The sequence below is a fragment of the Struthio camelus genome, chromosome 6 (genome assembly GCF_040807025.1).
Source record: "Struthio camelus isolate bStrCam1 chromosome 6, bStrCam1.hap1, whole genome shotgun sequence".
Lineage (NCBI taxonomy): Eukaryota > Metazoa > Chordata > Aves > Struthioniformes > Struthionidae > Struthio > Struthio camelus.
The window spans coordinates 36,368,226-36,440,314 of NC_090947.1; the positions used below are offsets into that span (position 1 = coordinate 36,368,226).

General features: G+C 39.9%; 1 protein-coding gene and 1 pseudogene across 1 annotated transcript; both read right to left on the reverse strand.

Moving 5' to 3' along the window:
• Positions 1–312: 312 nt before the first annotated feature.
• LOC138067694 (5-hydroxytryptamine receptor 5B-like) lies at positions 313–8,536 on the reverse strand (annotated as a pseudogene).
• Positions 8,537–15,957: 7,421 nt separating this feature from the next.
• DDX18 (DEAD-box helicase 18) lies at positions 15,958–28,188 on the reverse strand. The gene is made up of 14 exons (XM_068949173.1): positions 28,017–28,188; positions 27,747–27,914; positions 26,867–27,001; positions 26,114–26,249; positions 25,535–25,635; positions 25,189–25,388; positions 24,988–25,102; positions 23,287–23,426; positions 22,217–22,378; positions 21,057–21,209; positions 20,260–20,373; positions 19,283–19,339; positions 17,767–17,944; positions 15,958–17,131 (listed from the first exon to the last, which is right to left on the reverse strand). Exons 1-14 carry the CDS (start codon positions 28,132–28,134, stop codon positions 16,989–16,991), a joined length of 1,920 nt encoding a protein of 639 aa, XP_068805274.1. The 5' UTR covers positions 28,135–28,188; the 3' UTR covers positions 15,958–16,988.
• Positions 28,189–72,089: the final 43,901 nt, after the last annotated feature.

Here is a 72,089-nt window from a genome sequence, read left to right on the forward strand (position 1 = left end):
CATGTTTATTCCCTCCTTTCCAAATAAATTTTGAAAAATGAATCCAGCATCCTGCCCATATCACAACATTTTGGTATTGCTCAATTAGCGATTCCCATTGACGCTTTTGCTAATGAAGAAAAAGCTACATAATGGCAGCTGTGGTTGGATGAGATCAGTCTGGTGCAATTTGACAGTCATGGTATTAGACACACATAATTCTTTGCTTGCAGACCTTAACGCACACTGCTTCAAAAAGCAGAAGGGAGGTATTCACTGCTTCAGTCGTCTGTCTTTGCCAAACCCTGGAGCACTATGTGTCCAAGGGGGAACTGTAAACTGTCAGTACACTTATATCCAAACATCTTTCATCTTTTTCCTCATTGTTGCTAAATCCCCTTACGTAGCTCCTGCACTTGAAAACTGTACGTATTGCAGGCACGTTCCCTCAAGACATCTGTGTATTATGCAATAAAGGAATCTTTTCTCCTCCATGTCCCCTTTTCTCTCTGCTTTACAGAAAGATTCTTGAAGGCGTTGTTGTAATTTTTGTTAAATGCTGTTATAAATGAGAGGATTAAAGAAAGAATTGGAGTAGCCAAGCTAAAGAAAGATGCTTTTCCAGACGGGTGGGATGTTGCAGGAACAGAGGGGACTTACTAATTCTGTGACGGAGAAAGGTATCCAGCACAGTACAAAAACTCCAATTAAGATGCCAGCCATCAAAGCTGCCTTTTTCTCTTTCTGTTCTCTCTGTGTTTCTCCATCTGTCTGGAAAGTGATAGCTGCATGACGAGCTGTAAACACCATCTGTGGTTCCTGTGAAGCTTCCCTCACCTCAAAACAAAAGCAAACATGGATTCTTACCAAGACAATTTGTTTGAGTGAAGTATTATTTTTAAATGACAGCACGACATCTGTGCGCCTACCACAAAAGGCCCCCAACTCCATTCCTTCCATGCTAAAAGAAAATGTCCCAGAGTGCCAAAATTACCAGACTTCTCGTTATGTTGGAAAGGCTTCTGAGTGTGACTGACAAACAAAGGTAAATAAAGACTAACTGATGCCATGTGTGTTGTGGCCATTCTTTCTCAGTTTATTTTACTGGATGCATTGGTACCTAAAAGGAAATCATGTTGTTAAGAAAGGCTAAAAAGGCACGCACCTTGTGCGTATCCCTAAATTAGAATCTCCTAAGTTGCTACATGATCTTTGGGGTTTCTCAGGCCTGAATCATAAATGAATTTCATTCCATTGAAGGCCCTTTGGGTCATTTCCCTAAGATATTACAGACCTGATAACGAATGCCCATATCTTTTGTGAGTGCTGGAGCATGGCACTACTACTCGTTCTTCAGAATACACCCAAAACTCTCAGCTAAACCTGCTAGCCATTTTTTCCATCAGGCCCTTTTTAAATGAAAGATGAGGATTTCAAAAAAATGAGATCCTATAAGAAAAGTGTCTTTGGAAAATGCCAGTATTTCATTACTAAAAAAGAAGTCTTAAATGCCTGAAAATAAAATGGAATGCTTTGGATATATTTCAGTAGAAAGTAAATCCATCAGTAATATGAGAGGCACAGTTCAGGTGCTTTCTGCTCTTCCTTGAGGGAGACTGTCTCATCACATGCGCTCTTCCATCGTGGAGGGGCACAAAGCGGTGTGTCACAGGGGCTGTGGTCTCGTCAGAGTGCCTGCACAATTTACGACAACGGGAGCATAACAAGGCACCTGAAACGATGTACCCTTAGGCACTGTGCTACCATTTTGAATTAAGGTACAAAATGCTCAGGCAGTAATCAAAGTATTTACTAAAAAAAATAAAAATCAAAAAAAACAGAAACCCTTTCCTGGGAAAGCATCACTGGTTCTCATTTCCCTTCTTCTATCACCTCTTCTGCATTTTACTCAGTTCTACTTGCAGTCTCACAAAAAGCAGTGAGTTTGTTGGTGGAAAAAAACATTTCAAACAGCCTTCAGTTTATACTTGGGCTTCCACAGGAGTTGCATGAGGGGGCAGAACATCAGCTATGCCAAGCTGCTGGCACTGCGTCTTTCCTCCTCCTCTCTTGCTAAGGGCAAGACAACCGCACAGTGAGTAAGTACAGCACACAGCTCTGGCTGGCAGTGAGATTGTGCGAACAGGTTCTGCACACAAATTAGACCTGTGCTCAGAATTTGCCCAGCAAAAGATATCCCCATGTCATTTTAGTCTGGTGAGTGAAGTATCTGTGAGTTTGTACTTCTGTTAAGCACTACAATTATGAGGAAAGCCCGCTAAAGCCATCAGTTTAAGGATGCAGCCTGAGGCTCTTAAAATTTGCCTGAGTGATAGTTCATAGGAATTGCAAAAACTTGACATCTTTCCAAAGATGGCTTGTGGTTTAGAAATTAGCTACCTGTTCTACATCTGTATGCCCCTTTGTGCAAGCTTTATAATAGATGAAGCGCCTCTATTTAATATGAGCATAGCAACTCTGCAAGTGAAGCACTGGCAGAGGCCAGACAATCACTCTTCAAGATAGATATCCCTGTCTTCACCCTTGGACATGAGACATGACTGCGGAATGCAAGAGCAGCAGATTATGGGTGCAGGCAAATAATAGAGGAAAATGAAAATCACATTTGTCTGGACAATTAAAATGGGACACCCCTCATGTAGCAAGGATCACATCGTTTGTCTGCAGAAGGACTTGCTCTGCATACCCTTAATCATATTCTGCAAAGAGGGATGAAGGTATGACATTAGCCCTGAACGATTACGTTTTAGCTCTGAGGAACGGCTACATAAGCATGCCCCTTGGGAAGAGCCATACAAAGGATTTGGTCACTTGCATAGAACATATTTTGGGTACTATATTCAACCTTCAACCCTGACTCAAAAGACAGAGCTCACAGTATGCCATCATCAGAGCAGTTTCTTTTTCAGTACGCTCGGTTTTTGGGAGCTTTGTGACTGAACTGCAGAAATTGCCGACAGCAATTCTTCTACCACTTACTTAATTTTATGTGGAGGGGTAAAAGTGAGTGAGTTTATTTTGATACATGACAGCACACTCCTCAAATGTTTTCGCTAATGCAACATGCATTTACGGCCTGGTCCAGCTCCTACTGAAATCAGAGGATTGCCACAAACTCCACTAGTTTGTAGCTCAGACTTGTGAATACTAAACAGCAAGGTGAAAACAGATTACGTTATTTTTTGTAAATTACAGGATGGCAGTTCCCTTCATATTTACTTAATTTCTACGTCCTCTGTTGTCATAGTTGTTTTTTTTTTTTTTTCCTAAAGAATTTCTGACTAGTTCTGTGTGGAACTTCTGAATGCTGTTGTAATAATAATAAAAGTGCAAGTAGAAGCCTATCACGTTAGGAAAAACAAACAGTGGTTTCTCCCATGGACAGTTCTAGTAAATAAATTGCATAAATACCTCTGGCAGACTGGAGCTATTTTGCTTCACTTTTCCCTAAGAAATGCTTTCAAAAGCCAAGAGTACACAAAGTATTCTTTAAAGGGTAACGGATATCGCTGCTCAACAAAGTCCTTCAGCCTGTGACTTCAACAGGACTTTAACAAGCATTTGAATGTTGGAAGTTGTATTAAAGCTCAGCCTTCCTTGATCATCTCAGAGTCTAATTCTGATCCCCACACACTGTTTCCAGCTGGCCAGCTGCATGCACTGAGGATGATGCTCACTCAGTTGCCCTTCCATCAGGCGTGCCTGCCATGACACCTGCATCTTGTGCACTCCCGGTGTGGGGTGCCAGTCCCTGGCAGGAGCATTGCCAGTCTGCAGACCTGTGATCCATTGGCCAGCTTCTCCTGGTGTGCACTGTCGCAAAACGGCCAAGAGACCAGAACGAGGCACAGGATTTCTAGCAAGGTCCCGTGTTCAAAGCTCCAGTAAATGGGGCAACCTCCTGGAGCGATATAGTCCCTCCCTACCGGGTGACCATATATATGTATTACATGACCTCCAGCATCTCATCTTTAACGTGGCGTCCGATTCATTGGGGATAGGCTGAAAGTCCAGTGCATGTTTAAAGTTATATATGGATTTAACCTGAAGTGCTCTTTCCAAGCAGTACAAAACGGAAGTTGGGAAAGCTTGACCTTTCATAATCATTTCAAACCTTTTAATTTCTATTGCTCTCTAGATGATTTGTAGCAGACCTGACTCATCTTCCTGGCCTGGGTGGTGAAAAGTTATCGTTACTACAACAAACTATCAGCCTCTTTGCTGAGGCTGTTTGCTATAAGCTAACCCACACAAAGTACATGGAAGGTAAAGTAGTCTACTGTAGGCAAGTTCTGTTGTGGCACACATGGCTGGCGGGAGAACTGCGCTAGAGGATTTCCCCCTTATGCAAGCCTAGGAAAACTGGCTTCTCCACTGTGATTTTTCGTTATCTGAACAAGATCACAGGTCAAAAAGATAATATAGCTACTTCACAGTCTTGCAGTTGTGATTTTCCTGAACTAAATATAGCTCTGACTACACCAGATCTGCAGTTACCAGTGCCAATCCTGTGGGCTCTGCATGATTTCTAACTAGTCACAGTATCCTAAGGACTGAGTGGGAGGAATCTTCCACCAAGCAGAGCCATCAGAGTTTTGCCTATTACAGTGTGACTTACTTAGGAAAGAAAAATCATTATTGTCTCAGTGCAGTGCTGACAGACTCCTTGTTCTTTGAACAAGACCACGAGAAATGGAAACGCACCACAAAGAATCAAAACATACGAACGTCTACACTTTTTTTTTGGTATGTTCCCCCCATCCTAGCAAACAAAACACTTTTCTGGACAGTTTTGCTTTGTTTTCTTGTATATCTCATCTACTTGCACAGCAGGGACAGATATAAGAAACAGAAGGCCAAGACTTCCTTCAGCGAAGGAGAATCTGGTCTCTTTCCTGTAGTATCCTGACTGGTTACATGGGTTGAGGAGCAGAAACTGGCCAAGGTGCAGAACAACACTGCACAGTTTGGACTGCTGAACCTAAAACTGAAGGACTTGACCCAAATCCCATCAAAGTAGTAGGAAAGACTCACAAAAATTGATACGCTTTAGATGAGGCCTTTATTATATAGAAACTGTGCAAGGTACTTTGAGGGAAAAAAGCATCAACAGAACTTGATTTTTAGCTCGTCACACTGAAATCGAGGCCTGTTCCTGGAATCATTACATACAAGTAATCCAGACGTTCAGATTGTGCCATTCTTGTTCTTGCTGAGCAAAGCCTGTTACACAAGTGAGTTCATTGATTTAAAAGGGCGCTATCCAGCAGTATGTGGTGTTTTTCAGGCAGATTCATTTATTTCAATTGGTCTGTTTACAGAGAGACTTATTACCGACTGTCAACAGGGTATGACAGACTATCGCTCTCTGTCAGAGATGGTATGTCACTACTTTTTTACATGAGGTCACTCATATCAGTATGGACTGTAGAATCGACTTTTTAGATTTTATAATAAGCAAACAAATTATAAAAGCACTAGCCTAATTTAGGGTCCCAATTCTGCAATTTTGGGTTTCAAAGGGAAGTAAAAAACAAGCTATCATTTTCAGGGGGGAGGCTGCAGTATGTTGCATTATATTAAAAGATCTCAGATATTTTATGTCCATCTCCCTCCCTTTAATTTTTTTCTTAAAAGACTTAAAAAAAAGTTTTTCAAAAATTCAAGTGAAATTTTAGACAAAAGACTACTCAAAACAGTTATTTTAAGCTTGGATAGACATCTCTGTAAGAGTGTAGGAACTGACCCTATATATGCCAACTCAGCCTGGAGACAACTGCCCTTTCTCTGTAGATATGTGCAGTGGCAGCTGGCAAAGCACCTCGGGGTCTGACTGTTGGCTGAAAAGGCATCATCAGGGCATGATTATAATTCTTCCACTTGGTGCATCGGTTTCTTCAGGCATTTCTACTGGCACGGGAGTACTACGACCTCAGATCTTTTCCTCCTTAAATTACCTTGCTAGAATTAGCCAGCTGCACTGCTGGGTATATCTCAGCCCACAACGTGCAGCTTTGGCATGCAGTACCTGAGTGCAACACAGAGATCTCTCGCAGCAGGGACTCCTGCTGTTACTACTCACCTTCAGCCTGGGAAGCACTGCCAGCCTCTGACATCTGCTGCTGAAAGCCCATCTAATGTTAGTCGAAACAGCTAAACCAGGGTGCCTGGGCTGAGAAAGGCCAGAGATGCAGAGGGCACTTAACACTGAGACTAGCAGTGACAAAAGAAGAGTGCTGTTGGGTAAGGATGACAGACGCAGGGAAGGAAGAAAGAAAGCAGAGAAAGCAGACAACGGAGACATCACAGGAGAAAGAACCAGCAAATAAGAGCGAGTAAGTAGGCAAACCAAGAGAAACGGAACAGACCTTGCCTCATCACAGAGTGGGACAGTGTGGAAAAGTACTGAAGCAGACAGCCTGTCAAATTACACCCGGGTGCAGAGGAGCAGATTTGAATCATCTGAGTAGGACTGCCTCTCACCCTGGAAATGCTATCTTTGTGTGTGCATCTGAAAAAAAATCTGCTTTCCCAAAGGAACAGTAGTAACGTCAGAAGAAAACGTCAGAAGTGATGTAGGTGAAGATTCTTCTCCAAAATTAACTACAAAACTGTTACTTTTCCAGCGGACAAAATAAATCCTGCTCCTGTGAGCTTAAACGGAATCAGGATAAAACTCAATGAAAGCATCTGCTTTAGCTCAGAAAGCAAACTGAGAAGAAATGCATCTCGAATGCCAGCTCTTTTCATCTACAGGTCGTTAAAGGTACAGATGTTTGCAGCAGGTCACCAGCTCTTCCTTCAGGCGATGAGTAGATTCCTATGAGAATCACAAAAGTCTCTTTACTTAAGTCAGCAAATGAAGCTGCTGGGACAAAGGGAAGGTTGCCACTATATACTAAATGTCAATTCAAGAATCACTGTCATAAAAGGAGAAATTAAAATGTTAACTGCTGAAAAGGTAAGAAAGACGAAGAACTGCTGGCTTAAAACATTTGCTGGTGTCACAGTAGTAGTACAGATATACGGGCAACTCCTCCAAAATGGGTAAAATCAAACTAAAGAGCCAATTTTTAAAATGGCTCTTGAGATTTGCAGTGGATGCACCTGTCATTTCACCGCACACATTCTCACAGCACAACACTTGAAAGAGGAAAAAATGAGAATGCAACTCTTATCCCAGAGCGGCACTTTCTGAGCAGCTACTTAACGGCCCACACCTGGACTGTAACTGGGCTAAACGTACACAGCCCCGGGGAGACCCAGGGACTCCTCGCCGTGCCGCGCGCACCAGCTGGCCGGGGAGCGTGGGCGACGCAGGAGGTGGCGTGGGGCTCTCCTGGCCGGGCCCTCCGCCTTTATCTGTGTGGCCTGGGGCAGAGGCGCCACGGCGTTGCCCCGTCGGCCGCCCACCACGCAGAGCCAGGCCGCCTTGCAGATGCGGCAGTAGACGAAGAGCACCACGCAGAGACGATGGAGCCGGTGGAGACGATGGCGTAGGGGGTCTCCTGGCTGACCTGGCAGCGCTGCTGCGTGGGGCTGTAGGTCTCCACCCCAGCCGAGGAGCGGGCCAGGGAGATGGCGGCGACGGTGAGGGCCCAAGCGTTGGAGGCGCGTACTCCAGGTGGCCGGCGACCGACCAGTAGCGGTCCAGGGCAGTGGCGGTCACGTTTCAGATGCTGGCCGTGCAGCACAGCACGTCGAAGCACACCCATGCCTGGCACAGCTCCCGGCCCAGCCGCCACTGCCGCCCGCCCGACACCTCCTTCACCAGGCTCAGCGGCATCACCAGCGCTGCCACCAGCGCGTCCCAGACCGCTGTGGAGGCCACCAGGTTGTGGGGTGCCTGGTGGAAAGCTTTCACCCGCAGGATGGTCACCAGCACCAGCAGGTTCCAGAGGAAGGTGGCGGCGGTCAGGAGCAGGGTGAAGATGGAGGCGGGCTCGCTGCCCCTCCACACGCCGCCACCCAGCGGGGAGGCGGCGGTGGCCGAGGAGACGTTGGCGTCCACGTTGGCCTGACAGTGGCCGCAGGGCACGCAAGGAGCCAGGGTCCCTGCCGTGGCCGGGGCCGACGGGTCGCCCTCCCCACCCTTGCCTCCCCTTCCTTCTCCGCCTCGCAAGCACTTTCCCCCTTCCCCGATCGCCTGCGGCCCCGCCAGCCACCCTCAGCCGCGGTGCTGGCGAGCGAGAGCCCGCGTCGGGGCTCCCCCTAAGCGGCCGCCCCCCGCCGCCGCCGCCATGTGCTGCCGCCCCGGCCGCAGCCCGTGCTCCCGTCAGGCGGCTGCGGCGGGCGGAGAGGACGAGGCTCGCCGCGGCCGCGGGCAGGGGCGGGCACGGTAGAGGCGGTGCCGCCTCCGCCCCGCCCAAGCCCCGGGCGGACTCCCACCCCGGCTCCCCGTGAAGCGGCCGGACCCTCCCGTTCTTCCCGCCTTCCCCCCCTCCGCCATGTTCCCCTCAGCGCGCCTAGCGGTTTAACGGTCAGGCTGTGGCGCTGACCTACCTCCCCCTCCTGAAGGGCTCAGGGCGGGGGTCATACTTCTTTCGAGGCTGCCGCGTTCAAAGGGGAATATTTCCCGTTTAAAAGAAAAAAAAAAAAAAAGAAAATTCTTGAAATCCCCCCCGCGTTTTTAGGTCTGTTTGGAAGCAGAGTAAAGGCGCTGAGTGGGTTCTTGGTAAATCCCGAGCACTCGACCTCTGAAAACGTGTAATTCTCCCAGCTGCTTCCAAGTAATTGCCCGCAAAATTGAGATGCTTCAAAAATCATCTTAAATCTACTGTAAAACCTGTCTTAAAGGTCTGTAATAGCCCTTAACAGGGTGACATGCATAAAGGAGGGATAGCATTGTCGCTTTGCGATGTGACAGCTGTTTTGACAGTATAGCCATGTGGATTTCGTTTTATACTTAAGCTGCATTTCTCTGTGAGATCAAGCCTGCTTTCATTCCTGGTGTCCTTCATGACACGTATCTAACATTTTCACCTGACTTCCCCGTAGCCTGTCACTGGTGCAATTTCAGTGGACGTTAGTGGACAAAACCACAGGCTGTTTTCAAAATTACCAGACTATAAATGGTGCTGCTGAGAGCTCTCCAACGGGGCTTGAAGTTTCTTGAGGGACAAGATGAAATATAAGATCACAGAAGGTCAGTGAAGTTCATTTGCTCATATACACCTCTAATTGCTGACTAACAGGAGAGAGTTTTGGGAAAGGGTTATTTGCTTATGATGTTTGAAATATGGATTATTTTCTGGGCCAGTGTTATGAACAGGCTGGTCTAAATGAACACTGCTGAAATCGATGTTCTTCTTCACTTGCGTTCTCTTTCACCGGAGAAATAACACTATCTATCTGACAAAATAAAAACCTTCACGCCACCACTGACTGTCCCACAGCAAGAAGGGTCTAGCTTTGGCTTACTCAGGAGTCCTAACTTCAAAGGCTGACCCAACAATAAAATACACAAATCAAAGACACAGGTTGTATCAGAATAACCAGGCTGTTTTGTTTGGTTAATTTTTGGATGCTACTTCACTCACGAGATAAACAACAGAGAACTAAATAAATTCTTTCCCAAGCTCTTAAACTAGGCATGATTTCAGCTGGTCTTTCACATAGTAGTTCTAGCAGATGCCCTGATGTAACCCAGGATGCGTGTCTGCATCTGGAATTTGATTAAACTGATTCTCTAATTTACATGTGGATTTACTGTGAGAAATGACTATGCCGTTAAGTAAACTCTGCCCTCTGATGAGCATTTTCTCAGTGCAGTTATATCCTTCTACTCTCCCATTCGTAGGTGAGCAATGATGTTAGGACTGAAGGGAGCTTTCTCATTTGATTTCTGTGGTGTAGCTTCAGCTACAACTTCTTGAGTGTTTGGAAATAAGGATTTCTAGTTAAAACTCAACTAAGTTTTGATCTGGGAAGCTAGAGGGTGCTCACGTTTTGGCGAACACATGCTGGCCAGTGTGTGTCAGTACAGAATTAAACACGTGTTAGTCCCTCTATAACTACATACAGAGAATAAGTGCCTATGCTCAAACTATGCAGAAGGCCATTACTTCTTTCTCTGCAACATTTCTCACTTTTCCCTGGTGTCTTAAGATCTACTAAGAGAGAAGAGGACTTGAGACAGAGTTGAAGAGTGTAACAAGTACAGAACATATTTCCCAGTCCTTATCACCTCACTAAGTATCTCCTGCAAAACTCACACTTCTGACTGCTTCGGAGGAAATTCATCTCAAAAGTCTGCCGCCCTCCTGTAGAGGCTATATCCCATTCAATCAGTGAAACCACACCAAGTCTTGTCATAATTAGATTTTTTTTCTGTCAGTCTTAAAATTTTTAGCATCGCTTAATATTCCCTGCACCTTTATAATTCCTGTCCAATTGCCTCCTGGTACAATTGTGCTAATGATGCTGCTATCTTCAGCACACAGCTACCCAGACCCACTTCATGATAGCGCTCTGTCTTTTAGCGCTTTCAGAAACACCATGCTGTTTAGGGAGCAGGTTTGGAGGAGGACGATTCATCCAGGTAACAACTTTAACTCATTACATGAACTGGTGAGCCAGTTTTCATATTCTTGTTTGCTATATTTTTATAGCAAATATATACAATTTAAATATCATTCACATTCTTCACAAATTTTTTATCTGCTACAGACAGAAGTGGATTATTTTTATACCGCTACATAGGGACTATACTGAACTTTACTGTTCTGACACATTTTCCATTTTTTAGGTACAAAGGTCCCATGAGAGCTTCTAGCAGGCAAATTTTTATTCCATTCTGTTAGCTTATTAGAAAACCAGCGTCCTTTATAAAACACTGTTCAGAAAACTGTGTTATATAAATGCTGCAATTATTTTGATAAATCTCTAGAAAGACTCTCAGCTCTAGGAAAAAACAAAACCTCAAGAGCCTTTTGGCAGCTGGATCCATATTTTTATGATTGAAAACATGATAAAGAGAATGTAGATGTCACATAAATGCTAGCTAGCATTTACTTTATTAATAACGACCAAATCTTTGACAGAACAATTTCCATTTAAATAATCAGGTTTATGCAACCCATGTAGATGCAAGCCACTCAGTATGAGGTTTTCGAACGTAAGGGCCAGTCTACAAAGACTTGGGTACGTGCATAAGTTCAGTTTGCCACAAGGACGCGTGCACCTATGTTCTTTAAACAGACATGAGCCCTAGCACAGGTAAGACTAGTATGAAGTGGATTATATATTAAGACCTTTGCTAACGTTAGGCCTTTCTCCGGTTATAGAAAAAAACAACTCAGCTAGTAATTTATGACTGAGTAACTCTGATTTGCTTGGCCATGATTATTGGCTTCTGCTACCACCAATAATGTTGAAGAGGAACAATTTATTTTCTTAAACCATTATTTTGACTATGTACAAGACATGGACTTTCCACTTCTGGATTTTAATATTTTTAAGTGTCAGATTCAAAGTTATTTAGGAGCCCACATCCATTGATTTCTATCGTAACTGAAGTCAGAAAAAGTGTGAAAAGAGTTGCTGCACAGACTTGAAGTGACCTAGAACTAGAATGCAAAAGGTATTTAGGCACCTCAACTCTCTAAGTTGTTTGATAGAAATGGCATTCCCTCCCCACAGAGAGAGTTTGCAAAACATTCTACATGTGGCCCACATACTACTCTTGATTTATTCCACTACCATTATAGACAATGTGGAGTGAAAGTACAGTAAAACATCATCTTTCACCTGCATTTATATGAATTTATCATGAGTACAGGTCTGGAATCTATATATATCTAATACGTCTATTTTTATGTGCAGTACTTTTGAATAGAAAAAAACTTTAAAATATTATTTGGATGAGTCGGAGATGAATTAAAATCTGTACATCTTAGGAACCCTCACAAATAAGGTACTTTAAATTATTCCTTGGTAGCAATACAAAATGGCCTCCAAATACACAACTAAGATATCCTGTGCTCACTTCTCTTCAGCTTGAGAATGAACTGAAAACAGGAGCAGCTGTCACTGGTGGTGGCATTTGCACAGCTATTTGTCAGCAGGGACCAGCTGAGGTAGCCAGTCTGTTTTCTCACTCATCCCTCTTCCCATAAAGAAAGGGTTTTATTAATTAGAAGTGACAGTATATCAAGAACACTTATCAGGAGCTTAAAAGGAAGGTTTAATAGCTCTTACAGATTCACATGGTCTGTCAACCTGTAAGAATAAATGTCTAGTTTTAGTTAACCAGAGTAACATTTTTAATACTCCCGTGACTCTCAAAAGTCATAGGCTATTGCAACCACTTATAGAGATGCCCAGAAACCCCTGCATGGCTAAACACCTGCAGATGACAGCCAAAAGAAAGAGCAGTATTTGGAAGACCCTGTGGAGTTATTATACAAGATTTTGCAGGGCCTATGATTTTCTTCTTTTTAATTCTGACCAGGAGGAGCAAATAGCAGAGGACTTCATGGTTTTCAGTGCTGTAGCTTACAGAAGTGTTTGGGAAGATGAACTGTTTAATCATAGAGTATGCTCAGATCTTTTTTTTAAAAGGGTGGATGCAATTCTTAAGCTGGATGACATCGACATAACAAATAGAGAGCGTGTCTAGCCAGCACCCTGATTTTCCATTCATCTTCCATCCTCTTAATGGCATCCTACATCTAACTTCTCGCAATTCCATATCAAAGTATGCCATAGCGACCAAGAGAAAGAAAAGGTAATCTCTTCCCCACGCGGCCATGCAATAAAGAGATTTAACACAAACATTAAAGTGTTTATGACTTTGACAGAAGCCAGGACGTTTTAGAAGGAAAGAACATTCCAATTCAAAACGCTGGATTCCTACTGTCAGAGCTCCTCTATAAACCTAGAGCAAACAAAAGCCATCAGGAACAGTTGTATGAATACTCTTGTCAAGCCAAGCAGCTAAAATCCTGAAAAAAGCAAGCTAGTAGAGCAAAAGTCAATAGTAAAGAACAGAGATTTTACTCTGCATGCCCAGCGAGAGTTGTTTCTGAGCTCTATTCAGCGTTATTTAATTTTGAAAAAAAAAAACCAAACACAGCTGTCTTCTAAGGAAGAATACCTGGCTCTTATGTAGTTGTTCGGGTTTTAGACTTCTGTAAAATACCTTGTAGGTATAGGCGGTTGAAGCAACTAGACAAGAATCTTTTGAATAGGACAGTGTTTCCTGTCAGTACCCACCTTCCTTACACGTTTCACAATGCGAAGAAGTTGGAGGCCTCTACTCAAATGTCATTTTTGAATGACATACAAACTTGACTTGTTGCCCTTCCTGCGAGAGCTTGCTTCCCCTTAGATTACTAGCTTGAAAATATCTAAAGCTCTAGTAGCTCACTTAAGTTGACGGCTCAATTTAAGCACCAAAATGGCTAATTACTACCAAAGTATAAACACATTTTTTATTCACAGTGGAGCAGACATAGGTAGGTAACATCTTATCCAGTTCTCTCAAATTTCTGCTCTACTTTGTCAACAAACCTGTGTCCTCTACCCAGGATGTTCACCCTGAAAAATTTGATGGCAGTGATTTGACTAGTCTTGTAGTTGTCTGTAACTCGGCAATGTTACAGCATAGGAAACTTGTGTCACGACAAGATTTTTCATGATCATGGGCAGGAGCTTAGCAATGAAATTTTCCTTTATGGACCTGTTCTGAGAACTGTCAAAAAAAAAATCTTCCAGTTCAAGCAGGACAGTTTTGATCACCCCTTTAAGTGGTTTAAAGAGTTCAATTTCTTTGTCAAGGTTCTCAGAGAAAGACGACAATTTCTCAAGACACACAATATTAGTCCCCAACCTATCCGTCATTGTTATGAGACAAGCCTTGAAAGTCTGATGGCTGAAGTCTATTAAACTGCTCACAAGATTGATAACAGGGTAAGCTGTAAAGGAAATGGTAGATTTACAATCAGTTTGACAAACTTTTAAACTTGCAGTATCATAGTAGAATAGATGCTGCCTGCTACAAGCAGATCTTCCATTAGAAACTATTTTTCATTTGTGATTCCATACAAATTGTAACTAAATCTGCACAAGCCAGAAAGCTGAAGTCCTCCTTTTTCAATACCTAGTCTCAGCTCTGGAATTTCTCTTCTGATTTGTCAGGAAATCGCCGTGTGAAATAGCAGACTACATAATTGCTTCAGACTGTGCAGCCCTTATACCTCTGAAATATTTAAATAAAAGCAACAGCATTAACTTTTATTTGTGGGATGGTAGGGAGATGATACTCCAATCGGCTTGTGAAAATACCCTCTCTAGGGTAAGCTAGTGCTACTCTAGAGCCATACCATCTAGTCTTGCTATCTTCCAGATGAGATTATTTTAAAGATTTGCTTTTATTGGGGTACATGAGAAAACACAAAGCAAAAATACCTGGGAGGAGCTGGATGCTCTGGCACTGAACCCCTATTTTTAGTTTTCCAGATGACAGACTCTAGAAACTGACAGTGCCTCAACTCTTCCAAAGGAAGTTAGGTGGAGCTGGAAGTTGTCTGCTGCCTATCTTCTGCTCCCCAAATCACCGAGAATGACAGAATAAAGCAAGCTTTCGACAAAACAGATTTTCGCCCTACACAAAGAAGGGTCATGAATTCTGATATGCCTTTAAGCCAAACTAGTTCTGGCTATGCAGCACCTGGAATTACCGCTCTGACACAATAATTGATTGTGCCCATCATCACAGCTTTTTTTTTTTTATTCCAAACTAATACTCCCTTCACTTATACTCTTTGTGCCCATGTAACCATATTCTGATCTTTACAGTAGCTTACTGCAACTTTGCTTTTATCTCTTCGCAAGTGATTAACTTTGTATTCATTTAATGAGTCCCTCGACAGAATTAATTTCATTGTAATGTAAGTTGATTCCCATAATGTAACTGCAGAGCCTGCAAGTATAGCAAAACCTTTCAACTGTATGATAGCGTAGATCTCAGAGACAGTTCTTAAAATGCACTATTGCAAAATAGACTTGAGATTTATTTTCACATCTATATTTATAGATTTATAAGCAAATCCAGAATCAAAGATTGGAGCACTGTGAACCGGGTACCATGTTCCTAATTAATGTTGCCTACCCATAAGTGCAGATTCTGCTTTTTCATCGCAACCCTGGAAGCATGAGACCTTCAAACCCTAACGATGGAGGTAATGTATTTTAATATTTTTAAAGTATTTTGACATATCAGAAGTTCTTAATATCTGACCGATATTGATCAAGAGCCTTTAAAAGTTGCCCATCAGGGCTTTAAGTCAGCTGCTTCACAAAAAGGCGGGGGGGGGGGGGGAAGCAACGTTCTCAGTCTTGAATGGTATAAGCACTAGCAACAGAATGGTCATGCTGTTTTTCCGAAGAATGATCTAGTTTCTCTTAAGGTTAAAAGAAAGACCTCCAACATTCTTCTCCACTACTTGTATGCACAAATTGTCATGTTAAATCTGACATGCTACTTCAAAAAAAAAAAAACCTATGGATTATGGTCCATATTACACTGGAAAAAATATCTATGCCTTTGTATTCGTAATTGGTCCTGGATAACGTTTTAGATGATACAGAACACAGATATGATGAATTACAGCTATTTTACCGTAATCATTTGGGGCCTGGATTTCTGCATTCTGTGACACTGCAATTCTTCCCTGCACTGATGGACGTACATTTCTGAAATACCGTTCCCTCTACCCCCTTAGCCCCATGAGAATAGTAGTTATCTATTTCTGCAGTGGTACAGACTTAATAATACATGCAATCTAGTTCCTCTACTTACTTTTGCCCACCTTGTGTATTCTTTCTACTTATTCTCTGTATTTATTGTATTTGCTATGTGTATGCCTCCTCCTTTCATTTTAGTCTTTTCCATTTCTTCCTCAAAATATCTTTCTAGCACGTTCACATGCCTTTTTTTTTTTTTTTTTTTTTAAAAAAACCTGGACACAAGCACTTTCACAATCTAGTCTTGCCACCCCCCTCTATCCTGTGGTAATATCTTTTTCTATCACTGATTTGATAAACTAAAACTAAAAAGCAATTCACTTTCATAATTTACAAAATAAAAAACTGCAACAATTCTCATTGCATCGAGTTTAGAGCATTTTAAAATCATTATCTGGGCTGAGTGCTTCAAATTATATAATCAGCCTTTCTTCATTTTATTTACATATTCATAAGAGAATAGACTAGACACTTTGAGATGGGTAAATTCAGATTAAAGAGAAAATGAAGAAAACCTGATCATTTCACTAGAATATTAGCATTCTATCACAACATTTAAAAAACAAAAACAACAAAAAACCCGACTCCCCCCACAGTTCTAAGCGTGTCACAGATGTGGTATAAAAGAGTGATTTTGTCTTTGCCATTGTATTTGTTATACAGGTGCTATGACTTAAAATAACTATAAGCTCACGCTTTATTAGATTCACAGACATGATCCGTTCTGAAGGAATCTTCCTACGTTTTTCAGCATATTTTTTGGACAAAGCAGAGTTCTGTTGCATGAGAAACCTCTGCAATGATTCATGTGAAAAAAAATTCCTTTTACACTGTAAAAATATTTTCAGAGACCTACAGCTCTTCTGCATTTCTGACCATTCTGGTTCTACTCCAAGCCTTTTTAGAGGCATGCACATGCATAGGAAAAAGGGTAAAGGGAAAGCAAATTCTCTTATAAAAAGCTGAAAAATGTTTCTCTTAAAAAAAATCTACAGTACTGACTTAAAATAATTATATTCAGCTATCTTCTTCCTTACAATGAACATGGCAAAATTAGCAGACTACTTCTCATTCTCCCTCCCCAAAAGTCTTCCTGAAATGAAAGATAAAGATGTTACCAAAAACAAAACCAAAAAACCCTAAGAAACAAACAGAGCCATTTAAACTGGAAGTTAACTGCCAGCTAATTTTCATCAAGGTACTCTGTTCTAGTGACAGAAGCCATTTAAATGAAGGTATGGTTAACGAGAAAATTGTCGATTGTCCGACTTCTTGTTAATGTGTTTGAAGATTTTAGCTTTGTGGACGTTCTTTGATTTCTGGTAACCAAATCCTCCACCTCCACCTCTTTTCTGTAGTCTTCTGCCTTGGTTGCTGTTCACATCTGAAATTGTTTTGGTTAAAGAACTTAAAAAAGGAACCATTTGAAATGCTGCTTTTTAAGTATTGTAAGAGTTAAGTTGAGAAAAAACTACAGCATTACACAAATGGTTTAGTTGTATAACTACAGAAGACACCGTCTGGAACTTACTTACTGCCTGTCATTCTAACGAATGTTTTTTATCCTCCAGTTGTCCAACTGAGTAGGCCAAAATATCACTGCTTCAAATTCCATCTTCTGGCAAGTTTGAAAATAATCTAGAAACAGTCTATTTCATGCTCTTGCCCCTCTATTTCAGAGTTCCATGATTACACTTCAGTACATACCTTTGAATGAAAACGATGCTACATAAAAGAGAACACGTATGTAACATTCCCAAATCTGCTAACCTGCAGCAACTGAAGCATTAACATATGTGCACTCAGACACAAGCGTTCCTAAGTAAATACTGACACGGGAAAAATTGCCATTTAACATTTTCTTTGACAGAGTACTGTTTGAGCAGAACGCATTTATGTGATTAACACCAAAAGAGGAGGGGGGAAAAAACCCAACATTTGACCTTAGGTACTTCAGTAAGCTGCACTGAACATTTTAGAGCAGAAATTCAGTTCTGAAACACTGCAGTAAAAGGATACTGAGGTCAACAAACGGAGGGACTTTAAAACCGAATGAAAGGCTGACTTTGGGCAGATCCAAGCTATTGACGTTGTAGATCTGTTTCAGAGAGTGGGAGTCATAAGCTCTAATGTAAGCTTTGTATGCTTCCTGGGCTGACTTGTGAAGGAAGTAGTTCTTCTCAATCAGTTTCTCCAGCTGGTAAGGAAAAAAAGCAAGACACATATCCAATTATGGCTGCAGCAACGGTATAAATTACATGCAAACAAATTATTTACTGTGTGAGTTGCCATGATGTTCACTATTCACTTCAGTAAAACTGCCCTGTTACAGCGGAGTGCACAAATATATATCAGAGCGCTTTTATTAACAAACGAACAAACAAGTCTCAATGGAAACTACCGTATGTCGCCTCAGTGATGTGAAAAAGCCACAAAAATAAATTAGGTTTTCGTAATCAAACTAATATATAATTACGGCCATCCCACAAAACTAGATACACTGAAAATTAATGAAAGACAACACTAGGCTTTTAATTTGGTCATCTGAACTGTACCATCCCAGGTCCTTCATGTAGTGTCTCTGTAACGCTGCAAATTCATCATAAAATAAGCAGTGTTAATTCTAAGACAAAAACGCACATTCACTAATGTTAACCGAGGTATTTTATTCGCGGAGGGCTAAGTTCCCAATGCTGTCACCTCTCTAGATCCGAATGTCTTATTTGACCTTTAGCATACATTAATTTGACATACTAAAAATAAGTTACATTTGACATCATTACTTTCTAATTATTGTTAACCAGGAACCTCTTTCCGTAAAGACTGTCTTCAGTGCTACTTGTACTTGCTATTTTAAATTTAAGTCATGGCAAAGAGGCTTTACAGAGCTCATACAAAAGATGATTCACACAACAAAAGAAATTCACATTGACAGACCTATCTATGCTATTCTATTCAACTTTGTGCTCCACAGCTATTTTTGTAGCACTACAGTGCAAAACAGGTTTCGCTGTTTTATTTCCATCAAATAGTCAAAAATGTAACTGGTACACCTGGAATACATACTAGCATTTTTAAGTGTTGCTACCACATAGACTTCAGCATGCTGAAGTCTGAGGAAGTCATCTCACAAGACATACATTACTAATAATTAACCTGAATACATGTAACTTCAATAAAAGCTTTCATAATTCTGTGTTTGCTATGCTAGACAAACATTTATTTAGAAGTTAAAAGCAAGTCCTACACTACTGTGGCATTGTGCCATTAATGAAAATTCTTCTATACAAATTTGTATTTACAACAGTTTGGTACTGTACATAATGAAACATCTTTGAATTCAAAACACTGCATCACTGCAATGTCATAGCGGGGCAATATGACAGCAGGATTTTCTATAGAGTACTTATAAATAAGAACTTTTCAAAACATTCACATCTAAAACCAATTTCAGTCATTAAAGACTATAACATTCACTATGTAAATTATTGTCATACAAACGTTCAGAGTAGCCATAGAATGAGGTCATTTATACCTGAGACTGGATGTCTGAAATTTTTGACCAGGAAAACTCAAATTCACTTAATGGTACCTTAAAAAAGCAAAAGCAAAAACAAAAACATCAAGTATATGAATTATTTATATGATGTAAACAGGACTGCATTTAAGGGCTAAGCCAAATAGGAAAAGGTCTGTTAGGGAATAGAAGTTTATGGTAACGGTAACGGATACCACAGCTGTATCCGTTGATAAGTGATTTTTAACTCTGAAGTTCAAGGATGGTTTTGAAAATGAAAAGCATACCTGGACATATGTTTTAGGATTCTGACATCATCTTTCATTCAAAACAATGATTCCACCATTATTACCCTCAGAGTTTTTTATATTTTATATATATATACATATATATATTTTTTTTTTCAAGTGCTTTTACACCAATATACCAGTATTATCACTTTCTTTTAAACTAATGCAGTAAAGATGCTCATTATGATGCTTCAATTACTTTAAACTATACCACTCCAGCTACAAGTGTTAAAAATTTGTAGTGTAAACAAACCCATAAGGAAAGCAACTGAGAAAGTGTGTTCTATCATATCAAAACAATCACATTTGGAAGAGGGTTACTCTTCTTTTGAAACTGAACAAAATGTAACGTATTCTTTGAGCAGAAAAAACAACAACTACAAAAACCAACATCCAGGTTTTAATTCCCACTCATGCGCCAAGCTCCCAGTATCCTTCCATGGAGAGGTCATAGGAAAAAAACTTTTTTTTTTTTTTTTAATAGCACACTAACCTCAGTTGCAAAGCAATTCTAAATATTACTTGATGGTTACCTTTGTGCTGCTCACTTTACGCTTCAACTAAGTTTTCAGTTAAATATTTCCTAAGCAATAACATGATTTTTGCTTAAAAATTAAAACATGTGATTAATCATTACAGTTTCTGTCTTTAAAATCCTGCCTGCACAGTTAAAAAAAAAAAAAAAAAAGCCATTTATAAGTTTACCCTGGCTTGCTTTAGATAACGAAGAAATCCCAGTTCTTCTGGTCGTAAAATGAGCAAAGCATGTCCTCTACCATTTATACCTCTGGCAGTTCTACCAACTCGATGAATGTATTCCTTTTGGAAATAATAAAGAAAAACAAGTCCAATCAGTCTTTCAAATATGCAATAATATGAACAGCCTCACAGAAAAACAAATTTAACATTAATACAGTTCAATGTGTCACCCATTATGTTTTAAAATTCATTCTTAGTAAAGACACAAAACAGGAATACTTGACTGTATTTCACCTTTCACTGTTAACAACAACTTGGGGTTTGCAGTAGTTGAAAAATCAAACTTTTGACACATCTGCTCTGCATATTTCTGAAGACTTATGAGTTTTATGGGTGTTGTTTGTTTGCAGTGCATATTTATTCAAATGAGAATGTTGCTTTTTAAATAAAAATCAAACTTTCATTGGAAAAGCTGTTAGGAGGCTCAGGGATGCATATGTAACATCACACTCCTTTTACAAATTCATCTGTTGTCTAGCTGATTAGATTTTAAATTGCTTTAATAGCAGGAAGAGTAATATTTAAAAAAAAAAAAAACTCTTTAAAAAGGTACCAAAGGTTTCAGCTAGGTGCACCCCTTTTCTAGGGGCTACTGGTGGGGAAGTGGAAGAAATTAGCTGCTAGATGTGAACATGGCTGAAGCCTGACCTCTGTCAAGCAGCAGAATCAGGTTTTCTCAGCAGCTACATTTGTAGCTAGGATTTGATTTGTTGCTAGGAAGTTATTCTATTTCTTCAACTTACTTTTGGATCATCTGGAGGGTCATACTGGACAATCCAGTCCACTTCAGGAATATCCAGTCCTCTAGCAGCTACATCAGTGCACAACAGTATTCCAGATTCCGCATTGCAGAACTGGAAAAATGTAGCAGTACGTTTCGTTTGTTTCTGCTTGCCCTGGAAGTAAACAAATTAAGGATGACATTTCATCCCAGGAATTCTGTCGATTTGTAAGTTGACATATAATTTCTCATTTAATACATTATATTACTGGTAAAAATATAAAATAATTTAGGGCATCTTTCCATCTTATAGGCTTGTATAGACAAACACCAATTTCTGAAGGCAATGCCATTTCAGAAGGAAGAAACAAAGCTAGCACAGTAAATAGCACAGGGCCACATAAAATGGTTTATCAGCTTATGCTGTATGTTCTAAGGCACTGAAAACTCATTTGTTTCAAGAGGATTATATAAATGCCTTCAGTTCAGAAAAAGGATATTTGCAAGACTAGGAATTACAGGTTAAAAGAAACAAAAACATGTTTGTAATAAATAGTTCTATTGAAGTGCAGCAACAAAACCTCCAACAAATCAAAAAGACAAGTACATTTGCGGTCAGCTATAATTGTTTCATAAACTTGCAGTCAATCTCTTCTTAACTACGCAAGTTTGTCTTTTTGATAACTATTGAAGATACTCATCCAGATGGAGAGAACTGGTATACTAAAACCAAGCATCCCCCTAGCCACAGATACTCATCCAGATGGAGAGAACTGGTATACTAAAACCAAGCATCCCCCTAGCCACAGAAAAAGTACCTGAAATTGCAACGATCAAAGTGTTTTGATTCTTAACTTTGATCCATAAATTGAGTTTTAGTGCTTGTGAAAGGCCACCTCTTAGAGGATAACCAAAAGTTTTCCATACAGAACATAAATTAGTATCAGTGTTTCAGCCCTGGTTTGGGAACTAACAAGATTAATGATATTGACATCCTGTTACTAGATAGTCTTTGCTTTATCTCCTTGCTCTGCAAACTAGTCTCAAGATCATCATCAGTTTGTGAGCAGGATATCTTTCTATTAAGCTGGACTGGAAAAAATGAGGGCACAAGAAAGGTCATTAACAACTTACAGGTACTATCCGATTGATTAAAAATAAGTCGATGAATAAAATACTTACATGAATGGCCATAACGGGCAAATCAATATAGTTGAGTAATTCATAATGGTATTTCACCGACATACACGAAGAAAAAAATACCATCAGTTTCTTCTTCCGGTTCTTCTTGAGGAAGGTGAAGAGCAAAAGGAATCTTTTCTCAGATGGACATACTACATAGCCCTGGAAATTATTCAAACATTGTAAAATACAGCAGTATGAAATACATTTTTACTTCACTAATACGATTATATCACAGGCATATTACGTGCTGAAAAAAACATGCCAGGCAGTTTTTTTTCCAGCAATATCAGGCCAAACCATTCCTTTTATGGTTTGTCCCTCACTAGGGTGCATGAAGCTCCTGAAGTAAGATGATGAACTTAGCAAGAATCTTACTGTACTAACCTGAAATAATTCTCCAAGATATAATTTTTACTTAATTCTCCAAAACAATCTCATTTAAGTTCCGTGAAAAGCAGTTTGTTTATACAATAATAACCTATTTCAATAACTTCTCAATCACTAACATTAGGCATGAAAATGACTGCACAGGGTTCTTAATATTATGATTTCAAAAATTTTATTTCAAGAAACTCTTACCATAAACTTACTCTTTTATGGTAATACATACCTACTGGCAATTTTATAGTAACACTCATCGTTTTGTCAACTGCACAAATTCAGCAATTTCTGTGCAACTCCATTTTGCTATTACCTGAAGCTGCAGCAGTTAAATATACCTAAGGTGTTCTCTAGTTAACAACATGGTGACTACAGTAACAAGGAGAACTGCAGCTTGCAGTAATGTAATTACTGCTCTTTGCATGTAATGTAAATAAAAACAGATAAAGGTAAGCAAGTGTATTACTATTTCATGACTTTTTTTTACCATCTATCTTGCAAACATCTACTAGATGCATGACATTTATTAGAGAGCAGACTGAATAAATCCCTTTAGGCAACTGATAGCTTTTGCTCATTAGGATGGTAAACACCCTCTAAGGCAGTGTTTATACAACCCAATTAAAAACATGTAGAACTCGGAATGTTCACAAAGCACATCGCTTTTAATAACATTTCTGTTTTACCTGTTCGAGACCATCTACTGTTGCTGTCTCCTTGTTATCATCAACCCCAACGTATAGGGGCTCTTTCTTCAGAGAGATCTTAGCCAAATCTTCAACCTTTCTGGTTTGTGTAGCAGAAAAAAGCATCGTCTGTCTGCGCTCTGAAAATATTAATTTTGAAGGAATCTCATTTTTTAAAGAAAAATTCAACTAGCAAGTCATTTTCTTCTTTCCTGAGCAAGTCTTCTCCTTTTTAATACTGAATTCCAATTCAAACATACAGCTACTGATAAACAGAACTAAGTGTAGTTTTACTATGCATTACATATGATGTTTACCTACGTTGCCTTCACCCCGCCAAATCCTATCACCTATAAAAACTAAGTATTCTTTCCTGCTGGGAAAATGTTAATAATCATTTGCACTCCAATTTAGACAGCAAACTGATTTAAATAGATACTTCCCTTGTAATTCCAACTACAGATTGATTTCATTCCCATGAACTTGTTAAAACGCTTTTGTTTTCTCAAAATAAAAAATTATGCTGGAAATTAGTTTTGCAAGGTAAGTGGTAACAACACACTTCAGATTTGTAAGTTTTTCCTGCATAGTCTATAATACACACATTTGTGCATGCTCTTTGTCACATGGCATTACCTGTGTGCTGATCCTCACTGACTTCAGTGGATCTTACAGCAGTTGTAAAAATCCACCTGCCTGCATGTTGTCCCTCAGCTCAAATACATATATCCTGACCCTGTAACATTTTCCTGTTACATGAATACACGGAAAACATGGACTTAAACATATTCCATTTTACAACTCCAAGAACAGTACCAATTGTTCTTTTGGAACAACTGGTTCGACCACTTCTGAAAAACTATTTTCCTATTTTGAAGCCTCCGTTATAAAATATGAATTCCTTCCTAATAGGGCAAGAGTAATACATTCACGCAAAATAAAAATCTCTTCTGTCGTTTTCTTCACGAAGAACATGCAGTTTTACCACTCTTCCCTCCTCTTCCCTTTTTAGCACTGTACACTGACATTCTTCACAGCATGTTACTAATTAGATTTATATATTTGCCTATTAAACACGCACACCTGAAATATAAGATTTAAGATCTGGAATTTAACATTGCTTATTGATATACTATTTCCATGTTCTTTAGTTCTACATTTTAAGAATTAAAGGAAAAGCCTTGGTAACTCCGAGAAACGATGAACGTTAATTTACAGATCAGTTACATGGAATAACTAAATTGAAACTTATAAATTAGGAAAGCAAAACTTTAAAGGTAAGTGTTCAAATAAACTTAAGAGACTGTTCTTGGAGATACGAAGAAACTTCCAACTGCACATGGGAAGACCTTTTTTCTTACGGTATTTGACCATTACTAGGAAATAAGGAACTGTAGGAAATAAGCATGCACTGAGAGAAAGATGAATGACAATCTAATCTAGAAGTCAAACTAAAAGGATCTCTCACGAGCAGAATAACACCCATAGAGTACATATGAAAATTTTGTCCTCCAAATAGGTGATGCTAAATAAAATAATACATACTACCTATGAGAAGAAAAAGACAGAGTAAGACAATCACTCTGAAGTGCATTTACAGAACTATAAAAATTAATGACTTTTCTTATAATAATTGAGTCATAAAGAAGACATAATCTTAGTCAAGTAATTTCCAGGAAAGATAGATTTTTTTTTTCTTACTTGGTAGAAGTTTTATGATCTGTTTCATTTCTTCTTCAAACCCAACCTCTAAGATACGATCTGCTTCATCAATTACCAAACACTGCAAGTTCTTGTACATGAAACCTGGAGTGTTCTAGAAGATGAATAAACCCAGTCAGACAGTGACAAGGATCTTGCTTTGTCTTAATAGCGCACATGAGAAGCCAGTGTTTTACCTACCTGCATATGATCCAGAAGTCTTCCTGGTGTTGCCACAATGATGTTGATCCCATTTCCAAGTTTCTGTGCTTCTGCTGACCTGTTACTGCCCCCCATTATCAGACCATAGGTGTGAACATGATGATTCATAAGTTCTTTAAGAACTCCGTATGTTTGCATAGCAAGCTCTCGAGTAGGTGAAAGAATAATAACACCCGTTCCTAAAACAAAACAAAACAAAAAAAAAAAAAAATCACCAATCATCCAAGAGTAAGTTACAACAGCTCATCCCATCCCTTTCACAGCCCCATCCCTAAATGGCTGGGCCGCTGTAAAATTCAACTGTGAAACAAAGGAAGAGCCTTACCATTTCTAGGCATGAATTTTAACTTGTAGATGAGTTCTACTGCAGGAATGAGAAATGCAAGTGTTTTGCCACTGCCTGTTTTTGCAGCTGCTAGAATATCCCTGTATACAGCAAAGTTAGAAAGAGAAGCTCTTAGTTAAATCTACAGAGAAAAAAAGCAATCCCATTTTGAACAATGTTGACAATGTGAAAACATAACATGGCTTAAAAGAAACTACTATAGTAAGTTTTAAGAGCTCAGTGGCAGATCTTGTCAATAGTAATTGGTCTCTATGTCTCTAGAGGCTCTATGGGACACACTAACACAAGCGAGTACTGAAAACAGACTGCCCTGCTTTTAAACCAAATATAAAGTGTTTTCCATGAATCTACCCTGAGTATTTCTTCACACACAACATATACTTTGTTAACTTGTATGAACGATTAAACAAAATACGGTAAATAAAATATTTAAGTATGTTTTCTCATATTTTAAAATTTAGCTGCAGAAAGTCACATTTCATGTATTTAATTTGCTAGCAAAATTTACATGGCATTCAAGGTTAATACAGCTATATAAAATACATGTGTATTTCTTACCTGCCTTCTAGAAGAGGCTTAATACTTTTATGTTGAATTTCTGTCATATGTGTGAAGCCCATGTCATTTATGCCTTTCAGGGTGTTCTCACTGACAAGACCAGCAAGGGAAGCAAATGAAGTGTCTTCAAAAGCACCTGAGGAGGAAAAAAAAGAGAGAGAGAGAGAGAGAAATAATTTCAAATTCGTTTCTTCAGCTCCATCCATCCTCTGGAATTATCCAGTTAAATTTACCTGGATGAAAAATCAAAGTAAAGGACTTTTTCTTATTCCTTCCTACCATAAAATCCTACAACACTGACAAAACATTCTATACTAATGTGTTCCTAGCAGTATCAGCTAGAGCTGTTAAAAATAAACATGAATGCACTGCTTCTCATGCCAAATTTAGCAGTCATCTACCTCTACACTGCTCTTGATTTTTTCCTTCTACAATTAAACATATGTAGGTATACAAACATTTGTAAAGATACATACTATATAATGGCATGTATGTTTTATACAGATAGTGTGTATGTTTTCAAAGAGTTTTTTTCCTCCTGGTAAATTTAAGACCAATAGTTAAATAAGGAGTATATATAACGCAAATTTCAAAGAACAGTAACTGAATAAATAATTCTGCAGGTACTGCTATCGTGCTACATATATTCAAATGCTTGACTCTTAATACAAATTTGAAGACAGCAGCTTGCGCTACTATAAAGCTTTAGAACCTGAATTTTAGCTTATATATGAAAAAGAGGACAGAAGATACCTGTTACACCTAATGGTAAACTGGGCACTTCATCCTCCTCCTCTTCCACTTCTTTTTCTCCAGAATCCTGCCCATCTTCATCTTCCACCTCTGCAGATTCATCTTCTTCAGTCTTTACTTTTTTAGTTTCTAAACCTAGTATGTTATTTTGCAGAAAACAAGCTAGTCATTGTCCATTATGGATATGCCACAAAATGCATCTCCTCAGCCTGAAAATCACTCTTACAAATATTGTGCCTTTCTCATCTACCAGTCTGGAGGGAGTTGGGGGAGGTAAGGGGGAAACAATCCCCCCTCAACCCTCTACTTCTGTGAGGTTATGTGCATTTAGAAAATAATATTAATAGGACAAAAAAGGAGAAGTTATACAAGTTTCTATAGAATTTTAAGATATAGACAGCAAAAACTTCATTTAAGTTTCCTGCACACAATCCACACAGTAAAACAAAGAAATTTGATTTATGTTATAAAAGCTGGCCGGAGAATGAGGTAATTTAGCCTTAAACAAGTTACAAAATCCTTTCTTCTCCCTCAGGTAGACGCGCAAGACTCCAGCATCACCTGTGCTCAGTTTTACGCCCAGAGCGCTACATGCGAGCAGCGGTTCACCGCACGACCGTGAGCAGCGCCACGGAGACCAAGCCGGTAAGGGATACAAGTCTCAAGACGCACAGCTCGCTGGGACGACGCGGCTGGTACGGCCTTGGCGGTCCTTCCCGCCGTACTTGTCACGCGGCCCGGCGCAGAAACCCTCCCCGCGCCGCCCCAGCACCAGCTGCGCGGTTCCCCCCCTACCACGGCGCAGAACGCGGAAAACGGTCCCTTTTCCCCTTTGCCCGTTTCCCGCAGCCCCGGGAGACCCGGCGCCGACACCACGTACCGTCCCCGGCCTCAGCCGGCCCCCTCTTTTTCTTCCTCCGTTTCGCCTTGGCCTCCGCGCCCTCGGCGCGGCCCGGGCCCGCCGCCGCCTCCCCGGCGGGGGCCGCCGCCGCCTCCTCCTGCTGCTGCTGCTGCTGCTGCTCCGGGGGGCCCAGCGAGGCCGCCTCGCCTGGCGCGGGCACAGCGCGGGGAGAGGGAGAGACACGTTAGATCAAACCGGGGTGCGCCGCGCCGGGCCAGGCCGCGCCGGGCCGCGCCGCCCCCGCCGTACCTGCCCCCTCGGCCGCTCGCCGCTTCAGGTTGCGCTGCCGCAGCTTCAGGTTGCGCTTGTGGATCTTCTTGCGGAGCAGCCGCATGGGCAGGTTGCCCGCCGCTACCGACACCGACATCTCGGCCGCACGCGGAGACGCCGGAACCGCCCGCGCCGGAACCGCCTCCCGGGCGGCCCGCAGCGGCCTCCGGCGGCGCGGCGGAGGCAGCGCCAGGGCCGGGCCCGGACCCGGACGCGGTGACTCCCCGGGTGCGCCGTGCCCCCTTGTGCCCCGAGGGGCGGCGCCGCCATCTTCTGCGCGGCCCCGCGCCCCGCCATGTTGCCTCCGTTGGCGGTCGCGGGCGCTCGGTTCCAAGGCACCCCCGGGCGCTGCCCCGGCGGAGCGCGCCGCCGCCGCCGCCTTCCCCCCGCCTTCCCCCCGCCTCCTGCGCCGGCCGGGCCGGGCCGGGTCGGGCCGCTGGGAGCGCGGCCCCGAGCTCCGCCGGCCTCCCCGGCCGCTGGGCTCGGAGGCGGCGGCGGCCGGGGTCCGCGCCGGCCCGGCGGTGCTGCGGGCACGATTTCTTGGAGGTTTCTTAGGCAGCTGCTCTGCGATTCCAGGGATAGAGGCGGTACGGCCTTTCTGCCTCCCTTCTTCCTTTCCGGCCCTTCTTCCAGAGAGCGGGTGCTGCCGGCCCTGCTTGGCCAGCAGGTGGCACAAATAGTGCGGGCATTTACAGCAAATCGCTTTGCTCTCTCACGGCGATACCCGCCGTGTCCTTAAGAGATCGGAAGGACCCAGCCTGCGATGTCCTGCTGTAACGGAGACTCAGCTCACTGTGCAGAGCTATCACTGTGTTAATTTCATGGGTTTTATTACATACAACTCGTTTTTTAAGAAGCTACTGGTGTTCGAGATGAAACAAAACTGACTTTTCACCGCCTGTAACTGTTGTCTTGCAGGGTTTGTATGGATTGCCAGGATAAGAATTAAGATTTTTGGCCAGAGTTTCAAAATACTGGTAGATGCATACAATTTTAAAATTCCTGTTATTTGTGTCTACATTCAAATTAACAATGCTTATTAGTCCTTTACAAGAGAAACGTGTGAGGTGTCCGCTTTTCTGAAGTGTGAACACCTTGCTCCAGAAATACAAGGGTTCATTATCCCAAAAATTTTAGAAAGGAAAATGATAAAAAGTCATAAGGAAGAGACAAAGAAATCGGAAGACATCTGCAATTGCATACAATAATCTTGTTTATGAAAGCTATCTGAAAGGAGAAGGAAATACTAGTGTGGAAGAGAATTTAGTCTAAGCAAGCTTTACTGTGATGGGAAAAGATGTCCTTATCTCTATGTTATGTCTTAATAACACTGAAATAAGATTAAGCCAAAACCATATCCTAAGACCTTTAAGCTTTACGCTTGAGATTGGAGCCTTCCAGGTGACTGAATGAAAACTAAGAAACAAAAAGGTCAGTATTATATATCACTGTTTTGTGAGCAGAAACTGAAATCCGGGTGTTCCGTTGGATAGCTTTTTGGGGATGGAGTCAAGCTCACTCTCTTTCTCAGTGTACAAAGCAGGACAACATCAACAAGAGAAGCTGAGGAGTAATCTGGACTTCAGGACAGCCTAGAGCAGCACATCTTTATCATTTTAGTCCATACCTCACTTCGTTAACTCTGAGAATTCTTCATTTTCCGTTCCTGCATGTAGTTGCCACAGTTGCGCAGCAGGATGCAACACGCCTCGCTTGTAGTGAAGTTCACAGGGGTTTTCTTTTGGGACATTCTCGACACTTGAAAAGTAGGTCTTGGTTGTCAAGATGCTGCCCTTAATGATGTGACATTGAAATTATGAAGCAGAAAAGGTAGCCTGACCCAAACTTTCCACAAACTGGGTAACAGATCTAACCACTGGCCTATAAAACTAAACCATTATAAACCATTTCCACCAACTGCATTTTGAAAATAAACTGAACTATCCTCAACAAGAAAGCCTTTTGGTACAAAATTCCAGGGGAAATCAGTTCACCTCTGAATTCTAGGCAGGTAAAAGTACATTGCTGTAGCTCAGTGTTATTTAGGTTCTGGACATATATTTCCATCTTTTCTTCCTGGCTATCTTATGTTGTTACATAACACATTTTTAAATAGAAATGAGTTTGCTCTTCCCAGTCTGTAGTGATTTATAAGTGTATGACTAGATTTACCGTTTGGATTCAGATTTAACCCAAGCAATGCTCCCTTCTGGAATATGCTCACTTAAAAAATAGAGTGAATTAAAAATCTAGATAGGAGGGAGTGGGTACTGATACTTTACATCAAGAAGGGAAGAGACGATGTCGTCCTTCAGGCACTGAGTGCTCCACGTGTTCCTACCTCAACCAGTACTGCCAGGATCATCCCTATTTTGCTTTTACCTACTTCCGCACACCCCGAGCTCCGCCAAGAATTAGGACCTGGGAACCGTGGTCAAGCAAAACTCTGAACAGAGAGTGGACCTGGCAAGTCTTCATGAAATTGCATTAGCATGGCACAGGGCCTGAGCTGATAAACTCTCCTGAGAAGGTATATAGTACCCACCTGAGAAGGATATATTAGCTTTGTACTACTCATGTGACAATGTGGTCATACTGCTTTTATCAGCTTGGAGTACAAGGAAAGCTTTGGTGCACTTGCAGAAAAATGATGGTCTTTCATCTGTCTAAATGTCATGAGATCATATATGGAAATATGGAAATGATAGATTTCATTACCTGGCTAAGTATAATGTACTACAATATAGCCTTGTCTCAGTATCTTCTTGTGAAAGCTGTTGCTTACAGTTTACAAAGATGCATATGTCTACTACTGTGGAAATTTCAAAGAACGTTCTATCACCTTCTTTCTTTGTGTCTGTAGTTTTTCTTCAGCAATTTTGAACAGATATGGAAAAGAATACTCAGAAGGCAGTAATGATAATTCCTTTGTAAAAGGTCCAGACAATAGTTTAAACTACTAACTCATGTTAACATTTTTTTCTCTGAGGCTGGGCATTTGTTAGATGTCATATGAATTCCCCCTGGTACACAAGTCTTATTTCCGTTCAGTGGATTCATTCCTAATTGCTTGACTTACCAGGCATTTGTTACTAACAATAGGATTTTCTCAAATGGCTATTGAGTTGCTGTCAAAATGTGTCAAATTCTCAACATATGATCTTGCAGGAAGGTTTATAGGGAATTATGCTTTGGCTTAGCAAAGTTTTTATTAGCTGTGTTAGAGACTCTGAATTTATCTCTGAAGATAAATGGTTTTGACACCAAAATGGGCTGCTGATGTCACTGTTTCATCTCTCAGAGTAAATTCATTGTTAAAGCCAAATTCGAAATCTCTGGTCCCACTTACTATTAACTTAGCTGTGTTGGTTAACAATGTTACACAAAAGTAATCATTGCTTTCAGTCGTATCGTTTCAGGTATATGGTATTAAGTTATAAGAAGGTATCAAAATCCTATATAGAAAAGTTCAGGAAACAAAAAGTGTGTAGTCATTTTGTTAAGTTCAGGTTGTTGTACGGAGCTTAGATAGTGCAGACAGACTTGATTTTCAGAAGGTAGAATCTCTGAAAATATCATTCTTTTTGATGTCTTAGATTAGATAAGAAAAAAATCACCAGCCATTTATGACATCTGCACCATTAAGCTAAAAATGTTAAACTGGGAAGTTAGGGTTTTTATTGCCTACAGCCACAAACCAGAAAGCGTTTCAGAACAGTCTTTTCATTTTTAAAAGATTATAATTTTATCTATTAGATCAAAATTATCTGTCAGACAGCAATCAGTTCTGGATAGGCAGTGGTCTTAAATATCAGATAGACAGATATCAGTTTTTTTGCAGATTTGTCTGTTACCTAAGAAAAGATCTGTATATGCATGCAAGTCATGGATGTAAAGGTATTTGCAGAAATACTCACTTTTCTGATTTAATTAAAATATATACTTCTAAAATCTGGACTTTCAAAGAGAAAAGCTATACCCACCCTGAACTAATGTAAATGGTGTAGTCTGAAAGATGTATCGTGTGGAGGACAGATGGATGACATGATTTATTGAACATGCTAGTGTCAGCTTGGCTTAGAAACTGCTGCTGCCCATTATATCTCCATAGTATATTATTGAATATTGCTGAACCTATGAGCAAATTTTAAGTAAGCTTTTGAGTTTAAGATACGAAGATTAACATATCTGTGTTTGCAAAAAGCAGGCTAGACTATCATAATCACAAATTTTAAAGGTTTTGACATCATTTTGCTTCGAAATAATATCTCCCCTGTAGATCATATGGAGGTATTATCTCAGTTATAACTGTTACATCATCAGCACTTTGTGTAGAATAGGTATACAAATCAAATTCCTGAAGTTTTTAGTGAACTTCTCATTTACCCCAAATTTTAAAACTGAAGCTATTCCATGTATCAAATTGCAAATGCAGATCTGCATGTACCTAAATGTGTTCCAAATCAAAAGCAGCTGCAGAACGGCAGCAGGGATGAATAGAGATGAATTGAATTGCACTTTTTAGAAGACCTTGTCGATTGTGCATAGTTGTTACAGATTTTCTGGAACCTATGACTACTCAAGTGTTTCAGAGAAACAGCTTAATACTTTAAAGTATTAGGCCATCACCATTGCCCTTTTTAGTTCATTAAATGGAAGCTAATACTCTACAGTTGGCATAGTCTAGATCAGGCCAGGACAAGGAACTGAAACCTTTGAAACTATTCTAATGAATGATTTTCTCTTTTGTACGGATAGACGACCAATGGCTAATCTCACCCTTTAGACCTCTCTGCAGAGTTTAGCGTGGTTGACCACAAAATCCTGCTGTCTAACATGAGCTAGGTGGCAGGAGTCCGAGGTACTGTACTAACGTAGTCTGGGCCTTTCCTGAAGTGATACTTACCTCCTTGATCCTTCCCTGCTGGAGACCTACACAAATCAATTCTCTCTTGTCTCCTTTTCTAGTAATGGAATTCATCCACTTTGGCAGGTGGGCTCAAGACCCTAGCATTTTGCAGATGATACCCAGCCATGTGCATTTGTTACCAACTAGGACTCCGTCATCAGCTCTGCTACTGCCAAGGTGATCAACTGATTGTAGGAGGTTAGCTTAATTAAACTGAAGTGAGCTAGACAGATGTCATTACAGCTAGATTATATAATGTTTCTGGGGAAAAATCTTCAGTGTTTAGGAATGCCACGTAGTATAAAATACTGTAGCTCATTCTTGCAGTAACAGAGGCTACCACAAGTAGCCTGCTTCTTGTAAATTGCTTCCCACAGAAATTTACACTGGGTTAAGTATTTTGGATCTCATCTCCAAAATACACCATCACTTGGGTCCAGTTTCTCTAAAACATTGCTTAAATCTCTGAAATGAAGAAAACAGAATCAAAAAATCACAGAATAGCTGGGGTTGGAAGGGACCTCTGGAGATCATCTGGTTCAACCCCACTGCTCAAGCAGAGTCAGCTAGACCAGGCTGCCCAGGACTATGTCCGGTCAGGTTTTGAACATCTGCAAGGATGGAAACTCCATAACCTGTCTGGGAAATCTATTCCAGTGTCTGACCACCCCCACAAGCTTTTTCTTATGTTGAAACATAATTTCCTTGTATTTTGTTTTGTGCCCATTGCCTCTTGTCATGTCACTGGGCACCACTGAGAAGAGTCTGGTTCCATCTGCTTTACACGCTCCCTTCAGGTGTTGATAAACGTTGATAAGATTCCCCCAGGAGCAGTCTATTCTCCCGGCTGAGTAATCCCAGCTCTCTCAGCCTCTCCGTGTATGCCAAGTGTTCCAGTCCCTTATTCATATTTGTGGCCCTTTGCTGGACTCATTCCAGTATGTCCATCTCATACTGGGGAGCCTGGAACTGGATACTGTAGTCCAGATGTGGCCTCACCACTGCTGAGCAGAGGTTGTCATGGTTGTCACAGTGGAACTTTCTATTATATAACTCATTTTTACTAAGAAAACTTTGTTATTTTCAAGATAAATATGTAGTCATTTTATATGTAGCACCTATCCACTGCAAGCCAAAGGGCTGTAGGAAAACAAGGTGCTATACACAGTTTTCTCCTCACAGAGGCAATGAGAGAGCAAACAATGCATAACACAAATGTAATGCACAATTTGTAATATACTGCTGGCAGTTGTGAGGGTACCGTGAGAATCACTGCAGCATAAATGTGCGCAAGTTGCTTCTGACATTTATAATTCAAACTTACATAATACTTTTGGGATTCTCAGAACCTAACTGATTTTCCAAACTGGGTGACATAACAATCAAACTTATTTCCTATTTTATTTTAGGAGGCTGTTTATAGCTGTTTTTTCCAGTCATTCCATGATCCATTTTAAGTGCTGATAGATAGCTTCTTTTGCACATGACCTTGCAAAATCATCTTTTTTTTTTTTTTGCAGGTGCAGTCACCTTTGTTTACATAGTGATTTAAGTCATTATATTCTTTCTGTGCATGTGAAGATCCTTTTAAAAATATTTTAAGTTTTGGAAAATAAGCTCGTGAATGTTTCTCAAAATACTGCAAGGACTACTAGTAGGGTCAAGTGATTAATTAACAGATTAATCAAACTGCAGCTATAGTAGCTAGCTCATAACTTACAGACTGACAGGTCCATAACCTCTAAAATAATTTGATCAGGTGTAAAAAGCTTTCCTTCTACATTGCCCTTATTAATACAAAAAATACTAATAAAAATAGTCTCCTTTTCAGCAAAGATGTGCCTTTTATATTGCCTTATCATTTGCATATCTTCATTTAGAATAGCTCTGTTAAAATAATATAAAGTCACAGTAAACTCAGAAAGAACATGAAATCTGAGACAATAAGTGAAATACACAGGGTCCGCTAAGATCCTTTGCAACCATTTTGAAGATAAAGTTTGCACCATAGGGATAGAGCTTTATCCAACAGTAGTTGGATAAAGTTAGATCTGTGACATTTGTGGAGAGAATGAACACAAGATGTCACCCTAGTTGTGAGATAGCTCTGAAACAGAAATGACATTAATTGAAGAGGAAAGGGAAGGAAGAATTGAGGTTACTTTTTTTTTTTAAAACAAGTTGTCCATCACATCTGTTCTTTCATTTACAGCAAGTGTAAATTAGTAAAGCCACTCAAATATCGCAAAACAATTTCAATACTACATTTTCTGCCAGTTCTGTCTTGCCAGTGAGGAATTTTTTTTATTTGTTCTTTTTAAAGCAGGGTCCTGAAATCTGAAGCCAAGTTTGGCTTTGTTGAATACTAGCCCAGTGTTTCTTATAGCTGTTGGTGAAAAAGACAATGGAGAACAGAGTGCAATATTCTTCCGAGTTTTCTTAAGTCTCATTCAACTTCATATGTGCATCTGCAAGTCCAGAAGCTTAGAGAAGGAAGAAATGGCAATTGTGAAACATTTTCAGATAACATCACATAGTTAAATCTTTATGCATCTTCCTAAACGTTGTAAGCTTTTTTGAGCTGGAGAGTAATATTTTCTTTATGAAACAGTTTGAAATTCCCTTTGCCTTTATTCTAAACAATGTAAAATTATTCCTTCAAGAAAGAGAAGATTGAACATGTTGAATTAAACAACGTGTTGTTTAAATGGTGTTAGCATTCTCCTGAATGTGGATGGGCAACTGATCCCTTAAATTGCAATACTCCTTGAGCTCGAGCCCCTGATTTCAGTAATACGGATAGCATACATACATTCTGTATGACATTTATGCTTTAAAGGTTTGTTTTCTTCCTGTATAAAAAAAAATAAACAAGATCTTTCAGTCAAGGCATCTGTTTTGGATTTGAGAGGACAGAATTCAATGTGTTGCTGTGCTCTAGATGCTCATATTACCTTAAGTGATTGTTCTGACTTCCTTTGTCACATCCATACAATGAGAATGTTGAATGTCTTCGTCTGTAAAATGAGGATGACCATATTTCTTTACTCCCACTGCCTGCTTTTATTTAGATAACAAGCCCTTAAAGCGAGGATTAATTTAAAAAAAGCATTTGTATGGGACCACAGAAGGCCCATATGCATCTGTGAGCTCTAGGCACTATTGTAATACTAAGTAAACAAAAGTGTGTTACTATTCACTACCACCACTTAAATATACAAATGATAATAAAATACTATGTTGGTACAAAGTATAACCCTTAGGGAACCAGATTCTTATAAACCTGGACACAGGAAGAAGCTAAAGGATGAGTATAGAACATGTCAACTAATTTGTGGTACATATGTCTGTGTGCTTTTATACCATCGTGAATACAAGATGACTCATCCCTCAGCAAAATGTCAAGTGAGTTGACTGATGTTTGCTGCAAGGTGCAAAGAGGTAGGAATACATTTACTAGTAGTTTCTTTGGAGTGGCCCACCCCTCATTTGCTCCATATTAGCATGTTCATATATCCATAGTTTTATACTACTCTCCTGCTTTATGTCATTCTGGTAGTTCTGCATGTCCTCAAAAGTGGTGCAAGTTTCTTTTAATTTTAGGACCCGTTCAGGTTGCCATTTAAAGGAGTTTTAATATTCCTGAGAATGAGAATGATCAAGACACTGTTTGTTTTTTAATATTGCACTTTTTGATCGAAACTCAGTGGGAGCTCGGACAGTCAGCAGTCCATAAGAGATGCTCAATAGCTTGTATTATTGGACTCAGAGCTTTCATAGTTCAAGCCTTTATAAACTGTGTCAAGCTGTGATAGTTATAATTATTGCACACATTGGCTTAACCTATATAGTGTAGTCATAATGCATTAGCCTTTGCAACTTGCACTTGCTTGTCCTTTATTACCAGTGACATTTTCCCTGAGAAGTTCAGAGCAAGCATGACTTTATGATCAGCCGTAAGCTTTAACTAGACCCTTTCTTTTTTCTGTGGAAGACGTGTTGAAGAAACCAGTAGATGGCAATGTTTCTTAATAGATCAGAGTTAAATTCTAATGGTGGTTATGGGCATGTATGGGATTAAGACTATAAACTCGGTATTGTGATGCTACTCATATAATTTGCCCTTGCTTATGTGATTGGCTCTACGCTAAAAATTGATGGGACGATTTAAAAGGAAAAGATTTTCTGTCCTTGTGCCCCAAACTGGGCAAACATTTTAAATGAAAGAAAGAAGAATCACACTTCGTATTTTGCCAGCGCAGCAAGTCATTGCACACCTGACCCCTCTGGTATCTTCCAGTGCCTTTTCTCCCAGGTGTCAGATCTTGAAAAATCCAGGGAGAAACAATCTTCCCAGTCTTCAGGCTGGCCCTAGTGCAGTCTCCTTACCTGGATGTTTTATCATGTCTCACTTCAGTTCTCTTTTCCTCTAGTAACACTGATAGTAGAAGTCAATGACTGGGCAGCCGTGCTAAAACTCTGTGTAATTTATATGGAGAAAGACTATTTCAGAGAAAACTGTCTTAGAAACAAAACACAGTACGTACATGTCTAACTTATCAGGTGTTTAACCAGTAAAAATGTAGTTTCCTAGAGACTGTCTGACCTTATTTCTGTTCGTTCGCTCCTTATCAGATACCACTCACTGTCCTTGGACAGACCCTTGCAACTCAGCGCCTTCACAGAGAATCGAGAAGGTTTTAAGTGGCTGTGATGTTTTTGGTTTGCGTAACCTGACAAAAAGCTGTGTCACATCAATTTATAGCTTGGTGGGATGCCACTGTATTGAGGTATGTGACTGGATATAGAGGGAGATATCATTAAAGCTGATACTATAAGAGTAAATATCTATCTCCAAACGACAGTAGGTACTCCTGCCTGACCTGGTCATATATGGTGTATATAGAACTGTACAAGAGTATTAGATAACATTTTCCTTTGAGCTTTTGACAGCAAGCATAAATAGGAACTGCTCATCTCTCTGTATGTTTTTCCATACAGTAAGGAGCAGGGACTGCAAGACAGGGCAGCATGAAAGTGGCTTAAATTTGCTCTTTATCCATATTATCACAGTCCTACTCAAACAGAGCTCAGGAAAATTGCAATCTGTCTTCAAGGATTTATCAGAGTCAAGTACCAGTGCTGAATTTAATTGTAACAAACTAATAATTTTCTACCTACTAATTCACTTGTGGTCTTTCTACTCCTGAAGCCACTTTTCACTATTGCTTCTCCATTCCTTAAACTGCAGTAAGGTGGATGGGAATGGCAACTGTACAGAGAGCAAGAGCACGTATTATTCATAATCGTATCGGGTTTATGCATTCTTTGGACTACTGCTTTGTCCTCTACTGGAGCAAATGCTGGCTTTGTACCTTACAGCCATTTCAAACTGCCTTAAACAAACCCTCACTGATTAATAGCAGTAATAAACTGATGAATAGCATCTTTTAGGCAACATTGAATAAGGTGAGAAGGTACAGAAGACAGGTAATGTTTGTTATGTATTCTAGTTGCTACCTGTGCCTGTTGCAGAACCAAGCAAAGGAGGAAAACCATAAATTATTCCAAATGTCCAGCTATATTCTCACTCTTCACTCTTGTCAGTATTACAAGGAGATGGGTTTTCTTTGAGTTAGTGATAACAGACCTCTCTGTCACATGTGTGTGTAGATGTCCTCAGCCTTTCTTTTACAGCTCATCATGTTCAGTTTGGTGCAAGTTACTCAATGTCTTGCCACTGCTTTTCTGAGCTGACATCCTGCGGATACCCGGTTCTCACACCAGAGTGGCATTCTTCCCCTGGCGAGGAGGAGAACTGGAAGGCTGGTTCTGCACATCTAGCAGAAGGAAAATGTCTTCGGACTTGCATGAAGAAAATCATGTTCATGGTAAGGAGTATCTGGATATGAATTTGGAATATGTATAGACTGAGAGTACAAAACTCCTTGGTGGAGCAAAATTGCTTGATACCTAAGTGACACTGAGTATTTTAACTGAAGCTTGTTATTTTGTCTGCTTCACAAAAACTCAGTAACAGTTCCCTGATAACTATAATGGAATTTACCTTAGCTGTGTATATGAAGTTTCAGTTACTGTACAGCATCATAATACAAGCCTCTAAAAGCTATGTTAAACATTTAGAGTGTGCTTAATCATCTGCCAGAAATGTACAAAGGCATAATGTCTCATTAATAATTATTAAATCATTGAATCGTGCAAAGAGAGATGTTCCGTCTTTACTTACATAATGGTAAAACACAAGTCATTTACCAAGCATGCAATAGCACATCAGATATTGGAGTTCTGTTGAGAGGAATTAACAGTGCTTTATTAGAGGATATGTCTCAGTAAAGGAAGCAAGGACACAGTGATTGAAACAACGTTTAGCCATGGCAAACAGTCTAGATTCCATACTCCCCCATACTCTGACAGCTTAAAGCGTTCTCATGTAATTGGTAGGTATAAAGAAACAACATTAATAATATAACTAAAATTATTTCAGAGTATGAGCCACTCTCAGCTATGGGACTGGGACTCAGAAAATATGGATTGAACTTCCAGGTCTGCCACAGACATGCCACATGATTAAAATAAATCACTTAGGCTCTCATTCCTGCTGTCTAACCATGGACATTAACAGAGATGCCTGTTTTAAAGTGCTCAATTCAAAAAGCAGTTCAAATGTCATGTGAGCTCCCTAATGGTGCCTGTCTCTCTTCATTGACTATAGGGAGTACAGGGTGAATAGGCTCTTAACATAGTCAAGGTCTCTACAGATGTTTTTGTGATACAAGGTCTCAAGCTCTGATCTTAGATCTATAAAACAGAGACAACATTTCCTTTTCTTTACCTTTTGTCATTTCTATCTGAATGGTAAACTCCTCGAAGCAGGGAGCACATTTCCCTTGTGTTTGTAAATTTCCAGTACAAGTCAGTCACAGTCTCAGGTGTGGTCTCTAGGGTTATGTTCTTCAAAATGCTGAAGTGAATGAATTATGAACCTAACTCACATTAGCCAAAAAAACTAACAACTCCCAAAAGAACCTCCAAAGCACCCCAAAGAGGTGGGGGGGAAGGGGGAGAGAGATTTAGAATAGAGGCAAAAATGCAGCAGAACTTTAGTTGAACAAGTTCCTGCCCGTCAGCTGATCTGTTGTAAAAAACTGTATATTCTCTTAAGCCACCTCAGCTGCTCAACTTCAGAAGTGATTTTCTAACATCCAGTTAGACACAGAACGAGATTTTTGTAAAATCTAACATGAGATTATATCTCATTGAAATGAATTTTAACTAAGAATGTTGAGTGTTTTGAAAATAGCACTAGATGTTTTGTCTGGATATGTAGGCCTTAAGTATTACCTGATTGAGTTGTAATGCTGGAATCAGTTCCCAGAAGGGTTCCTGATATCCTTTTGTACAGAGTTCAGTAATTATTCGTGGTTGCCGATACATGGTAACACACAATCTTTGCCCCAGGTTCAGGGCATATAGGGAGTCAAAGTTGAAGGATGATACGTCTTTTCATCCTTGGATAGAAGTATTTTCTCTTCTCCCTTGCTACTGTGTAGCTTACACCCTTGTCTAAAGCAGAAAACTCAAAATCTTGCTTGCGCAGAACATTCTTATTTTCTGGGTCACAACCTTCAGTGAAAGAGTGCTGCCTTCATCCTTTTAGTGAGAAGGAGAAACGGAAATTCCACTTGTTCTTTTCCTTTAGCTAGGGCTTAGACCTTTCTCCTTTTCCTATATATCCTTCTTCAAAGGAGAGATCCAGAGAAATACTCACCGGATCGGGCATTTATCTCATAGAAACAGTTGCTATCAGCAGCTTCTTGAACTGTTCCTCAGCTGCTTCTGACCACATGAGAAATCTCGTTGCTTTTGGGACAAAATAAACGGGTGAGTTTAAGCCCTCTGTAGTGGCATTTCAATTTACCCTGAAAAGAATGAGGTGATTTTTTTCCTCTTTGATCTTGAAGGTTTCCTGTCAGCTGAGATGAGGTTTGTGATATTGTGGATGGATTTAGCATACACTACATCACTTGCTTAACTACATAGATGCCAGGAAGTTCTGAAGGCATAATTTAATGGACACTCAGGGCCTTTTGTGGGGAATTGTTCTACGTGCTTGCTCCTCCTAGGCATCTGCTCCATGTCAGAGACATGGGCCTCTGGGCTGGTCAGCTGTTCTGTTGTCCTGGTGTGCCCCCAGTCTCTCTGAGAGCCCACCAGCAATTCTCTCCTCACTCAGCCCTTTCTCCACAAAACATAAGATAAAGTCCTGATATCCATCTTGCTTTGTAGCATTTTTATGCTTATATCTTCATTCATTTTCTGGAGGGTAAAGGGTCAAAGAAAGTTTTTTCAGTGAGACTGAGTGAAATTGATAGTTTTTTTGTTTTATTGTAATCTGAAAACGACATTGCTTCAATATAATGCCCATCCTTTTAGTAAACAGTATGTTTCACCCTTTCTCATCATAAAAGAATAAAGATTTGCGAAGAAGGAAGAAAAGGAGACAGCAAATCTGCATAGGTAAGCTCCAGGTAGAGAGCAAATCTGCTAACTGTGTTATATTTAAAAGGGCAACTTAGGGCTTTAAATGAAGACTTAAGTATATCCCCCCTGAATGACAAAATGCATTAATCTGTAGTTAAAGAAAGTAAGAAAAGTGAGAGTCCTAACTGACTCAGATGGCAAAAATGCCAAAAAATTTCCTGGGCTGAGATTTGTATGATGCAAAAAAAAATTAAAGCAAGAACGCACATGTAGACTTGGAGCACAGGACCTATATGTGTTTTACAGATGTACAGCAAGCTATGATGAATGAAGCAGATCTCTGTGTGACTTCTTAGGCTCCTAGACCTTAACACCATAGCAAGTGTAAGCATTTGAAAATGTTGCCTGTCTGGATAGTAAATGTGCAACAAGATTTCCTTTGTAACAATGCTGTTTCAAGTGCCTTAGAATGAAGTATTTGATTAAAAAAAAAAAAGAAAAGTGATAATGGACTTCAACAAGAAGACTTCATTTTGCTATACCCTGAATGTTATCACATTATTCTGAAAAGAGCACATCACCTCACAGACCCTGGCAACAGTAGTGGGACAGTGCTTTGACAATGCTAAAATGCCATGTCTCCCACCTATGCACATAAAAGGTGTCAGTCACCACTCTCTCCATGTGTTGAGTATCCTCAGAGGTAAAACTGTATTTTTTCAAAAGGCTGCTGAGGCCTGAAATTAATGGCTTACTGCTGATCATCTCCCATCAGAACGACAATGATCATCTGTGCTTATGGGTAATGCTCACTAAGAACATGGAGATGTGTTTGGCATGAGGTCAGACATGTTCCCTGTGCTTCGAGGCTGCCTCATCCAGCCCATATCTCACATGGGTTTGGAGTGTAGGTTCTGAGATAAGCTAGATGCCAGGCCCCAGCTCCCTCCACTGTTCCCCCTGAATTTCATGAGCCTGATTCTGGCACAATAGTCATGACAGATTGTTAGGGAGAATAAAGAAGTGGGAGGACACTTTGTTCGACTGTATGTTGAGCCATGGCGTTATGCATGGTGCAGGTGAATAGGTGGGGCAGTAAGTACTAGAAGGGCAATGTCAGAAACGGGGTAAGGATGGGGCAGGTAGAGCAGGTGTCATGCGTTTAGGGAGAATATGCCATGGGTGCAGCCAGGGCTCCCCTGAGCTGGGGCACTCGGGCTGGACACTGCCTCACTGGAGTGACAGTAAGGCGTACCCTCCCACACTAGTACGGACATAGTCACTGAACTCCTAATTTAGGAGTCTTAAGCAGTTCTTGACACAGAAAGGCCTTTTACGGATGATTTTGATAAGTTTTCATTCAGCTTCTCACATTTTTGTTTCATCTGAGCTACAACAGTTTACTCAATTTGGAAACGTCTCCCTCAATATTTATATGGATCCTCTGTAATTATGTCATTAGCAACTTGAAGAAACAACCGGAAAGAAAATCTCTTATCTTTAGCCGAGCTTTTATGGACATGTATATAAAAAAAGGCAAAAAATACATGATAGCAACATTTCAGCTGTTTTTTGAGTTTCTTTTACTTTCCCTTACCTGCTACTTAGTCTTCTAGGTGAAAGACTAGGTGACAGCTCTCTTTAAGGAGAAAAACTCAATATTTCACTGCCGAGTATGCCTCTTAAGCCTGCACATACCTCAAGCAAAAGTTGGCAACTCAGATTTAGGACACACACAGACTTTGGCATCCTCAGAATAAATGAGGACTGTGTTCTTAATTATATTCTGCATTGATGATCTTACAATACTCTTTTGATGATCTTACAGTACTCTTATATTGGTTAATGTGGAGCTATTTGATGGTCACTATGAGACTTTCTTTGGAATCTGATTGCTCTGGGTAAGCATTTACCTGCAAAAGTAAAGTCATTTGTATTGTACTGTTAAATTAGTGTTAGTCGCTTTTCTTCTAACAGAAGAAGGTGAAGCTCTGAATAAGTTTGGCCCTGTAGGTGATGCTGATGGAGATCTTTTTTTCTCCTGCAGCTGATGCACTGGAAGACATAACAATTGAATTCTCTGACATTAGTGTACAACATTTACTTTCCCCAGGGAAGTTGAACCTCACGTCCACCCTGCATTTTTACACCTTCCCAGGCAGTTGACTGCCTTCAAAAAAGGTAGATAAGCTAATAGTAAATAATTTTAAAAGTTACATAATTTCCAGCATCGTGTTACCTTTTCATTAAACAGTGCGACTTCAACAGAGACACAGGCCTGTAAAGCAGCAGCTGTTGATCTGTTAAGCTCTCTATTATTAATGTCCTGTTTCCACTGATTTTAAGACAGCTTCTTTGAGTCACATTTTCAAAACTGCCCTGTAGATTTGCGCATATGATTTGAAATGTGAATGATTTGAAAGGTCCCAGTGTCCCTACCTGACTTGTGTGATTTTGCCTTTTCATGTTGCAGTGAAGGTCCTGAATGAAGAACCAATCCTACTTCAGCAATAAGTCTCTTACTATATTGCACTTCATGGGGAAATGTTTGTAATTTTAGCATGTAGTTTTCTACTATTCTCAGACAGCTTTATAGTGGTATAAGCAGTACTCAGGGCATGTTTGAGAGGTACACTTTGATTAATAAAGAACAGGATAGTGAGCTGCTATGAAGAAATGTGTAAAGATTAAGATTTATCTGTACTAGTGGAATGGAAATAGGGCTCTGGGTAAAGTATTTTAGGAAATGAAAGCAATGAGGGGCCAATTAAAAAAAACAAGTCCACTTATATGCGTAAGTACAAGTTTCTGACTTTCCCTCTCTTAAAGAATTGCCCCCAAAGTTATAAAATAAGAATAATTACTCTTAGCAAAATGTTCTGTTCATGTATTCTACCTGGATTTTTTGGAGTACATTTTCAGATCAGTACCTAGATTATGTGTGCATATCTCATTATCGCTAACGAGAATTTCAAAGCAGCATATATTTTACTGTGCTATTTTGTCTGACTTGTATTACACCCGTCAGTCTGCTTTCTTCCTGCTATTTCATTAATATTTAAAGATTAATATTTAAAGGTCAAACTTATCCTGCAGTGATACTAAAATATATTATTCACTTTCATCTGACTGGAGGAGAACTTCTTTGGGACAGTGTTTGCCAGACAGAGAGAAAGGTGTAACATCAAGGGGAGAGAGGAAATCACTAACGCTTTATTGCCTTTTATATGCATTTTTTTTCTTTTCCCTCCAGTATAAATTAGTTACTTTTCATTTGTGAGAGGGAAGGATGAGAATCTAAAGAAATGAAGTGTAATTCCTACTGCAGTCTCTGTACCTGGAGAATATCCCCCTGAAGCAGTCACAGAACTGAAAGTCTTCCCAGGAAAATGAAGCAAACCGATTTTTTCCACAAGAATTTCTGGTTGGAAGAAGTATCTATCAGGTGTGATCCACCTCTCGTTTAGGTCAGTGAAAGAAAGTGTCTGATGGCAGAATCAGGAACAAAACCGTCCACCTCTCTGCTGGGTTCTTGAAGCAAGTGTGAAGCACCTTTCACCTTATGACGTTCTGGAATAAAAGAAAATGCTAAGTACTCTGATGGGATACAGACAGTACTCCAAATTACATAGCTTTTGTAAAGGCTCAGTGGGATTTTGTACCCACAAATGTTTAGGTGTGCGAGTAGCTGAACTGCATTCCATGTATGCAGTTTTGTATGTTGAGCAAAACTGGATTATTCCAGAAACTTGCTAATCTGTATAAATGTTTGTAACCTTAAGGTTATAAGGTCAGGTCAAGCTTGCAAAGAATTGCAAACAGAGAGTATAAATTCCATAAACCAGAGTTATTTGACTAGAGATCAAGCTAATGCTGCCATTCTTGTGTACCTGAATCCTCCTGAAAACAGCAGGGAAGTTATGTGGCCTCTATTTTCTTTCTGTGTTCTGGAAGGCAGCCTGGAGTTGCAGAGAAAATGGAAAAGGTCCTATAGAGAGCGGAATGCGTCTGCACTGATATTCTCCATTGAGTCAAAGCTACTTGCCTTCCGGATCTAAGGGAGTGTGCCATGAAAACATCTGAGAGGAAGGTACTGTAAAATTAGAGCTGTGCACATGCTGTGTTTGTGCATTGTTGCCTATAGCATGCCCATGGCTTGGAGTGCAGAAGTCCTTGTAATATTTGCTCTTAAGCAAACAACAGAGTCCCAGGAAGGACCTACTAGATTGTGTGTCTTCTTGATATCAGCCATGTGTCATTGCTGCAAGAGCAAGTGGGACATGCAGTAGCAGCCAGGTCAAATGTAGCATATCTGTCATGTCCACACTGCAGATATGGATGCATTTGGACTTGTGCCAAGCCACAAGAGGGATCCAGTCCTTCTCATTGTCTTGTCTTAATAAGCATCAAAGCTTCATGCGGTCCTAAACCCAGAATTGTGTTCACACAACGTGGACATAATAATACTTTGGACTGAGCACAGTTTTGACCAAATGTTCATTATATAGACATACCTCTGGTGCTGGGAAGCTGTGTAGCTTGACAGATATTCTGACATAAAAGACTACCAAGCAACAGGGACACTGTGTAGTCAAGGTGTCAAATCTCTACCATGGAAGTGAACAGAAGTGTTACCATGAGTAGACAGAAGATTAGTAGTCTGTAAGTGCCAAACAGTCTAAATAATCCTGAACTGATATCCTAAATGTGTTCTTGCAGTTGTTTACCACTGTTGAATGCCAGGCTGTATGTTTCTTTTACCATGTAGCTACATATTGTACCATTTGAGAGTACATAGGTGTTTCATTGGCAATCTAAAGAGAGCACAGTGTTTGTCTTGGAACTTGGCTGCTAATCCATGGCTGTGAGATGGTAAGTTGAAGAGGGTTGTTCTTTTTTCTCCAACATTTTACCTAACTCAAACATTTTAGAATGTAACTTTGCATATCTGCAGAATCAATCAGTGATTACATCTTCTGTTATTAGATAAAAAAAAAGAAAAATGTAAAAGTGTCTACTTTTCACAGTAGAAATAATCATCAGCTGTACAGCTGTTTTTCCAAAAACTAATGTCATTCTTATGAACCAGGAGCTACCTGCTTGTAAAGGTCTGATGTAAAATTGTAACTATTTTTGCGACTCTCTGCAGCTTAATATTGCTAATCATTGTGATTTTCCCACCTCAGCTATTGCTGAATAATCAAATGCCCTTGTTGTCTCTCCAAATGCCTCTTTTAAAAACAGAACAGCAATAAGAAAATATGGTTGCAGATACCTTGAAGGAAATATTTAAAGTGGAGTATGATGTAAATAGCTGATTCTTTATCACTTTTGGCATATCATCAAAAGAAGAAAAAAATATTTTTAATAAGCTGAGTGAATCTTCCTAAGTTCAGTAACTGAATAGCTCCTCTGGGGTGTGTGCATGGGTAACAAGAGAAATCTTAGGATTTTCTGCTGCCATAGAAACCATCTTTAACCAGGAGGTTTTTTAAAAAAAGAGCACCCTCTGGCTTCATATTTATGTTACGTGTATATTCCTTTTCAAATAAGAAAAATGACACATAGTTTCTCAAATACATAATCTGTTGAACCCTTTTTGGATTTGGTTGTATTTGTAGGAAAACACTTAAGAAGTAATTTTTGACTAAGAAATGAAAAATGCACAGAACGTACGGAAACTGCAGAGGCAGCTTGAGTCCCAACATAGACTTTAACTCAGTGCAGAACAAGCTGGGTGGAAGGAGTGAGGGTGTTCCCATTGCCTCTCAGCATGTGGGAGAGACAGGAGGTGGGCACCGCTTCCCTTATTGTACCATTGCTCTTTATATACCTCCTCAAAGATTGGGGGGGTTCGTTTCAAGTCTTTTTGTAATAGATCAAACATTTCGTTAGAGCGGAGAAACTGATAAAGCCATTTTCCTGTAACTCAGTTCTGGCCATACAAAACATGACTCACGCTTTGCAAAGCAAGGAGCTTTTTGGTGTGCTTTGGTTTATAGGTGTCCATCTAACAGCAAAATGCTTTGCTTCGAAAAGGGGTAAGTCTCCTTAATGTGTCACAGGCTGGACATCCCAAAATGAAGGAACATACTATCTCTATTTCCATGGAAATTTTGGCACATATCAACTGATTCTTGTATAAAAGAGAGAAACCCTCAGCTGGGTTATACCACGTGGTTTTATTTCTTACTAGAGAAATAATGTAATAAATAATGTCCTTTATTATTTTTAGCTCTGGGACATTAAAGTATTATCCAGATATTAATTACTGTGATTTTAGTACATTCTTGGGAAGTTGTGGTTATTGTCATTCATAATTTGCAGGTGATACAAAGATTCCCAATATCATATAGTTAATTGTGGGCAGAATTGGAAATAAAAGCATTGGAGAGTGTTTATCTTCATGTCCCTTACACATCAGTACATTTTTGCAAATGTCATATTCAAAGTTGCAGAAAATGTATTTCTGTTCACTTTAGTGTTGAATCTACCTTTTGTAACCAAAGCTTTTTTATTCTGAAAATGTTTGAACTTGCTTTATTTCTCAGCGTGACCCTGCTCTGATTCTCTATTCCTAAGGCAACTTTAAATTATGCTGGTTTAGAAGGAGAAACTATATGCTAACCAGTACTATTTCTGTGAACTGAATTAAGAGCAAGTGGTATTTTTGCACATTCCGTGGCTCCTTGGTGTATCTGCTTGTATCTGCTTTTGGTGTAATATGAAATTGCACACTGCAGATTGGAACTCCTGTGACCGTTTTATTCCTGATACAATGATGATCCTTGTAGAGAGATAAGAGTAGGCTAGATTGGAATTGGAATATGGCTCTGTAAAATGAAGGGCAATCTGTTTACCCAGTGCAACTATACTTTTCTAGCCATTTCTTCAGTTTTTATGTTTAAGTTGAGAAAGAATATATTTAATGCCAACATACCTTAAGAAGGCTTTCTACCACTCACTCTTTCTACCTCTGAAGGGAGGCTCATCTGATTGCAGTGACTCTGGAATAAGAAGCTGAATTTTTCATTTTACTACTTGTGAAAGTCAAACCAAAGGACAAAGCTGGATATAGCCCTTTCTAGGGACCAACAAGAGCATTCCTATGTATATTTTACTGGAGCCCATGGGAGTCCTGTTGCACCATTGTATCAGGTAGACCATGGCAAAAACACTCTTAGGAAGGATCCTACATGGTTGTTAGCCTGTTGTCAGTCATATGGCACTGCCACAAGGATAAACGGGCATATGAAGCAGTCGGATCACAGCCTAGTTAGTTCTGCATGTTTTACATATACATGTAAAACATGCAGAAACCTGTCAGTCACCCACAGGCTGGGTAATGATGGTGACTGAGTGTCAGTAGATACAAAATACTATGTCTATTGCCAGGAATGTATAAATATCTGCAATTAAGTCGGGGTGCAAGTAGAAACAGTCTGTGTGGAAGCCTTCTGCTCGTTTCAGTGGGGCTTGGGTCAGCCCTCAAGATTTTGTGAAGGACCTCGTGAAGGGCATGCTGAAACCAGTCATCCATACTGTAAAAGAAAATATTTCATCACAGTCCTGTCTTTCTTGCCTTTACTGGTTTCAGTCTAGTACATGCTACGTTTTCTCTCTGTGTGAACTGGTGTCTGTATTCTTACTTAAAAATATGTATTTTTACCTTAAAATGCATTTGTAGATCAAAAAATAACTATGTAAAGAGAGCCTCTTCCTTCTCAACAAGACTGCTCTTAAAAATACTACTCAGAGGCTGGTATGACAAGAGACAGCTTTGGATGATTTTTTTACACTGTTAGCTGAGTGCCTGCAAGGTTTGCTCAGCCAGTACCGCAAAGAAAAGCAGTTCTTGCCTATCTTCAGCATTAGACTCATTTGCTAAGTCACAGCTGTGCAAATACACTGACAGCAAAGGTGTTAAACACAGGTGAAACTGGGCACTTATTTGACCTACATAGCCTTCCCCCTTGATGACGTTATACAAGAAATAAAAGAGCCAATGTGAAACATGGATCTTGCTGCCTCTCTAGATAGCAAAAATATCCGTTCACTGAAAGACATGGTTTAGTTCACATAGGAATTAAATCAAGTCTTTAGGATTTTTCCAGGTCTAAGGGCTGAGGTTGTGGAGTCTCCTTCGCTGGAGATATTCAAAACCCACCTGGATGCGATCCTGGGAAACATGCTCTAGAGGACCCTGCTTGAGCAGGGGGTTGGACTAGATGATCTCCAGAGGTCTCTTCCAACCTCAACCGTTCTGTGATTCTGGGTGTGGTAGGATGTAGATGCTGGGATATGAGTTCCTGGGCTGGTTTCAGGGAAGAGGCAAAGTCAGGGGCAATGCAAAGGCAGCACCTGAGGGAGGAAAAAGAGATGTTAGAACCATCTTAGCTCCTTGGAGAATGCTTCTTTGACCAAGGGGTTGAGAGTCCTGCAGGTCTTAGTAGTGCTGTTTGACAACAGAAGTGGCTTAAGGCAAATGCAGCCAGACCCTGCATGGAATGGGGCTGTATGCTGCACAGATGTGGTTACAGAATGACTGCCAAATTGACCATAGCGGAAGTAGGCTGTGAGACCAGGAACTTAAATATAAGCTTACTTCACACATATTTCTTCTCTCTCCTAAGTGATGTGTGCCTAGATTAGAATTCGCTTCTTATTCAAGCCAATGCAGTTCATAAAGAAAGTTATTTAGGTTGCAAAGTCAAGTACTTAGAAGCTGAAAAATGCCAGATTTATTGTTGGCTATGCAACATTAACTATATGTGCAGAGTCTTAAATTACAATATCCTACATTAGTTCTCTACAGGGTTCCTGCCTTGTTCAGTGTGCAGAGGGGACTTACAAAGGGAAAAGAATCAAGGCAACTGTACTGGCTTTGACTAATTTCTGTGTGCTAATAGCTCTAATTTAGCTTAGTTTTCACTACTTGTAACAGATATTTAACATTAATCGGGTGATACCCAACTGTCCTTCCACCTGAAGATTTCAGATCCTTTATAAACAGTACCTTACTTTTGCAGCCTTTCTGCAAATTAAATACTTTGCTCTACAATTGGATAGCAAATATTAAATGATTTGCTCCAGATCCACAGGCACCCTAGATTCAAGGCAGAAATATATCCTAGATATCTGGGTTCCTGATCTTCCATTTTAAGAACAAATCTCTGTCTTCCTTATTCCTAGTGTTTATTAATTTTACAAATATAAATGGGAATTGGAAATCTATGATCACTTTTAATAGAACTTCTGCAAGCTACCAGGTAGGAATTATATTTTATAAGAGTTCTAAAATTTCAGGTACCGTTTCTGAAACAGATGGAATGAATTAATTAGAGATTGCTGTAGAGCTGTCTGTATGTAACTAACTGATGAAGTTTGGAAGTAATTGTCTATTGATGCACCCAGCAATGTTGTCAGGAGAGGAGTCTTAAATGGAAGAGACGTTTCAAAACATTTCTCTTCACAGTAAGACTACGTCAAACACTACAAGTGAAACTTTATCTAAACCTGTATTTTCATTATAGTTTCTTCTTTCTGTTTTATACTGCAGTGCATGTATTTGCCAAAATCCTGAAGAGGAAATGGTGTTATTACTTCCTCCTACCAAATTTTGTGTGAGTCCATGGAAATGAAACTAGGATTGTGACTGCGTCCTCCCACAGGAGCCAAAGCAGCTGGTCAGCTGCAGAACTGGAAAGGTAATGGGAATGCCAGAAGGGCCAGGGCAGGCTGGGTGACAGTCCCTCCTGGGATTGTGCATGGAGACAGTCCAAGCCCCATGCTAAGCAAGGTGGATTTTTGTTCAGAAATGTTAGGCATAAACTACCAATTTGTTTGGCCCCAGTTGAAAAGGTGAAAGCAGTGATTTAAGGGTGAAAAAACAGTAAAATCCTCAAACAAATGTGGCTTCATTACCAAGCATAATTATAGGCTTATAAAATTTGGGGACAATTTAAATAACATTTGTACTAAGTACTCTTTATTAAATGCTGTACTAGCACTAGAGATGCTTTGTACACCGTAGCTGGACGATGTGATTGCAGCCTAGAAAAGCAAGACGGCTTGCTCTAGCTAGAATGGATACTGATAGTGGGGGATGCTACAGCAGCGCAGGCTTCAGTGTGAGCTGTACACATATGTTAGGGATTCCAGGTGTGCCTTTTGTGGATCTTTGCAAATGAAGAGTGTCAGCAGATGTGCACTGATGTTGGTCTTCTGTCCCCTGTGGTCATCAGCACCAAATAAAGATCTGGCCCTGGGGTACTGTAAAGACCTCAGATACCCTATTTATTCTTTATTCAAACAAAAAAACAGTATTGGCTCAGGAGCTGAGAGGAAGATGAAGAAAATAGTCGTAGATGTTGTTCTGGCTCTAATGGAAGCTTGTTTACAGAGGGAATTATTTGTCTATATGTCTCTGTGCAATAAGGCTGCCAAAATTCCTGCCAAAATGTAACCACCGAACGGAAATATAAACATACCAGTGTCTTCACTACATGCTATGCCAATTTCTTTACTTAGCATGAAGTCTGGAAGGGAGTATCCGTTAGCATGAAAACCTACTGTGTAATTTAAGAAATAATATTTGTCTTAAACATTCTTTCCTTTATCTCCACTCCCTCCCCTGCTTCTTTCTCCTCCCTGCTGCAGTATGATGTAGTGCTACTGAATGCTGATTAGACAACATTAAGTCCAACCCCAGACGCTCATTACTGGCCAATTAGGCTGGCACCATAGCAGCATTTAATACTTCTGACTGGGAGAAAGTCTATGGAGAGGGCTGGGCATGATATTGAATTCTCAAGGGAAAATGTGGTTTTGTTTTGGTTTTAGTGTATCTCTTCAAGTCTGATTTGATTGTGTTCTCTCCTCGCTATGTTCATCTCAAAGGGGCAAAGCCTTTTTGTGTTTAGTAATATCAGTCTGTTTTCTGAAGATACACATAGAGAGAGAGAACCAAAACTTTCTTTCAGCATGCAGTGAGAGAGATTCATTGCTCATATTTCCCACTATTTGTGTTATGGTAGTGCCTGTAAGCCTCAGCTGAAATACTCCTTGCTCTGAAGAATTAAATAGATGAAACAAACAGATTCAGAAGGGAAACTGAGGCAAAGAAGTACCAGAATGGAGAGTGGCATGCTATATTCATGCTATTTGAGACATAGGTACACTAGATTTAGGTAGGATTATTCAGTATAGCATTACCATTGAGACACACAGGAAGGCTAAGAGAAAAAATGGAGAGGCAGTGATTGCTATCCAGCAGCAACTAACGCACTATATGCCATGATGCTGTAGGTGAAACAATTGTGGTTCAATAAAAACAAAGATGGATTAAAGGGAACTTGGTGATCTCTTTATCAGAACCAAGATGATCTTGGTTCTGGGATACAAGTCCCTGGACTTCAGGATTTGTGAGTTTAATAAATAACATGTGTAGGTGCTGATATTTTTGAATTAGGAAAGGTTTAAAATATATAAAACATGAGTTACAGTTTTTGTGCATTACCAAAGAGGCTGAGCTCTTTCATAAGTATGTGCACAGCATCAGGCATGTCCCCCTTAGTGGCGTACATACCTCTTTTTCAGATGAAATAATAGTCGTCTCACAATTTTGTTGAACTGCACCACTGAAAGGTGTATGGGCAATTAACCAAAATGCTAACTGCACAGAATCACAGAATAGCTGGGGTTGGAAGGGACCTCTGGAGATTTTCTAGTCCAGCCCCTCTGCTCAAAGCAAGGGCAGCTAGAGCAGGCTGCCCAGAACTGTGCCCAGTTGAGTTTTGAATATCTCCAGGGATGGAGACCTCACAGCCTATCTGGGCAACCTGTTCCAGTGTCTGACCACCCTCACAGTGTAAAAGCTTTTTCATAAGTTTACGTGGAATTTCATCTATTTTGAATTGTGCCCCTAGCCTCTTTTCCTGTAACTGGGCACCACTGAGAAGAATCTCCCCTCACCTGCCGAGCCACTCATCGCATTTCAGAAGGCTGTCTGGTTGGTCAAGCATGATTTCCTCTTCATAAATCCATGCCAACTGCTTCCAATAACCTGGTCCTTCATATGTTTGGAAATGGTTTCCAGGATTATTTGCTCCATCACCTTCCCAGGGATTGAAGTGAGGCTGGCTGGCCTGTAGTTCTCCAGATCCTCCTCTTCCTCTTGAGGGTAGGCATGACATTTGCTCTCTTTCATTTCTCAGGAACCTCTCCCTAATTGCCATGACCTTTCAAAGATTATAGAGAATGGCCTTGCAGTGACATTGGCCAAGCTCCCTCGGCACTGGTGGATACATCACACCAGGTCCCATGGACTTGTGTCTGTGCAATTTGTTTAATTGTTCCCTATCCTGATCCTCCTCCAATAATGGTAAGTCTGCCTTGCTCCAGACTTCCCCACTGGTTTCATGGACCTGGGATTGCTGATGGCAAGTCCTACCAGCGAACACCAAGGCAGAGAAAGCACTGAATACCTTGGCCTTTTTCTTGTCCTTTGTCACCAGGTCGAACTTCCAATATTAAAATATTTTAACATGTGAGGTCACCACAGCACGTGCGTGGGAAAGCTCACGGAGATACTTCTGTGTACTTGACCTCAGCTTTCCACCTGTCTCTCACTGATAAATGTGTCTTTCATTTTCTGACAGAACAATTATTTGACACAAGTATACGCTGCAGCAAAATATCAAGTATTGCAATCCAGCCTGTCAAGATAATCCAAAATGTAATCTCCTTGTCTGAAAGTGCAACAATGAGGGCTATATCATTCCGTATTTTCCATCTCGTAGCTGCACTGTGCATTCTTCTCCACTTGTAAACATTTCTAAGAGTAGTAGTATATTTCATTATCATAAATCCAGTCTTAGAAACAAAAACTAATCGCTTATGTTATTTGGAATTATGGATAGTTAGCATTAGAGCAGATAATGCCTACTGCCTAATAGTATTGTGCTACATTATGTATTTTCTAGTGAGCTGAATTATGCTGAGGTGAGCATATGTACTGCCTATATAAGTTTTATGATAACTTATATGGAGTTCCCCAAATCAGAGGAATAGGCAGATGGTATCTTAAACAGAATTTCTACATGTTCGCACTGCTGAGAGGCAAGAACTATAAAATAGAGGATCTGTTCCTCTTTATGTATATATTTTTTTCCTTTTAAAGGAAAACTTAAATAGTGCACATGATATGGTGCTGCAAAATGGTTCTGTTGCTCCCGAATCAAAGCATATGTAGCTGTAGTTGAGGCCTGTGAAAAGCAGCATTTAACTTGATCTGTATGCACTACTCATTCACCAGTTCTGTGGAAAACTGCTGTTTTACTTCATGTCAAGTTTCTCACTAGTCCTGTAAGAAATCTATGGCAAATGATTTGCAGAGCTTTCCTTCTAGGTCAGCAGTTTGAAAACAGTCTTTCAAAACCCAATTAAAATGTTCCATTTTCTCATTGGCATGAGGATAATAAATGGAAGAATTTCAAGGCTTAATATGTCCCTTCTTCAGAAATACTTCAGATTGCACAGCTGTGAACAGAGGTGCTTTATCAGAGATTAGTTTGCTCAGATTTCCTCCATGACTGAAAACTGTTAACAAGAATTTGATTACTGTTACTGCGGGGAAGTAACCTAGGAAATAAAAGCTATTGCTGGCTATTTGCTGAAGGAATCCGTTAAAGTAATAGTATCAGTTAAAGGCAGTTGGCGCTGTTTTAGGAGTTTCTACTAGCATAATAGCAATCTTTTCTTATGTAGCATCAGGTAAAAGTAGAACTGCAATATCCCCTGTCTTTCAAGCTGTTTATATGCTGTATCTTATGTGTGCTGTCCACAGGGGAGATCTGAAATGGAAGAGCGATGGTGTTTGTGGTTCTCTCTGCTGCTTCCTGATGCCTCAGTGCTGTCTGGATACACACAAGTAAGATACTGTGCTCTCTTCTGCCATTCTTATTTTGCTCTGCTGAATAATTTGCTGTTTTGGACATGATGTGATGTGAAGTCCTCCTCCTCTACTCCCTGTCCCGTAGCAGTCACAGGCCACATTACAGCTTGTACCAGCCAAATGTCCCCTGTAGCCTGTACAGCTGAATTACATGTTTTTGCATCTGCTTCTAGCATTTCTGCCAGTAGGCCTGGCTTTATCCAAGTAGAATTATATCACTATGTAAAGTTAAAGCTAGCTAAAGAACTAATCATTTAGGCATAGAGGTTTAGTCCACAGGTTGGATTGTCCTTCTGCCCACAAACTGCTTGTCCTTCCACTGAAGAAAAGTTAAGTTCATATCAAACAGAAGGAAAGTATAGTTTACTAGATTCCTCCCCACACTACAAAATATGGGGCTACCTCCTACTCACCCCAGCTCTTCTCACCCATATATCACCAGTTTTCATATGGCCTTCCCTAGCTCTGACATATCTCACTGGAGGGTGATTATCCTCAGCCTCCCCCTCCATCAGAGGAATTGTCATGCTCATCACTTCTTGCTGCTCTTTCTGAACTTTAATTAGCTCTACCTTAAGGCTTGTGAGCCTCAGGAACTCTTCTTTGACAAAAGTGAGTTTGCTTGCTAGGCTAAGTGCAGATTTTCTAGGCTCTCCTAGTACCTATCTTGAGTAGCTTATCTTTGCATTGAGTTCCCTCATCTGTAATGAATACATGTCAGAGATGAATTTGCGCTTTCAAATTTTCTTATGAAGATGAGTTTTCCCCATGAAAATATTTATCAGGTTCTGCTCACCTTGACCATAACAGTGAATTCCTTTGTTCAATTATTCACAAAGGACTCTAATCTAATAAGGCTAACAGAACTCAGGACTAATAGCTCTTTAGTCTGGATCCAAAGTTCAAGTAGCATCTTGATCACAGATTGGGTGGAATACCCCACTGGCTTTGTACTTGGAGTCTTTCTTCACAGTAATTTGGAATATTTCCCCCCCACCCCAGATGTATTCAACAGGGTTATTTTTGTACTTAAAGAAAAAAAGAGGAGTGATACTGCTTCAGAATTACATCTAAGTATATGAAACTTTGTTGCAGGGTTGTTAAAAACATTACTTTTTTCAGTGTGCTTAGTCTCTGCAGCTTTCATTTGCTTCAGAGAGATTTGTAGTCACTGGTACTTCAGACTATAAGTTGCCAAACTTGCATGACCCATCAGTGATGTAGTGGGGAGAATGAGTGATATTTTTCTTTAATGACTAGTGATTTTTGAATACTTTAAGATTTTAATTTCCAGAAATCTCAAAAGAACCCTTTTCTTTTGCTTCTCTCACCCCTGCCCCACCTTAAAAACATTGCCAAAGATCTTCCCTTGAAAATTCAGGCTTCTTTGTTTCCAGATTTCAGATTAAAACCCACATTTAAAGCTCTGAAAAGCATTTATCTCTCACAAAGGTCCTTGCAATAACCTCTTTCATCTGATTTCGTCTCCAGCATCCCTCATAATCCACTCTGCCACTTCTGTGAATCTGATTCTAATGTTTTCATCCCATCCTGTTAAACTGAGAAGAATATTTCTGTTGACTCAGAAAGCAGAGGGACCAAGTTGTAGCATATGCTCCATTGTGCCTGGGAGTGCCTTATAACCAATTTATAGCATATGCAGCTTTAGTATACTGAGCCCATTTCCAATATCTACCTGTCTGTTTACATCAAGGTTGACATCCTGACACAGATAGTTATTTTATATTGTTGTAAGCGATACAGCCTTTCTGGAAATTAAAATGTTTTTGTTTATGCTGAGGTTGACTTAGCAAAAAACAATCATTTCAAAAGCACCTCTCTAACTCACCCGAGCTGGATTCAGATGACTTAGATGCTTACTTTCATTGCAGAAGCAGAAAAGAACCAGGAGGTCATCTAGTTGATCCTCTTCTTGAGTAGTTTCTGTGCTCAGAGATAAATATGTTATTCAATATTCAATCTGTTGAAATAGTATGATATTTAAAGAGATAATGTCAAGCTGATAGGATTAAGAGCAGTCCTTGCCAATGTGTGCTTGTTTATTGGCCTGAGACTGCTCATTGTGCTGTCTTTCAGCTCTTGAGTTTCCACAGGCCTGGTAAGGAAATAGGCAAGAAACTGTCTTCACAAAGTAGAGAAAACATGAAAATTGTGAATGCAAAAGTGGAGAATGATGGAGTAAGAGTCAAGGAATCTAATTTTTATTCCAATTTTTATTTGCTTTTATCAGCTGAATTTTTGGACGTATTAATTGTGATTATTCTTTTAAGGCCACATTAAAGGACTTTATCTCAGTTTGGCTATAGTTAGTAATATATATTTAATCCAAGCTAAAATTAAATTAAGACAATGCCTTCAGGTGAAGGTGAAACCAGGATAAAGCCCCTTAGGCACCAAAGTGTTTTACTCCGCAAGCGTGAACCAGCAGCCATCAACGTCTGTCTTGTCCACGACCATCACTGACACAGAGGAATTTGAAGGCGCTTTTTGACACTTGTGTCTTACGGTGTCTGGATTTCCCACTCCCATTGGTATAGGAACCTGGGGAGCTAGTGGTCTGAGCCATGTAGGTGAAGTGTGGTGTTCAGCAGAGGCATGGGAGAAACTAAGCCCAAGAGGGACCCATAACGCAGGTGGAGCTTGTGGTCAAGCTTGTTCTTGAGCCTGAGAGGGTAATGTTTAATGCTGTTGCGTACATGCTGTAACTCTGCTGTATGCTCATTGTGATGGTACTTGTGCTGTCACCTGCTGCGGGTCCTTTGCAGGCAGGTCTTTTGGGATCAAAGGCCTATGTGACCTTTCCTTATGGACAACAGGGCTATTCCTGTGCTTCCTGCAAAAATGAGATTGTACAAGGCCATGACCTCATGTAGCCTTACAAGTGTAAGTGTTTGAGTCCCCTAGTTGAGCACCTGTTAGAATATCTTGTATCTAAGCAAGGGTTGACAGTCTTCCCAGGCTTACTGTGGGGCTCAGAAATGTGCCTTTGAAGGTTACCTCCCCACGAGTATGTGCACATAGTCTGCAGAAGCAGAACTGATCGCAGGACTCTTCCTTGCTCCTGGTTGTGACTTAGGCTGCCAGCTCTGTTGTCAAACTGATGGCAGCCTAAAAAAGAAGCCTATGTACATTGCTGGGGTCTAGCAGGCATACCATGTATAAAGGCATGCTGGTGCTGATGTTGTCATGAAGGCCTTATGTTGTGACCTACGCTTGCAGTCACATTACACCCTTAAGAATCCTCCTGCCTACAGATCTTGAACATACGGTCTCTATCACGGTACCATGAAAAAATGTTAGCCTTTATTAAAGGCTGTGCCTGAAAAACAACTAATTAGCATGGAAGGCATACAGGATAAAATGGCGAAGACTGGTTCTTTGCTGTGCTATAAAATATAGATTCAGTTTAGAAAAGACAGACTAATCTCAGTTTTGAAATCTTTTTAGTTCTTTGCTTCCCTTCTATACATTACATCAGGAAAAAAATCATAAAATGATCAGAAAAGTTGCCTGCATACATTTTAATAATAATTTTAACATAAAAAGAGAAAAGTCATAATTTTGTTCCAGTAATTCATCTCCATTCAGACAATACAGAGGTTACTGCAGAGCTCGTGCCTTTGATTTCTTACTTTACTTTGGCTTGTGTACCAACCAATTCTTGTTAAATATTTATGGACAAGATTAAAGACTTTATAAAACTTAGCAGCTGGCAGCTGTCCTCGCCTAAAGGATAATGCAGAGTTTTCATTTTAATTGGATAACTATGTGACTGAAATATGCAAACCCCAAGGGAAATGCAAGAATTGAAATATGTAAAGTATTTTTTTAAAGAAAATATCCCTTTACATTTTGTACTTTCTTTTTCCTTTCGTAGCTTTAATCTGAAGGTGAAATTGTCATTTCTTTCTTTTTAAACTTTTATTTAATTATTTTTTGTCTTTCTGCTTGAGTTAAAATTTTCAGATGGGGTTCCTTCTGTTCTCTCCAACATTTCTATGTTCTTCCTTCTCACTCTGTCTCCTTACATTATTTCAGGTTCTTCTGTTTTTAATTACTGCTATTTTTATGTTAGTGGGGATCGCTTTATTCCATCTTTTGAAGATAGGTCCATGAACACAGTCTTGCAAGCTGAGGTCTTCCACGTGAGCTGCTTATACACACGTTCCTTTCATACAGTATGTCAATACCTTACATACACTTTGCAGTCCAACTGAAAGAGAGGGCGGCTGAAGCTAAGCAAAGACTGAAGATCACAGTTCAACCCTTTCCCTCTAGGGACCCTTTGCTTCTGATTTTCTGGCACTGTTCTCCCCACCATATTAATCTCAGTTATGGCCACAGAATGTGGTAGAGCTGTGGCCAGTGTGGTATCTCTGTATGAATGTCTGCATGGAGTGGGGTAATAAAGCAATAACAGTGTTTCTTTCTTTATCCATTCAACATCTTGTAGTATAGAGAGAGACCTAAACAGTGAAATAATACAGTTCCCGACACCTCATTATCTCCCTGCAAGGATGTGCTCTTGTTTTCATTCTTAAAGCTATTACGATTAGACCCATTCTCTTTAATATGGTTCCTTAAGATATTTCCACATATGCACATTAGCTGTACTGTACAACCTAGTTTGTTGTTGCATGAATAGTTTAAGGTAATCAGCATTGCTCAGCTATGCAGTTGAATTGTAGCAGCTTTAAAAATTAGTGTTTATTGCTTGATCCAGGGTCACTGCCAACGTGCAAACATCTAGCCCCTTGTAAATGAAGCATAAGGCAATTTAGTGGCAGGCTATCTCAATGTGACCTAAGCTAAACTAGACGTTCACTCTCTCAATCAAAAGCAAGGAGAAAGGTAGATGCTTCATAGCAGAGCTCATAGGAAACACTATTCTTCACTATTTCCTAAGAAAAGGAATGCTGTAGAAGGTGCCAGAGGTCAACTGGGAAGCATCTCCTTCTGCATGAGGATCACAGCCTCGCTCCTGTTCCTGGAATAATGCAACAGAAACGGAGCAGAGGACCTTCAGAACTCAGGAGAGGGTGCTGTCTGTTATGCAGTAGCTAACTCGTTAGAAAGGTGAGCCAGGATATGGGAACTATGAATTCAGTAATACATTCACTGTCTGAAGGGACAATATATCCCAAGGTACAGGTGGATAGGAGTAGAAAAATCACAGTGTCACCTGCAGATGCAAGTTTATGTTATACAGTAAAATTAAAGATTCACCGTACCGGAGAGAGCAAGTGAGATCTACATGATCTCTAGCTCAGTGTTAAGACGCTTTTCCAGAAGGAGAGAAAGCTGGGTTTTACTCCCTTCTTTCTTGACTATATAAATATTTATATGTGTTTCTATGCAAGCACTCATTATAGGCCATAGTTTAGAGGAGGGTAAGCTGAGGAAGGTCTTCATTAACATGCTCAGGAAAAGAAATTTTAAAAAGGTTTTTATTTTTAGTGAAAAGCATTTTGCTATGAAAAGGTTAGGGAGTGGCAGCTGAGTGGTAATTCTGAGGATTTTGTAATTTGAATTTGCATTGCTTAAGTTAGGTAAGACTTTGGAACCAAAATTTTCTTCAGTTGTGTCTTAAAAATGACTTGCCCAAGATCACATGTGAAATCCTTATCAGACAAGAAAACCCAAAACAGCTTCGTAAACTGTGGAGTGAAATTTCTGTCTGGTCCCTTTTATTAGCTCCACAGTTGCATCTTTTTATATTAAACTCCATTTAATTTTATTTATCCTTGTTGACACTTCAAAGCATTGCATTTAGGTATCTGTGTGATACCTAAATGCATTGTTAAAATAGCCTGCAAAAAGCAAGAGGCTATAGAGTTGCATACAAGCAGCTGGACCTTTGTGCATTTTTGGTGTGCTTTTTCACCTTCTAATGACAAACAAAGGATAAGCTTTTTTTTTTTTATTTAAGGATGTACTTAATTCCCAGGCCTGCTTCACAGAACAATATAGTTGTATTACATTTGTTAAGAAATGAGTAATGATTAGAATATTAGAATAATGAAGAAACATCTAATGAAAATGACCTTTTTATTTGTTTCTTCATCTCATTGTAAAAGATAATGAGAATCAACAGTTGATATAACACTAATTATGATTTATTATGACATCATAAATGAATATCTCCTCTAGTTTGCTTTGCACTGAGATAGTAAGGTACTTTGAAAGCATAAGGGATAGTCCTCTTATTAGAAGATACAACAGAGATGGACTGATCTTTCTGAAATTATATAAAAATCTTAAAAATACTCATATCCACTGGTGTATTATTACTATATCTTTTCTGTTTCTGTTCTTAAGAATTGGGCTGGATTCTCTAATGCCAAAATTCTTAGTAGGATAAGGCTCTTTAGTAGGTGTAAAACAGCTCAGTCAGTGTTAATGTGTACCGGATAACAGTGTTCAAAGTGCAGCAGAGAATACCTGTATGCCATATGCTCTTCAAAGAGGAATACTGACATCAAGGTTCAGTGGTATACCGGGATTTTCTCTTTTTCTCCCATACTAGAACTTTCAAATATTCAAAGTGGTACTTAAGGCCAATTTCCATCATTGCAGCAAAGGATGTAAACCAGTAATTTCTACCTCCATCTTTGTTTTAACCCTCTGTGATTAACTTTAGCCCTGTGTTGGAAGTACTTTGAGATCCAGGCACATAAACTTCTGGTTTAGGTAATTCTGTAAGGATTTCACATCAGCCGTTTTGAATAGGGACCACTGGCATATAAGTTAACTGGACGTTATCAATACAGATTAGATGCATTAATTAGATAAACCCATTCATTGGCACTTTAAATAATCTCTTTGTGATGGCATCTTGACTTCATTTTTTTTAAAAAAGCATATCTTTGTAGCACCATTTGCTTAATCTCTGTGACCCAAACACTGCTAAGGAGCATGCTCACTTTCTGTTTTTCTTCCTTTTTGATGGAGTCTCTGAGTTTAAACGAATACATTACAAGAAAAAGAAGAGATGTTATCTTTATGCCTTCTTAATCTCAAATTCATGTTAGTGCTGCAAGTAATATCATCCAGGAAGAGTTAGTAGCATCTGTCACATTTTTACTCCTCTGATATGCTTTATGTGATAGGCCCATAGAGAGGATAAGAGAGTTATTCCTCTAGAAGTGAGTTTTTCATTAGTTCTTCTGGTTGGTGTTCTGGATATAGGATAGTGTATTTTTTTAGTCCTGTCTCTTTTCATATGATAGAAAGTGCTTGTTATCTATAGCATTTGAAACCTCTTACATGCTGGACATCTAATCTAGATGTAACAAACTTTTGAGAAAAGTCCATTTATTAGAAACGAATCCAAATACCGTCTTGCAGCTGTTATGACATCCCATTCTCTTTTTGTCCTGCCTTTCAGTGCTTGCTTCATGGGCTGTGTGTCTCTGTGTGAGACTGTAGGAGTGCATGGCATTTACGAAGGCAAAGTTCCTTTCTACTGCATTTTGGGAGGCCTTTTACTGGATTGGATGGGCTAGAAGAATATCGCTAATTATGCAGATAATAATTGGATCGTGCTTGTACTTCTTTTTCTTACACTTTAAGTAATGCTTTTGGCAGAGTTTTAAACATAACTTTTTTCAAATTTTCCCTATATGAACAGACTAAAGTATTAAAGGATTCCCCCTCACTTAGGAATTGCAATTTTGTCTGCACAATCCAGTCTATTTAAATGCTGTAGTATAAAGAAACTTGCAAGAGCAAGAAAACTAGGGAAAAGCAGAATGTTTCGTTATATGGCAATGCTATAATAACAATTAGCTCAGTATAAGCCTTACACGGATTAAGACGCAGATTTGGCATTTGCTCTGTTGCTGCAAGCAAAATCTCTCTGTTACTGAGACTCACATGTATTGCACAAAGGACTACAACACACTGGTAAGCTGAAAATAGTGTTGTAGTTAAGAACTCCACAGAGAAATATTTTTTACTCGAATGTGCTTGAGAAAGGTGTGCTTTTAAAGGTCTTTGATGTACACGGGTGGTATCACAATGGCCAAATAGTCAGAAAGGATCCACATCAGTGGGTGATTTTGGAGGGAATGGATGTTAAGTGAAGCTGATTACCTGCAATTCCCCTTGACTCAGCCTCTCTGAGAATCCAGTTCTCCATCTCTCTGGTTCAATCCCTGAAGGGCACCAATTTTATCCTGAGGGGTGTCTCCCTTCCCATCTTCTGCTCATGACTTGTTAACTCATTAACTGTCAAAGTCTAATGATAGTTGCTCATCCTCTGCATTGCCATGGCCTTTAACCTGGCATGTGTGCCTCTGCATCTATGTCTTGATTGAACTCCACGTTTGCAAATTGGATGTTTAGTCTCAATAGCTCAGTTGTTGAGTTGCACTGTAAATGCACTTTGAGAAGAAAAATGCCGGTGTTGAATGGGGCTGGGTTAAATGCGACAGAGAACAGCAACAACCTCTCAACTATAGGGAACTGAGAAATAAAGATGTGACCAAAGGATTCCTCCTTTGGAACTACAGGGGAGAAGTGTCAGGAACAGAAAGAGAAAAGAAAGCCAAATGCCACGGGAAAAAAGCTGGCGGGAAGATGCTGCCATAGTTGGCAGGAACATAACAAAGTATCATAGTCTAAGGAGAAAAATGGTAAGAAAAGACAGAATAGAGAGACAAAAGGGGATCAGTGAGAATGTAAAAAAAACCCCCACGTCTTGGGGAAGTCTCTTTTATCTGCCACACAGCCCTCTACTTGCAGAAGAGCTGCTCAGCCCTCTAAAGAGTGGTACAGAAACTGATATGATCTACAGCAAGATTTAAATAAAATTGATAATAAGTTGCTCAAAAGGGAAGAAGAGAAGGAGCTTGTCAGATTTTCTTTTGTCATCAAAATGCTTATAAATGGGCTTTATTTCACCATAACTTTCAGCCTTTGCTGTTTTTAATTTTTTTACTTAGGCAAATTTAATTTTTGTACTTAGGCAAATTAAGTGGTAGGCAAATTTAACATACTTTCTCTTACTAGTCGCTCTTCCAGACTGAAAAGGCTGCAGCTATGTTAGCTCCTTTCCAAGACTTTGCCACTGAACATCCTTTAGGGCTTAGGCAGACCTGAAAAAGGCCCACCTAAAGTGATTGCTTTTCCATTCTAGCCCTTTTTCCTTCCCCTGTCCTGAAATTTCAGTAGGTTTTTGTCATTGAACATTGAAAAGGTGGAGAAAAGCCATCAGAGGAAATACAGCATGTTCTCTTGGGTTACCACATCCTTATTTATCTGCAGCCTTTGATTTGAGCATTAGAAGCCCAGTTTCTGCTTCCTGACACGGTTTTCAAGGTGCCTGTATGCGTAATAGTAGTGGCACGGGATCACTTTTGAAATAAGCAAGGAACTGTGATGAAAGACCCTCCTGAGGCATTATTAATATTGTCATCCATTGCACTGAAAAGCAAGCTCAAGCTGAAGTATCTAGTTCCTTACAGTTGGAATAGCGACATCTGAACTGTATAATATGAACTTAATCAACGCTTTTTTTTTTGTCAGAATATGTGGCTGTAGGATAGCTCTGTTACTGGTATTCATTGTTCCCCCAAATGTTTTATGATTATTTGGTATTTTTAAAGCATGCAATAGAAATGTTCTAGGTGCTTTGCCAACTGAAAGAAAGATAGAGTGTTAGCATCAAAGACAACATCAGTAAAAATAAACTCGGGAAGACCAAAGGCCATATCCATTTTGGGCTTTGCTCTCCTGGACAGTAGTTTTACTTCAGGGAGTTGTTTGTTTTCAAAGCTGCAATGAGACAAAATCATAGAATCACAGAATCACAGAATCGTTTAGGTTGGAAGGGACCTCTGGAGATCATCTAGTCCAACCTCCCTGCTCAAGCAGGGTCACCTAGAGCATATTGCCCAGGATCACATCCAGACGGGTTTTGAATATCTCCAGCGAAGGAGACTCCGCTACCTCTCTGGGCAACCTGTGCCAGTGCTCAGTCACCCTCACAGTGAAGAAGTTTTTTCTCAGGTTCAGATGGAACTTCCTGTGGTTCAGTTTCTGCCCATTGTCTCTTGTCCTGTTGCTGGGCACCACAGAGAAGAGACTGGCCTCATCCGAGACTGGCCTCAGAAGAGACAAATAAGAATAGGTCAATGATGAGGCATTCTTACTGCACATGGTGAAAGGCAGTAGCTGAAAACCCTTTGGTGAATGAAAATTAGGAGTTACTTGTGTCTGTGTCATCCCCAAAGGAACTGCGGGGAGGAACGTGGAGTTTAGGCGCAAATATTTTTTCCATTTTGTCTCATGTTATTGGTGGGGAATATGCTGGGAGTAGTATGTCAAGTCCTTGAATATTCTCCATATTTCTCAGTTGTCTGATCAAGTGGGATAGCAGGGATTGAAAGTATGCTTCATCTTTCCTCACTGTGTTTCTGTTAGGATTAAGCAGAGGGCAGTGAGACCTGCTTTCCTCTTTCCGTGAGAAGGTCTGAGGAAGACCACAGGGAAGCATGGCTTGGTCTTATTCCTCGTTTCACTCTTTTGCATTCACCTAGGGTTAGACCATTGTCTGGCTTAAACTAAGGGCTCCAGCAGTCCAGATGTCAGTTAGACTCTTGAATTTACGCTAAATACTCCATTGGACGGTAAGCAAGATAGAAAGCTATCTTCTCTGCTGAAACTATAGTTATATCTTTGCCAGGTGCTGGTTTCCCAGCAGGGATTCATCTTTCTTTTCTCTGCTTGCTGGTGGTAGACTGAAATTGTTGGCAATGTTTTGAGCAACTCGCTGACAGCTTTGAAATCCACCATATAAAATTCCAGGTGAAGGAGTTGTTATATATATATTTTTTTTTGCTCAGTAATTTCATAATAATACTTTACTTCCTATTTGCCTTTTCAGGCAGTCCAGACTCAGAGTCAATAGAAAGACCAGTCTATTGGCTGATCTGTGGATGAGGAGCTGAGTCCCTTATCTAACAAACAGGAACAGAATTTATTGCAAGATGGGAGAAACGACAAGGAAAAGCCAAGGGTTGAAATGATTGGATGTGCTCTAATATAATGTAGTATGTGGATTGGACTGATGAAGAAGATACATTAAATTCTGAAAGGACTTGCTATCATCCTTGAAAGTTTATACAAGAGCCCAGATGAAGGCATATTTTATGGCAGCTTGTCATCCTGTCTTTTCACTCTCACTGTATGCTTTTTCTTGCACACAAGTCTGACTGCCTGAACAGCTAGCTTCCGAACCAGTGGTCCCAGGTGGTCTTGTACAGCATTGCTGAAGATCTTGCTGCCAGACAAAATTGCTCTTGGCACCTGCACTGGCTACATTGAAGTTAGCTCTGGTAGATCTATGCATGGCTCATGCTGAAGTGATGAAGCCCGTTATAGTTTACATACACCCAGTGGGATGTTAATGCCGGACTGGACATAGCACCATTTGAGGGATTTGACCGGATCATGTAACAGGCCATTTCCCTCTGTATCAAGCTGGCTGCACTGTGACCTGGAGTGCGTGGCCTCACAACTCCTCTTTCATCCCTGTCTGGGTTGTCTGGCTATAGGGTTTAGTCCAGGCCTGAAACAGTTAGGAAGGCTGTTTTCCTGACTAGGTAGTTAGGGAACAGTAGAGGTATGGTTATAGATTTTGTTTTCTGGCTAGAGAACTGTCAGCTTGGGAGGAGAGGAATTTGGTGTCTGCATCAGATAGCTGTTAACTACCTCTCAGGAGGAGGAGGAAGTAGGACAGAGATTATGATTCCGATGAGGTGTGGATTATAATGCCACCTGTTGTTCAGGGCTGTGCTTAATGACAAGATGCAGCTCTGTGAAGGCTAAAGAGCAAATATATAGCTGAAAATGTGTGCTAGGAAATGTGTGCTCACACAGTCTCTTTAAAATTGTTGGCACAGGGATGTCAGAAAGCCTCTAATCCAGCAGTGAGGCAAGGTTGCAGCTGAATGATACCTTTCCTTCTTGAGCATCATACTTTTCTGTTCTGTTGCAGCAGATAAACTATAAAAGTCTATAAAAGCAGGCTGGAGCTAGTGAGAGGCCACTGGAAAGCAGTATGTGAATAATGTAAATGTCTTACTATGATAAGATGGTATATTTTCATTAGGTAGGAACAGCATTGACAGGGCAGCTGAGGAGCCCTTTGGCAATGTGAAGGCTAATTGCTTGCCATGAAGAAATGAAAACTTGTCAAGCGGGAGCTCTGTCATTGCTCAGTTCAATATATCAAGGCAATAAATCATACCCAATAGAGTCCCTGCGCCATTTTAGGCAATCTGTAATGGGTGTGGGAGTAGAGAAACCAAACACTGGAGACATGGTGTCATCTTAAAAAGCGGCTGATTTTGCATTGCTTATGAAAAATTATTTCCATACTTGGATTTTACTGTTTTTTTTAAAATAAGGTATATACAATGAGTGAGGTGGAGAATGGGAAAGAGGGTTAATCTGTAGAAGAATGTAAATGGAGAATAGATATGCAATGAAGCAGGTTTATTGTCAGCCTAGTTTTCTTTATTCAGGTGCTGAGGATAAGAACTTTAAATGTGCTTTTTGGTTCTGATTCCTCATTGCATGTCCTCCAGATTAGCTGACCGAGAATGTTTCCAGAGGTGTAAGTAGCTCTTCAGGATAAACTGGTTCTCAAGGGGCAGCAGTGTCTCTGATGATTACTGTTTTCTGATCCCCTTCTGGTATAGGGGATTGCTAACTATTGAACTTGTTTGGGCACTGTTCCAGCTCTGCTGCTGCCTTTCCTGAGCTTGAGTAACACACTGCGTCTCTCTGTGCCACAGCTTTCAGTAAAATGGAGGAAATAACACTTGCTTCATTTCTAAAGTTCCCTGAAATTTACATATTAAGATACCTAGTAAAAATTGGTAATTAGACTTTCTTTGTTGTTGCTTTTGTTTTAAGAGAGGTTATTAATGCAGGATACCTAAAATAAGTTGAATACTGGGTTTTATTCAGAGTGGAGGAGTCTACTGTTACTTCTTTGTGTTTGTTCCTTGATCTGATTTGCAATTGTAAATATTCTCTGAAGAGAACTGAGGAAGTCCTTTCTGATCCCTTTGAGATGGTCAGCTTCTGCTGAGTCTGCCTGTTTGTTAGCTTCTAGTTAAAACAAGCAATCCGTGAGTTCAAAGAGAAGTGTTACTCTCTTGTTTGTTCTTGGCTTTTACTTTTATATCTGTACTGAACAAATACCGTATCATGTATTATTTTTCCCTGTCACTGATCACAGCAATTCAATTTCCTCCCAAATTATATATGTAATTAGTTTTTTTTTTTTTTAACTTTCGTGGTAGCATTTATTTATTTATTTAAAAAACGCTAGGGCAGGAGACAGAGAGGATCTCGGATTAAAAGTATCTAAAAGCTATAGCTGTCTAAAAATAGCTCAGATGAAATAATTGCTTTCTCTTTCCCCCTTGATTTTTAAATAAGATTAATCTTCCTCCTGCTGCCACTGAGGTGAGTGGCAAGATTTCCATTGATTTTTAAGGGGAATGTAATAAGCCTCAAGTAAGGATTATCTATTAATATATGTCCTACAGACAGTGGGAATATCCACAGCAAGCCACTCCCTGTGTACCTGTCTTCCTTTATGGGGAGAGAGTGAGGAGAGAATGAACTGGAGAAGAGGAACGCTAGTAACAGCACGTAATGTACTACTGGAATAGGATAATATGGTAAGGAGACTGCATGGTGTAGAATATATCCTGGGAGAGAGCATCCAAAGTGGTTTTTACATAGGTATATAACAAATATATTAATAATGAGTTAAAGCAGACAACAGAAGATCTAGCATGGGTCAAATTTCTGAGATTAGAATATCCTCAGTTCTTTCAAGATGCTTTAAATTATAGACATAGATCTAGGAAGTAGAATGGAGGGTGATAAGTGGCTCTGGCTAATGATTAATTTTTTTATTGTCGTAGGTAGTAGATGGTATAAAACAAGCATTGGCTAGGTTGATCAACTGCCTGTGTTTCACATCGCTGAAGGTTTACTGTGAGACAGTACGAACTGGTAAATTACCATTAAATTGACTTCAGCTATTCAGTTCATAGGCATATGGGCAGCCCTTCTTCCACGCCTAAGCCTTGTTGAATTCATCATTCCTATTCAGTAAAGTTTAAGCACATGTTTAGGTCACACTGACTTTAGAGCCATTTAAGTATACGCTTAAGCACTTTGTGAAAGTGAAGCCGAATGCACTTTTCTGAGTTCAGCAAAGCTCAGTTTTTCATTTCCTCATCCTATGAAATACAACAGACATCAGTCTCAATGACACATGAAGTTCTACTGAATTTCAAATCACAGGTAGAGTCACCTTTTTTACACGTGCTGTAGTGTCTTAGCCATGAAAAAGTTGAATGAGAAGTAGTGCAAGGTCATGATAATCCCATGTGAAACAGCTGTAATAACAGAAGAGGGAAGAAGGGAGAGATTCTTAACTTTTCATTGTTGTTCTTTTTCCTGAAAATGGCATTTTTGTAGAATACCTTTCCTGTCTAACTCATGATATTTCAGCATATGTCAGATCCCTTCACAATGTTAATGGATTTTTCAATTTCAAATTATATCTGGAACACGTATCGCAACAGTTTTTACGCCTGTACTCATTGATTAACATGCTTATGATATTCAGTCAGTACTTTGGCTGATACCAACTGGTCATTCCAAAAATGGAATTTCTTTAGCAAAACCAAGTAAATTCTTTTTTCTGAAAATAGGTATACATCCCAGTACGCCTGTGTCTTTATTTCCAGATGTTTTTCTTAAAAATGTTTAATAATGGAAATGTAACAACCTTATTAGTATGCAGCAAAAACCTTTTTAAAGCAAAATATTTTTTCCAGTATATAATTATTGCATAGCTGAATAGTACTGTATATCTGCATATGAATTCTGTTAAACTAAGGCATTTCATTGCTGCTCATTTCCTTTCTCAGTTGCCTGATTATTTGCATTACCTTAGTAAATATAGCTAAGAGAAATGGGCTTTATCGAAAGGCATGAGTAAAGAGGAAAATAATTATATTTACCTTCTCTAGTCAGAGATTTTCAATACTGCTCTTCATTACAGGAAGCTTTTAGTTAGGTACCAGGCAAAAAGGAACATTAACAGAGCTTTCAGACATCATGGAGTCAAATGCAACACAGTAACTTTGACAGCACTGTTAGCAAGTCTTGTACTTGGTGCCATCTGATAAAGTCAAGGTCATGTGATTCAAGTCTAGCTCTCTCACAAACCCAGGGAGTCCATTAGACCATCAAATGTGATCTCCTTCTCCCCCGTAGCACAGGCTAGTGCTTAACCCTTATCTTAAGCCCACAGACTTTAGATAAGGTGAAATAGTTTCCTGGAAAAAACAATTCTATTTGATGGGAGAAGGAAGCTCTGATGTCCTGTTTCTGCAATAGGAAAGGTATACTTGTGCATGACTTTAGCCTCTGTGCTTTGGAGGATTGTCTTTCTGCTTTTTTTTTTTTTTTTTTTTTTTTTGCATCTCCCGTCATAATCGTTAAAATACTTGTCAATCTGTGTTAAAGAAAATTCCTTTCTGAACCCAGATCTATCTAGTCATAATCCTGATAACAAGACACTGGCCAAACCATGGAAGAATGAGTATTCTTCATGCCATCTCAGGTCCGTGCATGCTACTGTGCTGAATATACCAGTGTCCAACTTTAGAAGAAAGTAAACAGACAAATATGCTGCCAGTTTGGGATGACAAAGGTGGGAGGAGGTTAAAAGTGGATTCCTTTTGATTCCTGGGACAGAAGGCTGAAGTATTATAACTAAATGAAAAGCTAAGGCAAAACTGTGCTTTGTGGTGAAATTTTTGATGAAGAAGAAAAACTGCAATGAGATTGTTTTGCCAACACTAAGTAAACATGGATCCTGGAAGATACATCCACTTGTTTGACTTTCAGTACTTGGAGTAACAAGGACTTTCTTCTGTTGAGAAAAAAGCACAAAAGTGTTTTTGTAGCTAATACAATAGAATAACAACAAAAGATGTTAGGCCTAAATTATCTCTATGTAAAACCATGAAGAAAAACAGTGGTATCTGTGGAGATGGATTTAGTCTATCATGATACAACAGTAGCTGTAAAAGAGAAGAAAAATCCTGATGTAATTCCCTCATCTTCACTGGCTAGCTCATTAAAATCTCATTACTGAGAGAGTTCAACTTTTGTCAAGTTCCTTGAGGCAAATTTTTTTTTATGAGGATAGCAAGTTTTTTACTGGCAACTGAAAGGTGAATTACCCTCGGGTAATGCATTTAAGTGGAAATACCCTAAGATCTTTTCACAGTGCAAAGACTGTGTTAGTGGTCATGTTTCATTCCTCTCTTCCTTTTTTCTTTTTTTTTTTATATTAGATTGCAAGTAAGGACTTTTAAAAGCATTAGCATATAACATATTACAAAGAGTCAGCATTTCTATGATAAACTCCCAATTTTAAGTTGGGTTGTATAAAATCTCATTTTAGGCTGATAGTCAGCAGTAAAATAAGTTGGAAACCATGTTGCATAGGAACCGATGCATATTTACCTCATATTTCAAAATCACTTCTCAGAAATTGAAATCTTGTATTTATGCCATCACTGAGGTCTGAATGTAAGCCTTTTATCATAAAAAATGA

Bases quoted from the DNA above. Each gene is read 5' to 3' on its own strand.
- DDX18 (XM_068949173.1), bottom strand. From the start codon at position 28,134: ATGTCGGTGTCGGTAGCGGCGGGCAACCTGCCCATGCGGCTGCTCCGC. The intron at 25,103-25,188 runs GTAGGTAAAACA...TTCATCTTCTAG, and splicing joins GACTTCTGGATCATATGCAG to AACACTCCAGGTTTCATGTA. The intron at 23,427-24,987 runs GTAAGAAAAAAA...TAATATTTTCAG, and splicing joins GATCATAAAACTTCTACCAA to AGCGCAGACAGACGATGCTT.